This window comes from Protopterus annectens, chromosome 10.part0, assembly GCF_019279795.1.
Source record: "Protopterus annectens isolate FY-2018-M chromosome 10.part0, PAN1.0, whole genome shotgun sequence".
In the NCBI taxonomy this organism is placed as follows: domain Eukaryota; kingdom Metazoa; phylum Chordata; order Ceratodontiformes; family Protopteridae; genus Protopterus; species Protopterus annectens.
The window spans coordinates 1,755,404,755-1,755,476,843 of NC_056744.1; the positions used below are offsets into that span (position 1 = coordinate 1,755,404,755).

General features: G+C 40.6%; 1 protein-coding gene across 1 annotated transcript; it reads right to left on the reverse strand.

Moving 5' to 3' along the window:
* Window positions 1-16,659: 16,659 nt before the first annotated feature.
* Window positions 16,660-49,594, reverse strand: LOC122813980 (arylamine N-acetyltransferase 2-like). The gene is made up of 2 exons (XM_044086544.1): window positions 49,461-49,594; window positions 16,660-17,544 (listed from the first exon to the last, which is right to left on the reverse strand). The coding sequence occupies exon 2, from the start codon at window positions 17,542-17,544 to the stop codon at window positions 16,702-16,704; it is 843 nt and encodes a 280-aa protein (XP_043942479.1). The 5' UTR covers window positions 49,461-49,594; the 3' UTR covers window positions 16,660-16,701.
* Between the last annotated feature and the right edge of the window lie 22,495 nt (window positions 49,595-72,089).

Sequence of the window (72,089 nt, forward strand, 5' to 3'; positions counted from 1 at the left end):
AAAAGAAAGAGACAGTCAAAGTTGCTACTTTCCACCAATTGTAGTCATGTGAAAAAGCTTGAGTATAAAATAAAAGCAGCATGGGAGTTAACACATTATATTTTTAAGGAAGAGATAAAAAATTCTGTTACATAGAGTATGCAGTTCCAATAATGAGAATTACTCACACATTGCCAGAGGACATGATAAAAAAATCATCAGAAAGAGGGAGGTTCATGACAGTTTTCCAAAATAGGAAAAGATTTTAAAACAGCTGGACATAGGAAATGGTGTTATTTCAAGAGTTGAATTTTTTCATTGGTGTGGTGCCACTAAGGCAATATGAAAAGTTACAAAGTTGATAGCGAATGCAACTTATGGAGCTATCTCAGATATAACAGAGGTGTGTTACAATGAAAGGCTATTAAGTACAGAGGATCACATTTTCCTATATGCTTGTTTCTAATACAAGGGTTTGCCTTGTAAAGCAAGGGTTAATGACAAAATTTTTAAATAAATGCTTCTGTGTAACTGCAAGGCTGACAACTTGCTTAAGCAAGCATGAAAGCAGTTAAGAATAGGTAACAGCTATGTGTCTGACGAGTGTAATTTTGAAGAACAAAAGTTCACTACTTTGAACTTCAAAAGTACACCCACACTAATGCGAAAGTGCACTTTCACAAACGTGCACTCTAGTGAACCCGCTAGACCGAACGGGCTAGCAGTCACTGACCTTGGGGTTAGGGCACAGGTTAGGGTAAGGAGATAGTTAGTAGGGCTATCCCCTTACCTTGACCCGTGCCCTAACCCTAAGGTCCATGCTATTGCACCACAGTGGAAGACATTCCAAATTGGGCTAGGTACTCCACTGTGGTGCAATAGTCACAGACCTTGGGGTTAGGGCATGGGTTAGGGTAAGGGGATAGTTAGGGCTATCCCCTTACCTTGACCTGTGCCCTAACCCTAAGGTCCATGACTATTGCACCACAGTGGAGGACATAGCCTGTTTTTCAATGTCCTCCATTGTGGTGCGGTAGGTTCTGTCTAGTGAGCTTAAGCGAAACTGCACTTTCGTTAAAGTGCACTTTTGCTTAAGTGGGGATGTACTTTCCCAGTTCAAAAAAGTGAATTTTCATTGTAGGAAAGAACACCCGTGTCTGTCACCTGCGAAAATAAAACATGCTTAGTTAAACTACTGGCTAAGTGGATTGTTTCTCAGGATGGTTGGATACTATAATTTCCACATTAATTGCTCTTTTCATCATCTGCTTAATTACAACAGTTTGCATGTGTGTTAAGATTTGTGTTAAAGTAACAGCCACTGGTAATGTAACATTGTATAAAGAGATAGCATTGAATGCAAGAAATTCATATGTTGCAACAGACCAAGGGATTCAAAGTACTGAAGATTGTATTGTGTTAAAAATTGTCTTACAATTTTCTTGGTTTTAATTAAAAAGGAGGAATTGATAGAGGTTGTATAAATTAAAATGCTTTCCCCAAAATTATACTGTGTGTGCAGTAAAGGAAAATATGGCTTGCTTTGCAAGAACAGTTAATTTCTTGTAAATATTCAGCTTATATATTAATAATGTATAGCTGTGGGCTTACTGTAAAGGCATCCTGTTATAGAAAAAAGGAAGTTGACTTTCTGTGAGCTTTCAGATGAAGAAATAAATTAAATAAAACACGGACACTTCAACTGATGCAAAGATGACGTGGAGAGACTTTTTGTGAAGTCTTCAGATACAGCATGACCAAAGAAGGACATAAATCATGCAAACCAGAAGGACATAAATCATGCAAACCAGAAGAACAAGTTACAAGGACATTAAAAATAACCTTGGTTGACATTTAAAAGAGTATATAAACTTGTCAGTATGTTTCACTCTTTAGTGATGTTTTTAGACTGAGTGTTCATCAGTCTGTCTAGCCGTGTTATGATAGAATTGAAATAACTGACAGTATTAACTGTTTGGCAAGAATTTGTACTAATACAAATAAATAATAATGGATACAGTAGTATGGTGTCTTGTCAGCCTAGCTCTCTGCTAATATTTTACAGTGGCAATAGTATTTTACACTGCTGAAGGCTGTCTCCCTCCCAGCAGTATATAGTTGTGCCCTTTAGCAAAGAACTTATCTGCTCTCCAACTTTCTACATCAAACACTGACTTCCAGTCCGTTACACCACACTTTTGCCTGATGAACCAAACACTTGTGACAGCTGTGTAAGTGCTGCAGACCCTTTTGTGAACCTTAAGATCTGATGTTATTTTCATTCATTCCTCAAATGATGGATTCAGATTTGAGACTTGGATCTGACTCAGTTACTTCTTCCAGAGCGTAAGATCCAAGAACTCTTGAGCTCCTCCCTTTACCCATAATGCCTCACCAACCTAACACACCTCAGAACTCATTTGCCATCATTGGGTACAGATGTGGATTGCGAACTCTTGAGCATTATGGTGTATTTTTGTGCTACTTTTTCCTTGTGGTTTACATGAGTCTTGATAGTTTTTTATCATTTAACTGTCTCTTTTCTCCCTCCCATGTACTTTTATAGCTGCTGCTTATTTCTGCCTATTTTAGGTATATTTTTCCAACCACTTTTTGTACTCCTTGAGTACTCTTACCTACCATTGTTGGGAGTTTTCTCATTTTTCTCTTTCTTATAGTATAAAAAAGATTTTTTTTTACTATTACTGGTTTGCTTCCATGTTTAGTAGTCTTAAGTCCATTCCTTTTCAAGATGGTGGAAAAATCTTTGGGTTTTAAAAACTGTGCTTCCTGTGGGCATAAGATCTCAAATTATAATCCCTGCAGGGAATGTGTTTACTGTTTGGACCCTGCACACACAGACAGTGGCTGTGATATCTGTGCTGGATTCAACTCTTGGGCGCTTATTGATTGCAAGAGCAAGTTAATTTTGAGGGGTCTTTTTTATTCAAAGTTGTCTTCATTTGCAGGGGTCAAACCCCAAAGAAGCCTGGCAAACCAAAAGGTGACCTTCAATCTAAGGACATGGAGACTAAGAAAAGGTCCCCTGACCATCCTTCAACTTCAACCTTGAGTCCTTCTACAGAACCAGCAGCCAAGGTCTTCAAGATGGATCAACCATTACTGGATGTGACTTCTCAAACTACAAGATCTCCTCAGATCAGTATTCCTCCATTGCTGTCAGAACCTATTTCTTCCAGGCTACCCTCCCCATTTCTTGAGTAGTTGCCTAGAAGGGATTCTAGACATCTTTGTATTACGTCTTCTCTTTGGTCCTCCAGGAGCCTTTCCAAAGCATATGTTGACAGGATGATGAAAAGGTTCCTCAGGATGGAAATACAGATGAGAGTCCTTTTGTCTCTAACCTCCATCTAGGCTTGAGAGCCAACCTCAAACCACTTTACCTTTGATTTCTCCTCCTTTGATCTGTCCTTCCATTTCACAACTGTTGGATCCAAAATCCTTGGGGGGAGGGGGGTCTTCAGATCTGAAGATTATTGCTTCTTCGACTCCAATGATTCTCCGAGTCGACCAGGACCAAGCATCTCTGAGCTGAAGCATCTGTGCCGGATCTGGGGCCTTGGAGTTGACTCTGAAGCTTTTGAAGCCATCTCTTCCCCTTGGAGCCTCTGTGTTGGTTACCTCAGGTCTGACTCCCTCCTCTGGTGGAGTGCTGATTGGACTTCAGGGGCTGATGATCTGAAAGAATTAAGTTTCTGATCTGTTGACTTCTGTGTCTCCTAGGCAATTCATGTTTGTGATGGCGGAGAGGGTCTTCTCTATGCATAGAGGACAGAAATACCTGACCCTTTCAGATCAGACTTCTTTATGTCATTCTGTTTTGTGTCCTGAGCCTTGATCTTCCCCTCCACTGGGACATCGACCTGATCAACCATTCAGCCAGTCCATCAAGGCATCATTATTTTGTCTGATACTTCTCCAGAGCATCCCACCAAGTAAGTCCTTCATAAGAGAACATGCAAAAGGACGCACTTAGATTCCCCACAGGAATTTCTCACTGAGGACACTGATTTTGAAGAAAGAGAAATGTCCCCCACATCACCACATGTTGCTGTCTCCTTTGGAGACATCCTGGTGCTCCTTAAACAAAGTTGTGGTTGGTCTTCCAAAACCCCCTCTCAAGAGGAATCCGTGTTTCTGGAGGCCTTTGGGTCTGGCCCATCTACCTCCTGGGTGACTCCCCCAGCTGTCAAGCTTGTAGACCTGGTCTCTTGGTGGGTATGGAAGGAACCAGACATGATTGAGCCAACTCCTAATAGACCAGATAAGATTTTTGACCCCCCTCCAAAGACCATGTGCATTGGAGTAAGGGAGTACCTGTTGATGCTATGGTTGCTGCTGTGGCCACAAGAAAGGAACTAGTGGAACAGAGTTCCTCTGTCCATCCCCCTAACAGGGAGTCAGGACACTGGACATATTTGAGAAGCATGTCTATGCTTCAGCAACCTTCAGTCTTAGCTTGCTGAATTATTTGGGACATTTTACAAGACTACAGTGAGATTTAATCAAGGACATTACCAAATCTCTTTCAGACTCTATGTCCTGCAAAGAAGGGAATAAAATTTCCTCGCAGCTGGCCACCCTCCAATCTATATTTAATTTAACCATGAGGTTGATTTCCTACCCTGCAGACTGTACCTCATGGGCAGCTGGTTAAGGCATATCCATTAGCAGACATGCCTGGATGCACTTGTGTGGCTTTGCAGAACCACTTAAGTTTCATTTTGTCAATGTGCCATTTGATGGATCTTTGCTTTTTTTGTCCCAAGGATAGACACACACTCCAAGTATGAACAAGAGGGAGAAACCCTGTCTGCCATGGGTGTACATTTTTCTTTCCCTCAAAAGCCCTTCTCTAGTAATGAAGGTGGGAGAAATATGTAGTTTAAAAAGTCTCAGGGTCCTTTCCAGGAGTCCCATGGCGATAGTTCTCCCAGGGGCAGAGGGGAGAACTCTAATGGAAGATGCCATCCTCACAGCAGAGGTGGTCTCCAGAACCAGGGATCTAGAGATTCTTTCTCAGATAGGTCCCATCTACAGGCCTGAAGGGAGGCCTGACTGTCCCTCTCTAGAAGAAGTCAGACGTCATCTATCCATGCACCAGAAAGCCTAGCTAAATATCACAAAAGATTTTGGGTGCAGAAGATTAGATTGAGAGGTTATATCATACCATTTCCCACCACCTCCAATGGTTCAGAAGAAAATCCCTGATATTCCATCCAGTCAGAGAGATGTAGCTTATGTAGAAATAAAAAAGCTGCTAGAAAAAGTCATCCAAGAGGTCCCCCAGGTTAGAGGGGCTCCGGAACATATTCAAGATTCTTATTAATGCCAAAAAAGACAGGGGACTTGACCAGTTGTGGATCTCAGCAAATTATACCAGTTCATTCAGTATACAAAGTTTTGGATGGTCACAGTTCAGTCCACTCTTCACTTTCTGCAGATTGACAATTGGATGTGCTCATTTAGTCTTCAGGAGATGTACTGTCACATCAAAATGAACAGGCACTCTAGGAGATACCTATGCTTCTGGCTGGAAGATGGTCATTATCAGTTTAGAGCACTGCCCTTTTGGACTCTCCACAGCCCCCAGATGTCGCCAAATGCATGGCAGTCATAGTAGCTCACTTGACACTGTTGGGATTCCAAGTGTTTCCATATGTAGATGACTGGCTCCTGACTGCTTCAATCAGGCATCAACTTATTCAAGCAAGGGACTACTTACTCCAGCTGTGCTCCCATCTGGGAATATGAAGTCAAGTGCAACAAGTATCAACTCACACCAGGCAGGCATTTCAAGACACATTTCCATCCGGGACAACTGCAATACAGATGGACAGTATGTTAGTAGTCTGGTACATCAACAAACAAGGAGGAGCCAGATCTTACCCTCTTTGTTGAGAAGCTGTGAGAGTTTGGCAATGGGCCAAACTTCCAGTTGCTTTCTAATAGCAAACACATCCCAGGGAAATCCAGCATGATTGCAGCAGACAAGCTAAGCAGGTCCATTCTGATGCCTCATGAATGGTCTCTCAATATCAATGTGGCTGAGAGATTACTCTCTCAATGGGGCCAGCTATGCTGTGATTTTTTACTTCTCCCTTCAAAAACAAATGCAGGTTCTTTGCCATGATCACCCCACCGGGTGAGTCACCGGGAGATGCTTGGCCCAGCGGTCTCCTTTATGCCTTTCGACTCCTGCCACTAATTCTGAAGTTCCTTCAGAAAGCAGTCTGGTTAAAGAGCTCAGTCATCCTCATTGCACCCTTTGGGCCTCATCAGAGTTGGTTTCTGTGCCTCTGGCTTCACCTTACACATCCACCATGAATTCTGCATCTAACTCCGGACATCCTGTCTCACCTGACAGGCATAACTCACCCAGACATATCAGGCCTCAATTCGACTACATGGTTTTTCCAGTTTCATTGACTGCTAGACAGCCCAGGCTTTCCTCCACGTACATCACTTTTTGGTAGCTTCTCATGAGGCTTCTACTAGAAAGATTTTATAAGAGTAAATGGAAACAATTTATTTGGGCCCAAGCAAAAACTTGGACCCTTTTATAGTACCTATCCAAACTATCTTTTGAGTTTTAAGCTATGTTCTTCAATGAAGGGGCTAGTTTCTCAACAAAGTTCAGTTGGCTGCCATTTCTAAATTTCATCTGGGCATAAATAACTGTACCTTAGCTTCGTCTAAACTTTGCAAAGTTTTCCTCAAGGGAAATGTTCTACTCAGACCCCCATTAAAAGACCCTGCTTCACCTTGGGATTTAAAAATTATGCTTCAGGCCTTAACTCAATCTCCCTTTGAACCTTTGGCCAAAGCTGACCTCAAATTTTTGTCTTGGAAGACCATTTCTCTAGTGGCTCTTATGTGGACCAGAAGAGTATCTTAACTCCAAGCTCTGTCTTCAAACCTCCCTTATCTAATTTTTCACAAAAACAGGGTGTCATTGCAAATGAACCCATCTTTTTTTTTTGCCTTTTGTACCTTCTGAGTCAAATATTAACCAAGTTTTTAATCTCCCAGTTTTCTTTCAAACTTTTCAAACAAAGGAAAGTACACGGTACATATGTTGGATGTGCATAGAAAACTTCATGTTTACTTTCATAGAACCAAAGACTTTAGAAAATCTGATTGTTTGTTTCACTTTTTCTACCAGATGAGGCAACCCCGTGTCTAAAGTTACACTGGCTAAATGATTAAGCGATTCTTTACCAAAACCTCCTAGGGCCCATTCCACTAGGTTTATGGTGGTTTCTTCATGTTTGGTCTAGAGCATCCTTGGATGATACTTCTACAGCTGCAACATGGACTAATCCACATACTTTTATTGCTCATTGCAAATTGGATCTGGTGTGTAGGAACAGAGAAGCTTTTGGCTCAGCAGTGATCTGGAATATCATTCCTTAGGGTCCTCCCAGGGTTGTGGTAGCTGGGGACTCTGTCCTGTTGAGGAATGAATGTATCGGGTTAAAACGTTCTGTACTCATGATAACGTTCCATCTGTGCTGCCCATTCTCATTCTTCTCAACTCCCCACCACCTCCTCTGGAGACATAAGAGTATTATAGGAATCTGTGTTCCTTATTTGAGCTTCTGCTTCCCTTTTCTGTTCTGCCACTGTCCTATTTTATCTAGAGGTAGCAAACTTGATCCGAGGTGTGTTAGGTTGGTGAAGCATTTTGGATAGAGGGAGACGCTCAAGAGTTCTAGGATCCTATGTGCTAGATGAAGTGGCTGACTTGGATCCAAACCCATATGTTAAGGAAGAATGAAGATGGACAACACAGATGGAACACTATGGGTAATACATAACTTTTTAATGTAGTCTGCCACATTCTCTCCATGGGAAACCATTTTACCCACCAAGTTACCATGAATCAAAACCAGATGCATTCTCACTGTGTGACATACAACATTTCAAAAGGTGATAGCTCACCGTTTATGCAAGCAAAAGATGTGGTAAATACCTATCTTTCTTCCTACAACTGACCAATGGCTGCCTTCAGCTTGGAGCTGAGAGTAGAATTGAATTGCTGCACATGCTCACTGGTTTGCAAATGTTGGCCAGTAATTTTCAACACTCTTATGTTACAATATTTCTGTAAAGTCTCTAAAGTTCATGCATGAAGCTGGCACCTTCTGCTCAAACTGGTGGTAAAGATGTGAGCTGTACTACAGACATCTGTGGCCTGCACTTGTCTCTAAAGATGGGTATTGTAATAGAGTCATCTGTGGCCTGCACTTTAAAGATGCATGCTGTTCAGAGACATCTGTGGCCTGTACTTCACTCTAAAGATGCATGCTGTTCAGAGACATCTGTGGCCTGCAACTCTCTCTACATCTCATATGAGTTTGTTCAGTCACTGCTTATTAGCACGTTTGCAAGGATATTGTCAGACACTATTGTCTTTCTTTGTTCCCTTTACCACCTTCTCAGTTAAATAAAATAGCCATTGGTACTGAAAGGGTGCAGTTACCTGCCTCCCGGCAGTAATCAAATTATCAGTTAAGAAATCTGTTTCCTTAATGACTAGATTTTACAATAGAAGTTTCAGATAAAGTGTCTCCCTTTGCACTATTTCTTTTTCCTTAATTGGGACAGGATAGAGGCATTTCTATGAAGCTAGAACCTTTGTCTAAAAACAACCCCCCACTATAGTATCATTACAGTTTCTTACGTCTCCTATTACGTTTCTGTCTTAAAACTAGCTACTGTAGGAAATTTACACTGAAAGACACCTCCTTTTTCCCCGATCATTGACCATCAGTGCCACCAACAGCTTCTCCCCTCATTGGTGAAACTTAAGATGTCCCAGAATGCCACTTTTGCAGCCATTAAACACATGTATGGCATCAATTTGCTGTTTCTTGCAAGGTTATATTTTTCTTGCCTTATACTATTCAGCACCAACTACCGTGGCTGTACTACTCTATAACTCCAATTTAAGATTTTTAAATTATTTACTACTGTTTGTGAAAAAAGTGTTGTCTTGCAAACAAATCAAATATTAGTTTCATTGCCTTAACATTAGCCACTTCATCCATCTGTGTAAACAAGTCTTTAACTATGAGGAATGTATTTGTCATACTCTTCTTTCTCAGAACTGTAAAGTTTTTTTTTACTATGATAATGAGAAATCCAGCGTCAGCAACCATACAGATTTATAAATACGTTCAAAATAGAATATTCCAATATAGACGTAAAACATAAAGCGTTTATTGTGCGCTCATTTATGTTTTACGTCTATATTGGAATATTCTATTTTGAACGTATTTATAAATCTGTATGGTTGCTGACGCTGGATTTCTCATTTTTATTATTTTACTCATTGTCTTGTTCAGTGCAGCATTTACTGACAGAAGTGCAAGCTGCTGTTTTTTGTTGGACTTTTTTTTACTATGCCTACCAATACAGATGGTATAATTTAAGGTTGTGTTACATATCACTGCAAGGTTCTGCTGCATCTCCCTGAGCTGCAAGTGTTCACAAATTTAGACAAAACAGTGACCAATTAGTTCAGTGTGGGACAGTGTACTCAAAATCAAACCTTGTCCTTTTCACTGTCAAGGAAAGGTAAGGAAGCCTCAGCGGCAATGTTTGCAGATTGTGCTTTTTGTTAATTTTATTTTTAAGGGTGGCTTTCGCCACTCCATTAACCTTTTCTTATTAAGCATTATGCAGACAGGGAAAGTAAATGAAAAATACAGTTTGATGTGACTGGGGATACGCTTCCCTGAAATATGAGCACTTTGTTCTACAAGTCCTTCAATGGCATGACAGAATTCTGAGAACAATTTAAGTGAGGGATAGGTATAGTAAAACTGTCTCAAAGCTGATTCTGTGCACTTGATGTTTTTAACTTGACAGCAAATGTTTGTGTGTGTATAATCTTTCCAGTTTTATTTATTTCCAGTTTGATTACCTGGGAAGTCTAGTGGGCACAGAGAGCCCGTTTTCATTGTAGGCCACTGGAGAAAAGCTCCATGAAACAGATTACAGTAAAGATAGCAGTTCAATAAAAGTACAAGTACAAATACATATCAGATGATACAAAGCGTGAGCAATATTGCCCATAGTGGAAAAATATCTTGTGGATACATTTTAACAAATTCACACGGTTAAAGTAAAAAGCTGTTTACAATATTTACAGAGTGTGAGAGATTGTATGGGAATTAGCTATAGAAAGTTACAGCCAGCTATAAGGTGCTTAGGAACTCAGGAGGATACCTTCCCAGGAGCTTTTGTTAAAGAGTTATAGGTAGGAAGAATGCAGTTACATTTCTATTTGGAGGAAAGGTAGGTGTAAAGGTGAGTTTTGAAGTTGTTTGTGTTTGATATTGTCCTTAGTATGGAAGGGAGAGAGTTCCATTTCTGAAGTTGTCCAGCAGGACGTTTAGGTTTGTGGACAGTAATTAAGTTTTGGTGTTCAGATCTGAGAGTTCTATTTGGGGTGTATGGGGGAAGGATGTTAGAGCGGAGCATTTGGTTGGATTAAATATTAGTCTATGGGCTGTAGTGAGCTGGAGGAAGTCCAAGTAATTTTCTAACCAGTTGAGGGATTGGAGGGTAGCACAGTGATTAGTGGAATGTTTGGCTTTGGTGGCAAATTTAGAAACTGTTATAACAGCTTTCAAGTTTGGAAGTGATGGAAGAGGATAGGTTAGTTAGTAGCGGGGCACTGTACAGAAGGTAGGGGAAGGAGGTATGAGGAGGCCAGAGTATGCCTGGTAGAAGTAGAAAGGAAGTGGTTGTTCCTTTATAGCATACCTAGTTTTTGGTGGGTTTTCTTTATATTTTGCTGAATATGGATGTCAAACTTGAGGTGTTCATCTATAGTTACACCGATTAGTTTGGCAAAGGGAACAACTTTGATCGGAGAGTTGCTTTGGCCAAGGACTTGGAAGGAATTTTTATCAAAAGAGAAAGATTTTGAGGGTGTGAATAGTATTTTAGATGTGTTAGCATTGAGAGAAAGGTGATTTTGGCACATCCAGATCTCAATAGTTGAGAAGGCAGTCTGAGTTTTAGAAAGGAGTTCAGGGAGGTTAGAGGCAGGGCAGACAAGTGTAGAATCATCTGCATATTGGATGACTTTGGCATTAGGAACAGCAGAGTGAAAGTTATTGATAAAGATATTAAACAGCATTGGTCCGAGGATGGACCTCTGTGGTACTCTGGTAGGGGTGGGTAAGAAAGGTGAGGTGCCTTTTTTCCATTTCACAGCCTGAGATCTGTCTGACAGATGTTTTGAGAACCAGGAAAGAGTGTTTTGGGAGAGATTTAGGTTTGAGAGGTGACTTAGAAGGTGTTTATGGGAAACAGTATAGAATGCTTTAGAGGGCTCTAGGAGCTCTGTGGATACTAAGTTCCCAGAATCTCGGGCTTGATTGACAGTTTCTAAGAATGAGAGTAGAGCTGTTATGGTGCTATGTGTCCTGGTCAGAAGCCATGTTGGGTAGGGGTAAGAAGTTTGTTTTTAGTCAGAAAAGGCATAAGTTGGAGGTGGATGCATTTTTCTAGGGTTTTGGAGACTGGAGAGAAAAGAGCTATAGGGCGAAAGTTTAAAATGTTAGTGTTTTTGCCTCCCTTGTGGGGAGGAAGAATAAAGGTGGAATGCCAGAGTTTAGGGACATAGGATTCCTTTATGGATCTATTAATTAGGATACTAATTGGGAGAGCTATACTTTCAGCTGCAGACTTGAGTAAGGAAGAGGGAATGTTGTCAGGTGCATTGGAGCAGGGTTTAAGTTTGGATAGAAGTCGTTTATGCAGTTAGTGGAGACAGGTTTAAGCTCAGACATAGGGGGAAATTATTTGGGGACTTAGATAAGGTGGAATGTAGGAGAGATGGGTTGTTGTTGGGAAAAGTTTTCTTTAGGTCGGATATTGACTGTATATAGAAAGAGTTGAATAGTGAGGCTAATTTGAGGTCAGATTTACTTGGGTCCGGACGGGGCTTATTTTTGGAGCCTGGGTTGAGGAGTGAGTTTATAGAGTTCCAAAGAAGCCTAGGGTTTTGGGGATGGTTGGACTGGAGCTTAGTGTAGTAGGATTTTTTGCCTTTGAAGATTTGTTTTTTTTTTTCCAAAGTTACAGAGCTGTGTATATTGGAGAAGGTTTTCGGGAAGTTTATTCTTTTGGTTTCTGTTTTACAAGCAGCAGCTAATGGGTTACTATTTAGTCTGGAAGTTATTTGTTTACTATCTTCCATCAGTTTACATAATACAACCAGATTGCTGTATGACTCTGTCAAAATCCTTACCCTCAGTTTAATGAGAAAATAATTTGCTACAGATTCTTGGTAGTCTGGGCTGCATTCTCATCCCTTTTACTCACAAACATCTGTTGTTAACTGAGACGTTCTTTTTTGTGTTGGCATAAGTTCTGTCTTCCCATTCCTCTCACTCTTTGAACTCTACTGTCGTTCCTCCTGGGATTCCATCAGTGTCACCTGGGATTCCACATGTATCCGTACTGGACAGGGGCTTTGGGTGCTGACTTTAAACATGGGCTAAACTGTTGGCTAGGCTTATAAGGGCCTCAGGGCCAATAGCCTAGTAACTTCCTATGATTCCTTTTTTCCATTTAAGCTCCATCCACATCATCTCAAGCTGTAAAGTTAAACTGTCCGACTGTTACCAGTGAATTATCAACAGATTTTCCACGACTACCTTCATCACCCTGCAAGGGCTGCTACCACCTCTTGCTTGTGCCAGGAAGCTTTCTTACCCTGCACACAATATTCATCTGATCCATAAACATTATTTTAGTCTGTGGATCTCATTCTGGTAAAAAAATAAAATAAAAAAAATGTTAACTTTTTTTAAAAAGCAGTAACTAGAGTAATAGTCTCTGTTTGCTTACAGACTGACTTGACACCACCCTGAAAGCTTGATCAGGCTACCCTAACAATTCTGTTTTAACAAAAAAAGGTTGCTTAAACATTAAGTAAGTCTGTGGTTGCTGTGTCTTTCGGCTTTTCCCGGTTAGGGGCAGCCACAGCGGAACTCCAGTCCGCTAATGATTGGCAGTTGATTTTTACGTGCTGAGTTGCCAGCCCTGACGCACAACCTTCAATGAAGGTACGCCCATTCACGCATGTCTTCACGCAGAAGACGCTTTAGCTGAGAATCGAACCGGACAGCGTCAAATAACTTGTTGCTGCCAACAAAAATAAATGCAGTCTAACCTCTGCTACTTCTCAGACCTGTTGCTTTTTCACTCTATACACACATATATATATATATATATATATATATATATATATATATATATATATATATATATATATATATATATATATATATATATAAAGAGAGAGAGAGGATTATCTGCAGATAGCTGGAACATTATTCTACTGCTTTCTACAACATATTCCTTAATTTTATGTTTTCTAGCCTTCCACATATTTATGCAGCACAAGTCAAACTTTAAAATTCTAAGCTGTACTGTAATGTACATTTGAATGTATGCTATTGCTATACCTAGCTATATAGTATGTAAACTTGCCTGCATGTCATTTCTGTCTCCCTGTACTATCAAGTTTTGTATTTAAAAAACTAATCATTCTTTAGTGTTATAACAAATGGTATTACTGCTGATATGGCCCAGATTATAGCTGAAAGTGTCTGTAGACCAGCCCACCACCTTAGTTAAAAAAGAATATAAGTAAACAGCAGACCCAGAATAAGTTTTATAAATAGGGCAGATCTCCGTTCTGACAGCCAGATGTACTGCGGCAGTATATTTGTACCACCACGGTGCTGTGGAGTTGTGTTGTTTCAGACACCTGTTCTCATTTTCAGTGGTACCAGATGTCTGCTGCTGTTTACTTATAACCAAAGGACCCAGGTTTGTGCACCGGAAAGAATGCATGCACGCACTTCTGCTGTCTGCCTTGAACTCAGACCCATATAAACGTTACAGAGTTGTAGTTTTTAATTAGATTCTTCATTTCCACAATATTGAAAGTGGTAAAAATGCACGTAAATATGTAAACTGGTCAGTATTTCTACACACACAGTTGATAACATGGATGGTGTTTTGTTTATCATCTTTACTGTATAGCCTTTTGAACATTTTTATGATTTCAGTTAGGAATTTCCAGCTGTAGGGATTATGGCAAAGGGTATGCCTTACTGTTCAGTCAAAAGTCAGAAACAATGAGCAAGTCTATTTTCTGTTTAACAGATAGTATTTTAAACAACTGACAGTAGATTGCAAATGTGGCATTCAGCATAACAAATTACACTTTTACAGTTAAATGTAGTTTAATCATAGTCCTTCACAGATGATCAGCAAAGTTCCATATGAGCAAAGAGTGCCTAGTTATTTGGGTTTTAGCTACCCAGTCGCATTTGGTCCATTTCACTCTTGATCTCGGGTCACTGTTTGGTATTGTAGCCACTGCTATGTAGCTGTCTGTGTGACACTGTTGCGCTTTGTATTGTGAGTTATTAGGGGAAGCAAAATGTTGCAAGTACCACACAGACAGAATGTTCAGGTGTCCAAACTAAAGTGTTACTCCCACAGTGATTTTGTTTTAGCAGACTAACTGGTGTTCTAGAGAAAAAAAGTGCCACTGCAAATATCAGAAGGATTTTGAATTTGCCTGGAACATACCTCTCCACTTCTTTGTTCAAGAAATCTGGACAAAGCCAACAATAATGAGAGAAGATTTTAAATGCTACTATAGTTAATTTAAAGTTAATAGAATAATAGATTTTAAACCAGTGTGCATTTTCTGAACAATAGGTATGAAATTCTAATGTCTGCCATCATTGAGTAGGTTTAATCCTCAACGATTTACCAGAAAATCAAAAGTTTTACAGGGGACATGGCAAAATCAGGGGCAGTTGAGAGGTATGGCCTGGAATTAGCTTCACTGCATATGACAAAGAAATGTACTGCATCACATCTTCATGTAAGTGTATTCATCTTCAGGGAAAAAATATTTTAAAGCATCGCTTCACATAGCTAGTAAAAGTAAAATTTGAACAAATCCATTCTATGTATTGCAGTAGTGTTGAAATAAATGACGAATGACGATACATGTTGTTCAGGATCTGACTGCAGCTTCTGTTTTTGGATTTAAGACTTGGTCTAATTTAAATGCAGTGACCAGGAAGGCAGGTTGCGTATAATTTTTTTTCTGCATACAGTATGATCAACACAACTACCATCTTTTAAAGCATAATATTTAGCAAAAAGTGGTTTCCAGCTTGATGGAAACCATTCTGCTTCACATCATGTGTTTTGTTCCCTTCATCTCTAGAAACAGGGATGGGATGTCTTATTTAGGAAGGCGGGAGTACATTAATACTTATCCAGTCAATTACAAAATTTGCTTTGATCTGTCTAGTACCTACTCCGCATCTATTTCTTCATTGTGATGTCACTGTGGTCTAAACATCAAGCTTCTTCCTCCCTTGACCACGACCCTTCACTGTTAAGGATGGATCCTAACTGTCCCCAGGCTGGGGTACTACTAAACTGCACTGAGGTTATGAGAAGCAGCTCCTTTTTTCAGAGAGGTGAGGGAACGGATATCGAGGTAGTCCTAACCCCACATCCTAGGCAGCTAGGGTGACCAGTCACATCAGGCTTACTGTGTCATTTCCCTGTGAGTGCATGTCTCAGACTCACACATACACACACACACACACTATGAAAGGGCTTACTGTGTCATTTCCCTGTGAGTGCCTGTCTCAGACTCACACACACACTATGAAAGGGCTTACTATGTCATTTCCATGTGAGTGCCTGTCTCAGACTCACACACACACACACACACACACACACACACACACACACACACACACACACACACTATGAAAGGGTTTACTGTGTCATTTCCCTGTGAGTGCCTGCTCTCTCACACACACAGTGTGTAATGGCTTACTGTACCATTCCCCTATGAGTGCCTACACACACACACACACACACACACACACACACACACACACACACACACACACACACACACACACACACACACACGTTACTATAAACAGCTTGGTAGCACAAAGCACATTCACAATCTCTGCTGGTTTCCAACACCAGCAAGCCTCTGATTGTTGGTGGCGGTGTGCATAGCAAATGAGAGCTGCCATCATCGGCCCCTAGAATGGGCGGGCCTGCAATGTCTGTCCACTGGCACCACCTCCTGGGCTTGATACTAGAACCTACATAATCTGATTTTCATCCTCTGTGCCAAGGAGTTTGCTGCTTCTGCAGTTTTTTTTGCATTTATTGAGCTTCCCATCAAAGTAAAACATGTGGCAAGTTATAGACATTCATTCCCTACCATTTACTCTGCAGTTAGTTGTGGAAGACATTTTGCCATTGATTCAGTTAGCACTCATGTCATTTAATTTTTTGGTGGTTTTCTAGGAATCAGGTGGCATGTGCATTTTTAACTACCTTACACAAGGCTGCTGCACAGGTTTGGACTTCTGAGATTCTTGCTGGAATTTTAAAATTAGGAACTTACTTAAAAATAACCAAGTCATTTTAATTCTCACCAGTTCTGGAAGTCTTCCTCAGCTTCATAAACTTTCGTTTTCCAAAAATCAAAACACAGTATGTACCAGCTTGTGGATCTTACCATAAGTAATGTGTACGTAAAGATGTATATGAATAGTCTGACTCTGCTGTTTGCATGTTCTGTGTTTATTTTTCATTTATGATATATTACCATTCAGTTGGTGGAGGCACAATGTCCATATCTTTTGGAATAAGCGGGTTGGTCAGGGTTATTCCAAACCTCTCCTGCAGGATTTTTGGAATCTCACTTTCCTCCAGCTCAGACTGTGTTTTTGTACAAAATTCTCCTGCACATTGTGTTACTATTAGTTTCCTTCCAATGTATGTGATCATTCCATTAGGCAGGTGCAGAGTACAAAAGGATTTGCAGACCATAATGGAGCTCTGGGATGTCTGATGATAGTTGCACATTGCATTAAAATCTTCAAGGTGGTGGCTGGCTAGAGTAAACTTGTAAAGCGTAGTCCAGATGGCAGTTTCATTGCCATGAGCCAAAGGTTTGGAGAGCTTTTCTAAGTACCAGGTATCTCCATCCTGAGAAAGACGGAAACTCCCATGTTCTTCAACTTGTTTTTCATTGGATCTTAATAGGAAAGGAGACCTGAAACCCTCGCCAAACCCTACATCACAGAGCCATTTCTGACCATCTAGTTCCACCAAAAGGATTAAATGATCATTTGGAGGTCCATAACGTTTTGTGAATCTGTTTCTGACTTGGCCAGAAATTAGTATTACCTGAAAACCCAGCTCTCTCAACAGCCAACTGAACAAGCCATTGAGCTCAAAGCAAAATCCTCCTCTGTGCTGCAGGACAATCTTGTTGTACAGAAGCTGGAGATCCAAGGTGATTCTCTCTCCACAGTGGATGCTGATGGTCTCAAAGGGCACAGACAAAAGATGCTGTTTGTGAATCTGTTGCAGAGTTTTCCAGGTTGGCTCGCAGGTGCCATTATATCCTATCCTTTTCATGTAGGATGCTACATTCATCATCTGTAGATAAACATGACATAAAATTGGTCATTACTTAAAAAAGTATACATTCTACACATTGACATAGAGTGCTTATATTGCTTATGGTGTGTTATCTATTTTTTTTTTAAATAAATTAAAAATATACTTCAGATTTATTAGAAGCTTGTTTAATTTTGACTATTACATGTGACCAAACTGGTATAATGCAACTTTCATTTGGAAATCACGTATCAAAAAATTGTCTGCAGTGGAGTGAAACACATCAAAAACCTAATGTTCATTTGGAGTTTCTGAAATCAGTGGGCTCCCTGGTCTTTGAGAGCTCCAAAGCACATGAATGTTGTGCTCCGTTTTCAGTAGTCCAATACCTGACATTGCTTAGTCTGTCAGCACAGATATAGCAGCAGGTTGGCTCAGTGAATGTCTAGCATCCTTTTCATAACAATTTTAATCCTGTCCAGACTTGACTCAGTGAATGTGTTTGGTATCCCTTTCCTCTTTTAAACCTGTCTAGAGCTCACTCTGTAGATGTGTTCGATACCCATTTTACCTTGTTCAAACTTGACTTGTTGAATTGGGTTGTTATCCTTTCTTCACCACAACCGCCATACCACTTTAGACATGTGTGGTACCCCTAACCCTGTCGCTAACCCCAGCCCTATATATATTACCTTAACAGAAACCCTTTCCCTAACAGTACCACTAGACAAGAGGCACCCCCCCAATGCGCACACACACACACACACACACACAAACAAACACCATCACGCATACAAAATAGAAATTGTCACCTTACCTAACCATTACTCTAACCATAACCAAGAAACCCTTGCACACACATTCCAGTATCCTAACAGACAAACACACACCACAAGTCTATCCCCTAACCTGCCCCCTTAATCTCACCTTAACCTGCAAACACTTGCACACGCACTCCCAACAAAATTTTCAGTATATTTGAAAGTGCTGGCCTTACAAAACCCACCTACCATAACAGCAATCGCATCCCACACACCAAAGAAGCAGTTGATGTTCCTACATTCAACATTTCATGCACATTGATAAGCAGGCATTTTGATCTAAATAAACTGTAGTGAAATCTTTTCAGAAATCTACAATCAACAGTGTCTACTGCAATGTTTTACTTTGCATATTTGAAGAAGGAGATAGTAATTTGAAAGATTGACATTTACCATACTCATGAGGGTGCTAGAGATCCTAGCCAAGATGGCTGTCTAAGCCCAAAGCTGTGGTCAGGATCTCTAGAAATTTGGGATAAAAACAGTGTTCCCACAGAAAAAGATGTGTGAGCAGGAACAAAAGGAGAAACAGCTGGCTGCTTTAAAAATGAAAATAAGGAGGCGCAATTGTGCATTTTGTTTGAAAAGTTAAATCATAGTAGGCCAGGATACAAACTCCTTGAAACAAACAATAAAACAACAGGAAACAACAGTGGAAAGGCATATTCGTTTATTAGGGTAGTGCACTGACCTAGTGGACCACTTGTAGGCACAGCCTGGCCACAAAAAATGCTGCAAGATCGGAGTAGGATGGTGGCAGGCAGCAGCAGCAGAAGGCAGACAGGCATATTTTGGAATGTTTCTATTCCTTTGCTGTACAAATTGAAATAGAGAGGCAAGCCAAAAAGACTTTGCTATGCCATTTGCAGGGATGTTCATAAAGCTGGTCTAGGATTAACTTTAAACACTCTATAGGAGAAGAAAAGCTATGCTGGAGGTAGTAAATAAACTAAGAATGAATGAAACAGCTGCACGGTTGAAATGCCCCGCAATTCTGAAAGTACAACAGGAAGGGGAATTATTCAGGCTACATAATATGGAGGATATTCAAAAGCTTAAACCAAAGTATCACAGTAACAACACACACACACTAAAAATCTGAAATGTCTGTAAGGCACGGTCTGGGAAACAACGTTGGATGAAGGAGAGGTGATACAAGGGCACTGGGAGGACATACAGTGTCAGAGTCTGAAATCCCACAGGGGAGATGAGGCAAAGAGGTGAAGATGGGCAATGTGCTAGTAAGAAAGATAAGCAGGAAATAAAGCACAAAGGTAAACACAAAGAGATTAGAACAGAGACAAGATGGTGGAGCGTAAACAAGTGAAACAGTTATAACACAGGAAGAGAAGAGCAAGAAGGCACACCCAAGGGAAATTTAGGCATGGGTCTCAATCATCCCAAATTCCTCGGAAGGACCCATTTTTAAGCTTCAATAACCTTAATCTCCCAAGTGCTTGATTTTTGTGCTTTTCCCCTGAGAATTGCAGTAAAGCTACCTCTATTCTGGCTGTAGTCATCTTAACCAATCACAGCATCGCTTTACTCACAAGTCATCTTAATCAATCACACCATCGCTTTACACACAAGTCATCTTAACCAATCACAGCATCGCTTTACTCACAAGTCATCTTAATCAATCACAGCATCGCTTTACTCACAAGTCATCTTAATCAATCACAGCATCGCTTTACTCACAAGTCATCTTAATCAATCACAAGATCGCTTTACCCGCATCTCATTTACATGCTGCAGGCCAGTTTCTCCATTTCTTGCCTTCTATATGTGGAAGTGAAGACCTGATGTGCTTTCATCTTCAATTAGGACCACACAGTCCACATATAAGCAGGGCATGATGGAGGAGCCTGTACAGAGTTCATCTCATCGTGAAACATTCTAAGGACATGCTGGAAGCAGCAAGCAAGGCATTGCTTGCTTATAACAAAGAACATTCCATGGCATCAGTTGCAGAAACTGACTCAACCTGCCAAGATGGTGAAGATGAATAACTTTTAGCTTGATATGTGACCATGGGAAAATGACATGTGTAGAGCTGTAGCAAATAGTCTGTGTAGCAATAGTCTGAATGTAAATTGTCATAATTGTTTTTTTTTAAGTATGTATTTGTGTTTTGCAAATGTTTAAGCACCTAACATTATAAAACTGGAAATCATGGGTGTGGGGTGAGCATGTATTACTTTACATTAATGTAGTTGTGTGAAAATAAGAATAATGCTGTATTTTAAGCGTCTATGTATATAAATCTTTTTAATAGTAAAAATTGCTCTAAAATGATACACTGTTTTTGTGTAATTGAATGAGTTAACATGTCCATTAATGTATTTATTTGAATATGCATATTTTATGTTAATTAGGTTCCCCAACTGTCATAGGTTCATAGGTTGGTACTAGGCTATTGGCCCTAGGGCCTATACAAGCCTAGCCATAACAATTCCCTGGATATTTCTTCCCACAATATTTAGTTCGCTGGACCCCTGTCTAGCAGGCCGACTAACATGATCCCCAGGGTGAATTTCCTATCTCCCATCCAATCATCAAGGTTCCTTTTGAAGAGGGCCAAGGAAGCACTCTGCTTGACGTGTATGGGTAGTCTATTCCAGAGTATGGGGAGTCTCTGGGTCAGGAACTTATCCCTCCAACATGTTTTGTTCATTGTGATGACAAGGTTTAGATCCCTGGAGCATGTGGCTCTGAGGGATTGGGATTTCTTTAAGTGGAGCATGTCCAACAGCTCAGGGTTTGACATGGCCTTGTATGTTAAGTAGAGATCACCTCTGAATAGACAATATGCCACAGAGTATAGCTGGAGTTTTTTTAGACAGTCAGCATATGGCATCTGCTTTAGGCCTGTGATTCTTTTAGTGAGGTATTTCTGTGGCCTTTCCAGCTGTTGCAGATGTCTTGCAAGGTACATACCAAATGGGGCAAAGTTTCTTATAACTAGCCAGTTTTCTAGTTTCAGCACTCAAATCTGTTTCTTTGATCTCAGCACTTGTTCAGATAAAAAAAAAATAAATAAATACTCAATTGTATTTATTACTGCTTGGTGTAACTCATTCTAAGCCTTTTGGTTTAAACACTTGGGCTTCGGACCAGTTGTTTTGCACTGAGAGGGTTTGTGGTCTGCACTGTTGTGGCAGAATAGGTAGCTTACATCCTTCTAGGTTGGGAACTGCTGATTGAGGGCTCAGTGTCTGTTATTCTAAAAGTGTATTAATTCTGGTTTAAGCACTTGGGCTTTCAGGCCAGTTATTTTACATTAAGAGGGTTCGTGGTCTGCACTCTTGTGGGAGGAGAGGCTGGACTCTGCCCTTCTGAGCTGGGAATTTCTGGTTAAAGGCTTATAGTGCATGCATATCTGAACTGCTTCTTACCGAAGTTGGTGCGCCTTGTTTGCTGTGGCATAGACTGGATTCGGGCCTGCTGGATCTAGCTTTGTTTGTGTAACTTGAGCACTAATCCAGACATTCTCTAAAGTATTCAATTGTATTTATTACTGCTTGGTTGTAACTTGATTAAAGTGTAGCTATCATTCTAAGTCTTTTGGATTAAGCACTTGGGCTTCAGACCAGTTGTTTTACATTAGGAAGGTTTGTGGCAAGCACTGACGTGGCAGGACAGGTAGCTTTCATCCTTCTAAGTTGGGAACTGCTGATTGAGAGCCCAGTGTCCAAGGGTATTAGTTCTGGTTTAGGCACTTGGGCTTCAGGCCAGTTATTTTACATTTAGAAGGTTCGTGGTCTGCACTCTTGTGGGAGAAGAGGCTGGACTCTGCCCTTCTGAGCTGGGAATTTCTGGTTAAAGGTTTATAGTGCCTGAATATTTGAACTGTATCTTACTGAAATTGGTACACCTTGTTTGCTCTAGCATAGACTAGATCCAGGCCTGCTGAATCTAGCTTTGTTTATATGCTTGTTGTTTGTTTGCTTGTTATTTCCCTGGAAGCTAATTCCACCTAATACACGGCTTCTCAGCGCTTCTGTGGATCACTAGTGATATCTGCATTGCTTACTGTACTAGTTCCTTGTTTCACTTGAAAGAAAGTTACTGTTTGTCGTTTTTGCATTTAGTTACTTGTAACACATTGCACTCAAGTTACCTGGCACTTGCTCACTATAGCAATTATATAAGTCAGCACTAAAAATTAAAAGCACTATACCCTCACTCCTCACTGGCCCTTGTTTTCAATTATTAAGGAATTTCCAATATTATTCTAGCATGTCCAAAGGTCAGTTGTCAATCTCCTCTCCGGTCCAGCTGGTGAATCTGGGAATCTTGAGGCAATGTTATAACTGCCTCATGTACACAGACAACCCTCTCCTCCTTCCACATAACACAAATACTTGCGAGAGATGCAGCTATTTAGCCAAACTGGAGGCTGAGCTCTCTCAACTCAGGACTGGCAAGACCATACAGGAGGAGAAGGCAACTACACACACCACAAAACCAGCCTCACATAATGGTACCACACCACTGAATCAAACACATAAACACACAAAGACATACGCGGAGGCTCTGAGTAAAAATTTACCTAAACAGCAGAGGCCTCCAAAGCAGACACCCAAACAACTGCTACCTCAAGACATCCCACAAGCAACACATAAACCACAAAAGCAGTGTGCAAAGCAGTCACAGCCCTTAAGGCCAAATACAACACCAAACATACTTGTCATAGGTGACTCCATAGTCAGACACACTTACGTCCCACTCACCAGGCTGAACAAGGAGAGGGTCACAGTAAGCTGCCTATCGGGCGCTAGAATCCGCCACATAACACAAGCACTCTGGTCACTCCACGGCAAGTACAAATATGACACAGTCATTGTCCATGCTGGTGTGAACGACCTGAGACGCACCTCCCTGGACTACATGAAAAGAGACATAGAGGAGCTCTCTGATTATGTAGCCCAGGCAGGTATGACCCTGACCCTGAGCAGTATCCTTCCTTCACCAAGAATGATGCCACAATATAGAGACAAGATGATCAGCTTTAACAATTGGCTTAATGTCTGGTGTCATTCAAAGGGGATCCAGTGTCTGTCTGCCTGGGATGACATGCTTGACAAGCCACGCTGCTTCGCAAGGGACGGCTTGCACCTGTCACCCCTGGGATTCCGGATATTGGCTAAGGCTCTTGCCACCCCCATAGTGCCTTTTTTAGGCAAGGCTCAAATTCTAAACCTACCACCCTAGAAAACAAAAATGGGAAGAAACTGAGGGTAATGCTGCTCAATGCCAGAAGTCTAAATCTCAAAATGCACGCACTCAAGGCCCTTCTCAATATGGAGAACATCAATGTCTGTGCTGTAACTAAAACCTGGTTCAAGGCTCCTGAGAGCACCCCGGCACTATTAGGTTTTACCTCATATCATGCGTTCCGGCCCCAAAACCCGGACCACACCACAAAAGGAGGGGGTGTATCCATATTCATAAAGGATACCAACACCTCCAGGTTGGTGGCAATGCATGAAGCTTCGGAAACCATCCAGGTGCAACTAACCATAGGCAAAACTGCTCTACAAATTGTAGCATGCTACAGGCCACCCTCTCAAACTCAGGAACCCCACATAGCCTTCCTGAAGACACTGGAGGGTATAAATGTATCTCCAAGCACCATCATATTGGGTGACTTCAACTACCCGAATATAGACTGGGAACATTACTCAAGCCCTAACTTTCCAGCCCAACGGTTCCTGGAGTTCATAAATTCAAATGCCATGGAACAGCTAGTCACTGTTCCCACGAGAGGAGAAAATATACTAGATCTCATTATCACAAACATGGGGACAAAATGCTCCACACCGGAAGTATATCCCTCATTGGTGAGATCTGATCATAAACTAATCTCACCGGAAATCCACATCCCGCCCCCACCCCAAACAAAAAAGACCACAGTGAAGAACTTCTCTAAAGCAAACTTCACACTACTCAAGACTGGTGTGGTATCCTTCAAGGCCCCTGAACCAGTGGAAACCACAACCCAAGCTGCGGAAGCCCTTACAAATGCCTTCTATGAACACCTCCAGGACTGCATGGATCAGGCAATCCCAAATAAAACCAAGACTCTTTCCACAAAGGGCAAACGTCCAGTCTGGTGGACCCCAGCCATTAACAAACTTTACAATAAGAGGAGAAAGCTATTACATGATAGAACAAAATACATAAAAGGGAAGTCACCCCTGATCATTATTAGTAAAAAATACGAGCACTCATAAAATCAACTAAGGCCAATTTTGAGAGAAAAATTGCCATGAATTCAAAGGACAATCATAAGGCCTTTTTCAGCTATGTTAGGAACCTGGGTGGAAACTCCCAGATATGCTCAGAATTAGTCCAAAATGATACAAAATCACTGAACCCACAGACATTGCCAACATACTGGCAGACAGGTTCAGTGCAAACTTCACCCCTCTCCCCTAAAGGAGAGATAACTATCCCAGCAGAGTGTAGCCTCCCAGACATCTCAAATGCGCAGGTGAAAGCTGCTCTCTCTAAAGCTAAAAACACAGCATCAATGGGACCGGATGGTGTCCCCGGCTGTGTGCTACACGAGCTAAATGAGGAATTAAACCCGCACATAAGGCAGCTGTTTAATCTCAGCCTTACCACAGGATACGTGCCCAAGGAGTGGCGTACGGCAACTGTAGTCCCACTCCACAAAGGCGGTGCCTCTACAGACCCTGGTAATTACCGCCCCATAAGCTTAATAAGTCTAGTCTGCAAAGCTATGGAGAGGATCATAATGGAGCTCATAAACAAAGATATAGGGGACTTGCAGACATTGGACCTGACCCAGTTTGGCTTCGTCAAGGGCAGATCATGCCTTTTGAACTTGGTTGACTTCTTCGAAACAGTCACCAAGGCCATTGATGAGGGAAAGGCAGTCCATACAGCCTACCTTGACCTTGCAAAGGTCTTCGACACAATACCCCACTCGGGTATTGTAGAAAAACTTACCAGCTTAAATGTAAACCCATATGTCACAAGATGGGTCGCAAACTGGCTTAAGGACAGAACCCACAAGGTTAGAGTTGCTGGCGCTATGTCAGACTCCATGCCGGTCACAAGTGGTGTCCCACAGGGCTCGGTCCTTGGCCCCCTATTGTTCGGCATCTACTTCTCAGAAGTACAGGCCAACATGGGAGGACTTTGGCTGACAAAGTTTGCAGACGACTGCAAACTGGGCGCCATAGTGGAAAGTGCATCGGACATGGATATCCTTCAGAAGGAACTCATGGAAACAGATAGCTGGTGCCAGAGCCATGGCCTGAAGTTAAACGCCAAAAAATGTATAGTCATACCCTTCAGGAAAAACAAGGTAACCCCAAGCTACCATATAGGTGGCAATCCACTAAGCACAGAAGAGGTTATCAGGGACCTGGGGACCCAGGTTGACAGTGGCCTTTCTTTTGACACTCACGTTGCTAAAGTGGTTAGAAAGACCTTCTACATTGCCCACCTGATCATGAAGGGATTCACATCCAGATCTAGTGAGGTCATTGTTCCCCTGTACTCTTCACTTATCAGACCAATGATCGAGTACAATGCCCCATTCGGGATGTATCTCACCCGACATCTGCAGCAATTGGAGAGACCCCAAAAGTTCCTCACCAAAAAGATAAAGGGACTCCAAAATCTGTCATATGCTGCCAGATTGAAGAAAGAGGTGACATGTGCCTGACATACAAGGCCATGTCCAACCCGGAATTAATGGACATGCTCCACCTCAAAAAATCCAAATCCACCAAAACCACTAGAGCAAGTGACTTAAACCTTAGCACGGATATAAATAGGACGTGCTGGAGGGATAGATTTATCACTCAGAGACTCCCTATGCTGTGGAATAAAATCCCGATCCATGTGAGGCAGAGCACCTCGCTGGCTCTGTTCAAGAGAAATCTTGACCTGTGGATGGGAGATCGTTGGTTTATCCCGGGAATCATCTCTGTGTCACTGCTGGACAGAGGCACAACAAACTAATGGGCACAGTATTTTTTTCATATAAGGGGTGGCGTAAGCCACAAAAATTTGGGCTAGGCTTATAAATGCCTTAGGGCAGATAGCCTAGTATAAACCTATGAACCTATACCATATAACGGGTCTAATGAGGGATGAGTACAGTGGGACAATGACCTCTTTTTTCTGGATGAAAAGCCCTTAGTGATGAGGTGTGCCACATAAAAGGATTTCCTGACTGTTGTGGTGATGTGGTTATTGAAGGTGAGACCACTGTCCACCTGTGTCCCTAAGTCTCTCATCACACTTTCGATGTTTAGTGTACTGCCACCTATGTGGTAATTCATGGGGGTACATGTTTTTTTCCAAAGGGGATAACTATACATTTCTTGGCATTAAGCTTGAGCCCATGGCTCTGGAACCAGGCATCTGTTTCTGTAAGGCCCTTTTGTAGAATATCCACATCATTTGGGGATTCAATAATGGCTCCCAGTTTGCAGTCATCTGCATACTTTGTTAGCCAGAGTCCATATTGGTGTTGGACTGTACTTCAGAGAAGTAGATGCCAAACAAGAGTGGTCCCAGGACTGAACCCTGAGGTACTGCACTTGTCACTTGTCTGGAGCTGGATTTGGAGTCGGCTCCTTTTACAGTCTGGGTTCTGTCGGTAAGCCAGTTGTCCCTGATTTTTAAAGTCCATCATCAAGGGATGTCCTTGATTCTCTCATATGGAGGTTGAGAGCTATGGATTTAGGCACGAAAGCAGAAACAAGAGAGAGGTCTGAGGAGATGAGAGGATGGTTGGATGTTCTGGGGAACTCAAAAGTGAACTGCTGGACAGACGAGGTACTAAACAAGCTGGAGAAAAGCATTTATGATGAATGGCAGATTGAAGAAAGAAGCAATAAATAACCTTTAGAAATGGATACTGAAAGGCAGGTGAGTGTGGGCAGTGCAGGAAGGCTGTGTTAAAGGAAACAGATCCTTACCTCGTGGAACATGCCCCAAGAAGCAGAACATCAAAACCTTACAAACAGTAGGAGGAAGTAAATCAATTCCAAAGATAATGATGGATAATTCAGTCAAGGGAGACATAGGCGCAAACCTCAAAGGTAAGCAATATATTTTTCATAACTACTTAATTATGTACAGTATATGCCGCGGTGGTACGGCGATAGCGTTGTTACCCCACAGCAAGAGGTTCTCCCGTTCAATTCTCGGCATGGCTTGGGAGTGCCTTCTGTGTGGAGTCTGCATGTCCTCCCTGCGGTTGGGTAGTGTTCGAAAGACATGCATGCGTAAATGGGCGTTGAAGGTTGGGCATCGAGCTGGCACCTCGGCATTTCATAAAAATCTACTGCCAATCATTAGCGGACTGGAGTTCCGCTGTGACGACCCCTTACCAGGAAAAAGCCGAAAGACAAACAAACTTAATTATGTACAGTAAACTGCAGGAAGCATGTTTAATGTTTAAGCCTAAGAAGAAATAAATAGTCAGTGCTGATGTAACATGGGATCATGAAAAGGAATATTAATGGGTAAAGAATAACCCATAGACAAATGTAAAATAAAGGAACAATGGATAAGTAGCACAATAAGGAGCTTAAAACTACAAAGGAAAAAAGGTTTGACTATAACACTAATAAAGCTGACGCATCAGTCCGGTGGGTGACAATGGGGAGGGGAGACAATGAATGGGAATGCTATAATATAAAGACTGTGATGTCAGTACTAGGTTTCATGCAGTTTATAAGTGTGAAGGACATCTGGAAGGTAACAAAAGAAGATCTTAAAAGATCCATGTCCAGGGTATACCCATGCACATAAAAGAGCCAAACAATAAGAATTCTGATGCCGGGGATGAAGTGGAGAGATCGGAATACAGGCAGGTGGCAAAAAGCACACTGTTCAGCTTGGACGGCAGACTGAAAGGAAGGGTTATGCTAGGTGGCAGCAACTGAGAATGCAGGGGGTGGTAGGAAAAAGCAACAAGGAAAACACAAATAATCACACACCGCATTGGGTTCATCATATCGTAATCAGAAGGAGAATATAGGGAAAGTTCATTGAATGTTAGAAATTAGATGCATGGAGTAGATACTGTGTTACGACTACAGAAATGGAGAAATGGACAACAAGGCAAGGAAAAAAGAGGGGCGAAATAATTTTATTTTAGAGTGCTTTATATGATGATAAAAAGTGGGTTAAGTAGATAGATCATCTGGCAGGGAGGCAGAAAGGTGCCCTTTGGCCAACAGGAAACATATATGCACCAAAGAAGGATGATGAAGGATTTTATAAGTTTTTTTGTTAACTGGGCACAGTCAAAAAGTGATGAAACCGGCATAATGGGAGAGGGATTCTAGAACATCACCAAAGAACTGGAAAAACTCAGGCTGTACAATGGAGGAAATATAATAAAAACCCAAAGGAATGAAACATGGAGAGTGATTGGACATATAGAAAGAAAGCTACCTGACCGAGAAGGAATACACCTTCACAAGAAACATTTTGGTATAGGAATGAAAGTTAGACAGGCTCTTACTGAAGGAAACCTAATGAAAAGGAAGAGGTGAAAAGACAGGAGAGAGACATCATATCATACAACCATGACACTTGCGTGTGCAGGAACAGAAAACAGTAAGAAGGGTGTGGAGGTGGGCAAGTTACAAATGGAAGGAGACAGACGACAGGAAACACTGCAAGGACTCATAAAGGAGTCAACACAGTAGAATATGAAGGACAGGGACAAATGGAAGAGTGCTGATGGGACAGGATTAGGGTCACTTTTGGGAAAAATGACGAGTGCAGAAGGAAAGAAGAAAAAAAAGGTGACTGGGAAGTTGGAGGGAGAGCTATAAGTGATACAGAAGGCAGCCAGAAGAAATGAAAGTAGAAGAGAAGCAATACAGAGCAGAGAAAAAGCAATAAGAATGGAATAAATTAAATTACTACAGTGCAAAAAAATTCAACAATGGTACTGGAGATGCCACTAATGGGAACTGGGGCATGTGCAAAGTAAACAGCTAACCAAGAAATACAGAAAAAGCATACACAGAGAGAGATACAGAGATTAAGGGTAGGGATGTAGTATATATTTTTATTTATTTACTTTAGCTGGGTAGGTAGACTGGTCCAAGGACTCTTTTCAGCAACAACCCAGACCAAAAGGCAAGACATTATGACAACATATAACTGTCACTTCGAAGAGGACACACAGATTTGGAAAATATTTAAGGAATTCTACAAGGAGATACACATACAGTAGGAAGGAATACAAGTCTCAGAATGGAACTGTGGAAAGAATGTAGAGGGGATAAAGAATGGAAGATGAACAAAGAGGGAATCTGAATGCAGAGGTGACAAAGGATGCGATAAGGAAACTATATACAAGATGGAGATGAACGCTGGGGGGCCAGACAGATTCTCCCTAGAATTCTCCAAACAGAGAAAGAAGGAAATGTGGAAGGTCTAAAGGGAGGAATAGAAAAGAATACAGGATATGGGCAAAATATCTAAAAGGATGAGGAGGGTCAGGATAACCATCATACTTAAAAGGGGAGGAAAAAGAAAGGAAGTGAGAAATTATAGGCCTGTCCCTTTCACTAATATAAACCTCATGATTTTGGCAAAGGTATCTCCAGGAAGACTGCATGAAGTATTGCCAAAAATAATAAACGTAGGGCAAAATGACTCCATGAAGGGAAGGAAGGCAGAAACAAATGACGGGACCTGCTCAAACTTATGCACAGGAAAGAATAGAACAGGAAGGGAAACGTGTGATTGTGCTTGTTGCCCTGCAGTGGGCCTTTGATATGGTCAGGTGGGAATTCTTTGAAAGACACCACAGCAATGGCAGATAAGGGAAATGTCATAAGTTGTATGCAGGCTATATGCCAAGGTCCAGAAATTGAAATACTTACAAATGGAGGAGTATCTAAGGAGACATGGGGGGGGACCACACACGAGTGCCCACCATCCCCAGCTCTATTCACTCGTGATAGAGAAGCTGGCAATGGAATTACAATTTAACAGTGCTTGAGGAAAAGGAGAAGATAAAATCTCAGTTTTTGTTACATGCAGAAGACTACATGTTAATGTCATAGCATGTGGCTGGAGCAATAGAAAAGTATAGTTATGCAAAATCTTACCATAACCGTAAAGGTCCTTCTTTTCACTGTTGCAGTATTCATAACGTGGAATCTCCTGACAAGGACAGCCCAACATCCTGCCAGTATATCATAGCCATTACATACTCCTAGCTTCGTACATCAGATGTATGCTGCCCGCACAGGTGTAGGCATAAAGGTGACATACAAATGCTCCATACTCAGAAGTGTCCCAGGAGAACTAGAGCCACTTCAATAGAAAGGAGAACATGCATATCCAGAGGGGAAAAAAGAAACAGAAGACAAAGTCAAGGACCCCTTGGCCAGCAAAGATTTCCCCACAGAAGAAAGCGAACAAAGGGGGAAGGACAGAGGGACTGAATTCTGCAACAGTGAAAAGAAGGTTCTCTACTGTTATGGTAAGATTTTACACAACTGTACTATGTCATTTCATATTACTGTTACAGTATTCATAACATGTAGGAGATTACCGAAGCTACTGAAAGGGATTAAAGGAGCCTTCCACAAACCCATGAAGGACAGACCTTGCAAATTCTGCCCTGACTCTGAAAATGACAATAAACTTGTAATGCTTAGTAAACGTGTGGACAGAGAACCAAGTGACAGCTTCAAGGATGGACCTAGTATCCAAACCATTGAAGAAAGCTCCAGAAGAAGCCACTGCCATCTTATAATGAGCACTAACTGAAGCAGAAAGCTGTTTTCCATGAAAGGACTAATAAAAAGAAATGACCTTAAAAATCCAGGAAGAGATGGTTTGCTTAGAAACCACCAAACCCAGTATCCTGGTATGAAAGGAAACAAAAAGCTGCTCAGATTTGTGAACAGACTTTTTCTTATCCATATAATGCCTGAGCTGTCTATGAAGATTCAAGGTGTGAGGAACCTTCTCACAAGCAGATTGCATAGAAGGAAGAAAGAAAGGAAGCTGGATAGACTGATTAAGACATAACTCATTGGCCACCTTGGGCATAAATGGAGGATTAATATGCACAGATACCTTGTTCATATGAAAAATCAAAAAGGGAGAAATAGCCATCAGAGCCTATTGTTCAGAAACTCTCTTGGCTGAAGAAAGGGTAACCAATAACGGTGCAATGTTGCAAAGAAGAAGAACAGACAGGGCTTAAAAGGAACTTCAGCTAGTTTTACAAGGACAAGCTTTAAGATCCCAAGAGTAAGGAATAGGTTTTCATGGAGGTCTGATGTACATGATCTCTTTAAAGAATTGTTTAACCTCAAAACAAGAGACCAAAGGTGGGGTCAAGAGCAGACCAGAAGAGATTGCTGACAAGTGAGCTTTAACAGTTGAATATGTTAAGCCAGCATGGAGCAGTTCCCACAAGTAAGAAAAGACCAAAGGGACCCCCACTGTAAGGGGATGCTGCTAATGCTTGAGGCACAAAACAGAAAAGCTCCTCCATTTAGTCATATAGCATTTTCTGGTAGTAGGTTTCCTGGTAGCCTGCATAGCCCTAAGCACACCCCAAGAAAACTGTTGTCTAAATGGGATCCTGTCATCCAAAGTGTCAGTTGAAGAGTGGACAGGTTAGGGTGAATGACAGATCCCTTGTCTTGTGTGAGAAGATCCATTCAGAGAGGTAACTTGTGATGACTGACCCTGGCCAGGTGAAAGAGGAGAGGGAATCAGTGCTGTCTGGGTCAAATGGGAGTCCCCAGCAAGATTCTTGGAGAGTTCTTCCTGATCTTGTGCAGGATCCTGGGAGAAGAGGAGGAAGTAGATAAGCAAATTGGAACATCCCCTTCCAAGAAAAGGATATGGCATCCACCTTCCAAGTCAAGGGACTTAGGACTCTGGAACAGAAGTGAGAATGTCCCCTTCCAAGAAAAGGATATGGCATCCACCTTCCAAGTCAAGGGACTTAGGACTCTGGAACAGAAGTCAGAACGTCCCTTTCCAAGAAAAGGATATGGCATCCACCTTCCAAGTCAAGGGACTTAGGACTCTGGAACAGAAGTGAGAACATTACCTCTTCAGAGAGGAGGCAAAAAGATCAACTTGAGGAATACCCCACTGATGTACTATGTCGAGAAACATCTCTCTCTCTCTCTCTCTCTCTCTTTCTCTCTCTCTCTCTGTGAAGCATCCATTTGTGAGATTGTGCCCTGGACCACTTCAGGGAGTCTGGCACTAAGTTGTGCTCTGAAGGGAAGTAGCCTGCTTGAAGGGTTACCTGATGGCAGACAGCCAAATCCCAGGCCTTAAGGACTAGGCCGAAAAAAGATAAGACATTGTGCTCCCATGTTTGTTGATCTACAATATGATTGTGGTTTTGTCTGTAAAGACATTTAAAGGACGTGAAGACAAAAGACAATGGAAGGCCTGAACAGAAAGAATGAGCACCATATAAACCCTGAACCCTCAGATTGTTGGAAGAGGTACACCCCCCCTTCCCCGATCACAAGCATCTGAAGCATCTGTGAATAGCTCCTGATTAGGGGTAAGAGTCTAAAAAGGCAGTCTTGGATTCTGGGAAATCTGCTGAATCCACCAGTGCAACTCAAGTTTGAGACAAGGAAGTAAGGGAACTGGAAACTCCAGAGGGTAGCAGTGCTGGAGCCAAACTATCTTTAGGCACCACTGAAGTTTCATCATGTGAAACTTGGCAAAGGGGAGCATAGGAATGGTAGATGCTATAAAACCCAGTATTCTGAGATATTTTCTTGCAGAAATGAACGAGGAGGCAGAAAATGGAAGTTGGCTGTCAGAGACATAACTTTGGAAGAAGGAAGAGAAGCCAACAATGGAATGGTTTGAATTCTGCAACCTAGAAAAATGTGGTCTTATGAAGTAGTCAGACTTGACTAATTGAGACTGATGTTGAATCCTAAACTGCACAGAAGGAGCATGTTAAGTTCAGATCCTGCAAAAGCCTGGATTAGGAGTGATCCTGAAGAAGCAGGTCATCCAGATATGGGGATAATATCAGGATTCCCTAAAGCCTGCAAAAGGCTATGACAGGGGCCAAAAATTTCAGTAACACCCTTGGCCCCATAGAAAGACCAAAGGGCAAAGCAGAGAACTGAAAATGAGAGGAATAAACAGAGAACTCATTGGCCACGTTGGGCATAAACAGAGAATTAGTACACAGAGACACCTTGTCCATATGAAATTTGAAAAGAGGGGAATAGCCATCAGAAGGTGAATGGGAATATGGAGATAGGCATCCTTTAGGTCTAGGGAGACCAGAAAAGCCTGTAGAAGTAAGAGGGTAAGCAGAACTGAAGGGAAAGCATCTAAAAATAAGGAATCTTTTGGAAGGTATTTAGAAAGGAAAAATATAAGAATGGTCTCCAGGATCCCTCTATTCTGGGAACCAGAAACATTCTGGAATAAAACCCTGTTCCTCGTTGGGATACAGGAATGGGCCAAATGGTGCTCTGATCCAGTAAATCTTGCAGAACCCCAGAGAAAAGAAGAAGTTAGTTTGGAGGAGGTTGAGGAGGACGTAAGAATGGAAAAAGAGGTTTCAATACCAAAAAATAACCTTGATGGATAATAGAAAGCCTGAGGGAAAGGGGAACCCAGATGAGGGGGAGGGTAGAATATATGTCAAATGGAGGAATATTTGTCCTGAGATGGTGGATTTTGAGTTTTAGAAGTCTGGGTGGGTTTATCAGTGAAAATATGCTTAGAAACCTTATTCCCTTTAGAATGTTAACAAGGTTGCCTATCCACAAAGGCATACGTAGCAAAGTTTCCGAGATTCTATTCTATGGGAGAAACAAATATTTAAAATCCTACAGCACTTTACCTTTGTCTTGTAGAGTCCTAAACAAGTAAGCAGTAGCTGTATGAAAGAGATTCTTATTGTCCAAATAAGTATCTAGGAACTTAAACTTAATATCATCAGGTAAAGGCTGGAGATGAGGAAAGAGGACCTCCTCATAACTGACCCAGAATCAGCAGCTCTAGAGGATGCATCAGCTGCACCATAACTGCATTTGACAGAGTGACAGGCAACCTTACAAGTGGAACTTAATAAGGAGAGGGCAGCAGTCTTTTCTTCAGAGTCAGGAAGGGCAGAAAGCCCCCCCCCCCCCAAAGCTGTGACACAAAAGACAAAATGTACCTGGTCATATGGATTTAATAATTAATGGCCCCAAAGGCCAGAGTGGCAGAAGTGTATACTTTCTCCAACCTCTCAATAGCCCTGCTGCCTTTATCAGAAGGAAGGAGTTTAGAAGAGGGCAAAAGCTTGGATGGTCTGTCAGCAGAATGACAGACCACAGCAGGGTCTGAAGAAGGGCATTTGTAGAGGTACTTAAAGGCCTCAGGCACTTCATAAAAATGGTCAAGCTTCTTAGGGGCTGGAGGCTGGGAATCAGGAGCCAAAAAGGCAGCTAGAAAATTATCCAACAAGGCATCCAGCACAGGGGGACAGCAGAAGATTTAGGAAATTCCATCTGCAACAGCTCATAATACCTCTTTTGAATATCAGATGTGTGTGAGCAGTCCCACTTAAAAATACTCCATCATGTGAACCACCTCCCCAAAGAACAACTCCTCAAAGGGAGAGTCAGGGCTAAAGGAATCCTCTTCTTCAGAGTCATAGTCCAAAGCAGAGGTTATCTGTGGGGAGATGGCCAATGACTCCTCCCCTGAATCCACCTACTCAACTAAAGAATCAGACTCCCTAGTCCTTTTAGCTGGAGTACAGGACCAAGGAGAAGCAGGACGAGACACACTCTGAAATGGTGTTACGGCCATCAGGGCATTGAACAAGCCCTGAGTAAAATCCTGCCATTCCCTCTGAGGATCCTTAATGATGGTAGGAATAAGCTTGGTTTTCTGCTTCTTCTTCAGTCAGATGTCCACTTTGACTAACCTAGGAGGCAAGGACCCTTGCCTAGACGCAGAAAGGGTGCCACTGACCTCTCCTCTTCCGTCACCAGAATGTGGGGAACATCCATAGACTCTTTGGAAATGGTCAGCTGTGGTTCACCCTCAGTGTCCATTCCAGTCTCTGACAGGGTCATGGAAGGGGAAACTGATGTCTGCACCAGATGGTCTTTGGGGTCTTTACTCACCTCAATAGAGACAGCTGGCGGAGGCTGGTTTTAAGAGATGGTTGTACCTTGGGGTAGGCAGATTGGGCCATGGTACCCTGGGTCAAAAGTTTGAAACAGTGGTTCTCAAGATAAAGAGGCAAAGAGTACAGATGACTGTGAAGCATTTTTGGAATAAAAGCTTGACAAAAGGTCCTCTGGGCATGATGGTGTGAAGCACCTAGGCAGAACAAACACTTCTCATGATAGTCTTTATGGGGAGTCTGCCTCCCACACTGGAATTTTCCCTTTTTGGATGGCAGAGATTCTAATTACACAAGTAAATGAAGAAAAAGAAGGAACCTCAATGGGGCAATTATTTGTAAATGGCTTGGGAGAAACCAGCAAATCAGCAAAAAACATTCAACTGTGGTGTTCAGACTGCTGGCAAAGAATTTCTAAGTATGCCTTGTCCCCACATGTGAGTGTACAATGTATGCCAATAGGAGGATATAAAGACTTTGGTAAACTGGCCATAAATTGGACTATCCTTGGCAGGAGATCCCACATGTTATGAATACTGCAACAGTGATATGGCGTGACGTATACAAGCATAGCATTCAAGAAGTTTAGTGAAATGGCTGGACTTGGATGCAACAACAAAAAGGCAGTGTTAGTGAAATTAGGAAATGAGAAAGTGAGATGGAAAATAGGTGAGATAAGAGGCAGAGTCCCTCAAGTATCTATTACTCTATGAAACACCATGACAGAGGGAGAGAGAGAGAGAGAGAGAGAGAGAGAGTGTGAGATACAGAACCTAGAGGAAGCTGGAAAAACATCATTCACAATGTATAAACAGAAGAGAGGGAAAGCAGAAGGGGAGAGAGAAGTGGAAGAACTTACTAAAGGATTTAAATGAAGCATCAGAAGAACTAGCATGCGAGAAATAAGGGTAAGGAGAGCTTCAGAGCTGTGGGAAACACAACAGTTGGGACAAACATAAGCAGGAGAACGTCCGAACTATGGGAAACACAAGAGTCGGGGCAAACATAAGCAGGAGAACTTCCGAACTATGGGAAACACAAGATTCGGGGCAAACATAAGGAGGAAAAATACATCTGGAGGAGAAGTGCAATAACTCAAGGAAGATTTGTTGTGCAGAGAGAAGAATGATAGGGATGATTTAAACACTGGAAGAGTTAACAAAAGTGGTGTAAGTACTTGGCACTCTGGGAAACCTTGAAAAACAATACAGAGAGAGCAGCAGGAGAAAGGAAAATGCAGGAAGGAAGGATAGGCAAAAGGAGAAAGTGTAGGACCCTTGAGGAGCTAGAAGAGGTTAGGTAGGCAAAGGACCAAACACATTTATAAAGCGCTAAAGGAAAGAAGAGACATTTATGAAGTGCTAAAGGAAAGAAGAGACAAGGCTGAAGAAGTGAGAATGAGAAAGAATTGGGTAAGGGAGGAATGATGGAAGGGAGTTGCAGGATAGTGTCAGCACAATTCAGCCAGTGAGACGACTGCAGAAAGTACACAGAGTGGAGACATCAAAGCCTGAGAGTACTGCATAGATGGTATCTAACCCCATGAGGTTAGTAAAGGAAGGTAAAGCCTGAGAATACTGCACAGATGGTATCCAACCCCATGAGTTTGGTAAAGGACAAAAAATATGCTGAGAATAAAAATAGAACGGTACCATAACAAGAAACTACTAAAAAACAAAAAAACTAACACAGCTAAGGTAAAACAAAAAACTTTAATGCACATAAAAGACAAACTCTAGTGTCTGATGAAGCGGTGAGAGCACACTGTGAAAGCGATAACTCATATGTGTGCATTAAAGTTTTTTGTTTTACCTTCAACTGTGTTAGTTTTGGTACGTTTTTGTTTTTTAGTTTGGTAAAGGAGCCTGAGAATACTGCATAGATGATATCTAACCCCCACAAGATTGGTAAAAGGAGCCTGAGAATACTGCATAGATGGTATCCAACCCCCATGAGATGGGGAAAGGAGCCTCTGAATACTGCATAGATGGTATCTAACCCCCATGAGATGGGGAAAGGAGCCTCTGAATACTGCATAGATGGTATCTGACCCCCAAGAGATTGGTAAAGGAGCCTGAGAGTACTGCAGAGATGGTATCTAACCCTCATGAGATGCGGAAAGGAGCCTCTGAATACTGCATAGATGGTATCTTACCCCATCGGGTTGATAAAGGAGCCCGAGAATATTACATAGATGGTATCTAATAATCTAACCCCTACAAGATTGGTAAAGGAACCTGATAATATTACATAGATGGTATCTAACCCTCATAAGACTGGTAAAGGAGCCTGAGAATATTACATAGATGGTATCTAACCCCCACAAGATTGGTAAAGGAGCCTCTGAATACTGCATTGATGGTATCTTACCCCATGAGATTGGTAAAGGAGCCTGAGAATACTGCATAGATGGTATCTTACCCCCACAAGACTGGTAAAGGAGCCTGAGAATATTACATAGATGGTATCTAACCCCCACAAGATTGGTAAAGGAGCCTGAGAATATTACATAGATGGTATCTAACTTCCATAAGACTGGTAATGGAAGGCAGAAAGGAGGACAGTAGATGCTGCAGCTGTCAGGAGGAAGAAGCAAGAATGAAGCACATGTTCGAGACTGCGGATTGGCACAAGGAGTCTGGAAGCAGACAGAGAAAAGTTGGGGAGATTTATTTCAAAAGGAATTAGAGCATAATAGGGAATTCTGTACATGTGGCATAAAAATGAGAACAACATCTGGAAGGAAAGAGAAATGAACCTTATCAGACTGCTTTGTACGGAATTTAAAACCAGCCATCATCACTCAAAATGGAAGGAGACACAACAGTACTGGAGCATGAATTACAGAACAGGTTCATTGACCTGTGGAGAAAATGGCAAAAACTGACTAGATGAGGAAAGGAAGGAAGGGAAAATGATAAAAAGCAATGGAAATATAAATTAAAATAATAGAAGAGTGAAAATCATAGCAGGAGGAAGGAGGGGGTAGGGATACGATTGAAAATTAAGCGGCCAACGACTGATGAGCTATGGTGAACCATGCATGAGGATTACTTGTGAATATAATGTACTGTATGCAGTTAATACATTAAAAATAAATAATTAAAACATTTAATGTACCCAGCATTCTAAGTTTTGTCATTTCCTTGGTCAATGTGCCACCATGAGTCCCATCCTAGATTTCATAAGAGGACTGAAATGACATACAAAAGTATTTTGCCTTATATGTCTGAGACAAGTAAACAGTGCGGTGTATGTTATGAAAGTATACAAAAGAATCTGCATGCTAAGCCAGCTCTGACATTTGAATAAGTATTAAACAAACCAGTATTGCTGAAATTAGCAGCCAAATACAGCCGAATAACAGCATGATGCAGAGATGTGTACTGTTAACAAAATGTTCTCCTGTCCTAACAGCAAGCATGTTTTGGTGTGACTGAGCATCACACAAAGCACTGATGTATATTATTTTGAACAATAAACTAGAAAATTTTAGAAAACAGGGCTATATACTGACACAATATACAGCTTGAAAAAATGATATCAGTGGTGCACATAGGATAGAGCATGACAAGATCCAAACCATGTACATACAGTGGTTGGATACTGGAAAAAATGAGGGGTCAGATATAGATGATAAATACAGGGTCATAGGTGGTAACTAGGCTATTAGCTCAAGAGACATTTTACACCTTGCCAAGCTTTCCTCAAATTTAACAAAATATTGCTGAAATGTGTTGATACGCTAAGGAATTTTACTTTACATTATTATATTATTTTTATTGTTACACTATAGGCGTACACATCAAGTGTTCACATGCTGCCCCTGTTCATTAGGGGACATAGGTGCCAAACCAGGGGCAAATTTGTGATTTCCCATCCGTTGATCCATGTTATGTTTGAATACGGTTAGATATGAGCTTTGCTTTACATAGAATGGAAGCCGATTCCTAAGAAGAGGTAATCTTTGAGACACATAACTGTCCCTCCAACATGTTCTGTTTATGTGGCAGATGAGGTTTATTAATATTATGATTTGATGTGCTCAGAACTTCATAAGATGAACTGAAATGACAGAACTTAAGGGGCAGCAGTTAAATGTAAGATAGTGTACTGCATGTACAACCTGCTTTGTGTATGATTTCTTTGTAGGAGTATGAATATTTATTGCCACACATACCACCGGATAAAGTCAGAAGTGTTACAAATAGCTGTGCAAGTGAAGAGCGTTTTCAGTGAACAGAGCAGCAATTTGTGTTATAAGAAGGCAAATTGCAGAAGCTGGTGTGTCATATTATGCAATGTTAAGTTGAGCTTTCACAGTTACAAGAAAAAAATATTCTTCACAGAAAAAAGTATGTGTGGATAAAACAAGCAAGCCTTTTTTTTCTTACACCAAAGCTACCACCTTGGCAATATAGCTAAAGGCTAGTTTCAGTCTAGGAAATAAAGGCTTGCTTTAACCACAGAGTTTATGGATAAAGTTGCATTATGCTGATTCTAGAAAGCAGATTTTGCTTGTTACAGGGCATTAACAAAACACAAATTTAGCAGATGCTCTGTTAAGAAACTGAAGGTGGCAGCAAAATCTTTCCACAAATAAGACATCACAGGCACTGATGAGAACAAGTTTCTGATGGGGAACATTAAAGTGCATAAAAGCAAATCTTGAATTATAATGAAATGATAACATGAAATTTGAAAAAGTGGGGGGAAGAGGTTAATGGGGTATTAAGCTCTTAAATACAAGCTGTAGATGAAAGTAAAGAAGCTAGAAGGTGCAAGGGTGTTGCCCAAAGTGAAGTGTAGTGAATGTGCAATATCCATTACCACCCTATAGCAGGTTCGGTTTGTGCCATTGGCAATGCCCATTTGTTACCCCCTCCAATCTGAAGAAAAACAATTCCTCTCAGAGTTGAGGACAAAAAAGAAAAGATCTTTAGCCTATGCATAGAGCTATTTTGTATTTATCTAATAACTCTGCTATACAAAACTATTTGCTAAACTATAGCAGGAAGATCTATAACAGTTCGTTGCTACGAGTTTCTGTCATTTACCCTTAACCAAAAGTCTTCAGGCTGGGAAAATAACTATTCTGTAGCAACACAAGTTATTTACTGAACTGACACCTTTGATAAACTGCTTTACCGGCTCGATTCTACAATTACTAACTCACAAACACAAACTGATTGCTTGTCATACAGGGTCAGATGCCTACCATGCCCCTCAACATGAAGTGGCATTTGCACCTGCCATTTGGTAATGGGCAATGGGCCAGGGTCCTTGAAAAAAATTCTTAGCATTCCTTGAGGATAGTGATAAGAAAGGACAAAGTTCAGTTAGGCTAATAGAGTAGGTATCTCAAACAAACAAAGAAAAGTACAACATTTTCAAGAACAATATTTTGCTTTGTGAGCAAAATTTAATATCGTGAACTTGTGAATGACCAGAATGCACTATCCGAGTAACAAGATAAGAAACACATGCTAAAGGTATTTAGGCCTCAAGAGGCACAACAAATTTGATCATGCCTAGGTCTGATAAACCACTGCCATGTTTCTAACAGCTCACTGATCTTATTTGCTGGAGTGCGGAACAACAGTCCTGAATGGATATGATGTAGTTATTCTGCTCATTAGCGATACATCTTCATGGAAATGGATGGAAGGCAGTGATCCCACTTGTGATAGGACAGAAAAAGGATGACATCAGATTACATTCTTATCTAGTTTGATCCTTTATGTCATACTAAGTTAACAACATGTAATACTTCACATTATGGAACCAATAATGTTCTGTCTCGGGCTCCTGGATTGTACACAGAGACCTAATGCACTTGCTTCAAGGTTACTAACCAACCCTGAATGCGAACATGTGCAGACAGAACAGCCTTCAACCTACACTGGGGAGGTAAAGTATACATCCAGTTCCTACAACTGGAGAGGTAAAGTATACATCCAGATATTACAAAGAACAATGTTTACACTGGGTAAACATCACCTGCTACTGCTAGATTTGTTCAGCACAAGAAAAGAGGTCTTCAATTCCACATTGCTGGTTTCTCCTCCTAAGGGGATCCTCTTACTATACTGACGATACAAGAGAACAAACCACCACAAACATGCTGATACACTGTCATGACTGCTGGATGAGAAGCCCACACAGCAGTCAGTGACCTATAATACTAAATGTCTCTGCTGCAAACTCTGGGATCATAAAATACAGTTCTGATTTTTACAGGGTGCTTTGCATTGCAGATTGTCATTTTTGTGCACACTTTCTTTTTAATAAACAAATATCCTTCATTTCTAATATTTATTTTAAGTTGTTTTTGTAGAAGTTTAGTATCTCTTACTCGGGGATGTTCCCTTTGTGCTAATCTGACACTCCATGCAAATGCCAACAGGTGTTATGTGTATACCTGGCACTCCATGCAAATGCCAATAGGTGTTCTGAATATACCTGGCACGACATGCAAATAGTAAAAGGTGTTCTGAGTATACCTGGCACTTCATGCAAATACCAGTAGGTGTTCTGAGTATACCTGGCACTCCATGCAAATAAATAATAGATGTTCTGAGTACACCTGGCACTCCATGTAAATACCAATAGGTGTTCTGTGTATATCTAGCACTCCATGTAAATACTAGTAGGTGTTCTGTGTATATCTAGCACTCCATGTGAATACCAGTAGGTGTTCTGAGTACACCTGGCACTCCATGTAAATACCAATAGGTGTTCTGTGTATATCTAGCACTCCATGTAAATACTAGTAGGTGTTCTGTGTATATCTAGCACTCCATGTGAATACCAGTAGGTGTTCTGAGTACACCTGGCACTCCATGCAAATGCCATTGGTGTTCTGTGTATACCTGGCACTCCATGCAAATGCCAAATATGTGTTCTGGTATCAGTGTAGTTTCTCTCTCTCTATGTATGTAGGCCACTGTCATTGAGTTTAAGTCAGATTCATAGAATTATTTGTAGGCTTTCTTTACAGTACAGCAATTTCTGTCTCTCTGTCTGTCTTAAACACTCATCCCACTGTTGTGGCAATCCATCTGAAGTGTCATAAGCAGTAAATGTAGCAGAACATTACCTTTCACTTAAAACTTCTATAAGGTGAACTCCCCTTCCCTTTCTGAACTGCCATGAGCAGTAGTAGGAGAATGCTTTCAATCTGGAACTCTGTGAGGTGGACCCCCCAAGAACTGAGTTAGATTTTATGTGCTGTTACCTTATTTTTCGGAAACTGCAAGCTTATCTCTGAATGACATATCCCTTGTCTGCTTATGTGACTTCATTTCTGTGTGCTATTTCTTGTATTACTTTAGGATATCGGTGCTTATCTGTGGATGTGGTGCTCCTTTTCTCCTTAAGTGACTTAATTTACACATGTTGCTACATTTATTACTTCAGGAATATCACTATGTTCTTTGAGTCCTTATGTAACTTAATTTCTCTGTACTATTTGTTTTAGTACTTTAGGGTATCAATGCTTATCTCCGAATACAGTGCCCTGGTTGTTCTCAGCAAGGCTGAACTTTGAAGAACTCCTGAATCCAGTGGACATGACCTCTTCTGAGAAGGCAGCAGTACAAGCAGATTGAGTTGATTCCATTTCAGTAGCTGAGGTCAGTGTGTGACAAATAGGTCCACTGCTGCGAGACTACAGGAGTGGATGAGATGTGGTTGGAAATGTGGAAAAGTGCTGGAAGTTGTTGGAACTTTCATGGTTAATTCATATTTATACTGCTGTGTGGAAGGCTGGAGGAGTATCTATGGATCAGCAAACTGAGATAGTGGACCCCATGTTCAAAAAGAGGTATAGGATGATGTGTTCCAATTCTAGAAGGATTACATTCCTCAGTCTTTCTGGTAAAGCATATGCCACAGTGCCGAAAAGGAGGCTTTGTCTATTAGTGGTTAGTAAAAGCAACATGGATTCTGTCGTGGTTGTGAAACTTTGGATAAACTCTTTATCCTTGCACAGATATTGGAGGCATCATGGAAGTTTGACAAATCTGTCTATATTAGTTTTGTGTACTTTGAAAAGTTTATAAGCATTTTTTCTGGAATGTCTTGTGGGAGATGCTGTAACAGTATTGGGTCCCATGGCCTTTGCTAAATGCCGTTCAGTCCCTGTATTTAAGTAGTGACAGTTGTGCCACTGTGCTCATGTTCTCAGCATTGTCATACACATTCAGAGTGGATTTTCGTGAATAGGATATAACGCGGTAGCCAAGGTCTGAACAATATCCAATTTGTGGAAATGAGGCTGGGTACTATATTTGCTGTTTGCAAATTATGTTGACCTATTAGCCTGAAGATGTTGCAATTTGTAATGAACAATGGAACAGTTTGTTGCTGAGCGCAAAGTGGCTGGGATGAAAATTAGCATCTCCAGTCAGGAGTTCATAGTTCCCTCCTGGAATGGAGCAGACTGCCCTCCAATGGTGGGGAGAGGAATGGTATCCAAGGATTTTGTTCACAAGTGAAGGCAGAGGAAACCAGGAGATGGACCACCAGATGGGTACACTGATAGCTGTACTAGCTGGTGGTGTTGTACTAGACTGTGATGATGCATCAATGGATCAGTAATAGGATAAAGCTCTCAGTTTACAAGTCAGTTCGTGTCTCCGTCCTTATCTGGGTTCATGAGTTTGGGGTGGTGACCCAGAAGATGTGATCATGGATGCAAATGGCAGAAATCAAGTCCCTTCTCAGGTAAATAGGCTCACTGCCCAGGATAGACAGAGCAGCTGTACATACAGCCTATTCCCATGTGTGTTGAGATGAGTAAGATGAGCTGATTTGCACAAGTTGTGAGAATGCTACCTGACTGCGCTCAGTGGGAGGTGTACTGGGCACAGTCAACAGAGATGCCAGGTAGTGCCACGACATATTGGAGGGTTTTCTCAGCTTACGTATAAATGCATAGGGATTCCACAGAAAGAGCTTGAGACTGTTGCTAGGGATGAGGAGGCCTGGTGTACCCTGTACAACCTCCTAATTCAATGATCCTCACCAGATCAAGCAGTTTAGAACAATAATGGATAACATATTCAAAAGAAATACATTACCATTAATTCCCTGCTTAATTATAAAAAGTTGGACAGTTGTCTATCCCGTGTTAAAAGCAGACAACTGGTAGGATAAACATGTGAAATGTTATCCTGATCCAAGAAAATGTGACTAAAGTACAAATACTGAGTGTAGGTTAATCGGTCAACTATAACCTGGCCAAAGATATGGACTGGTCAAAAAATACGACGAAGAGCAAAATATACAAAAATCATTTTCTTTGCCATTCCACCCTCCCCCAATTCATAAAACTCTACAGTATTTATACAAGCCCACATTTATAATCAGCTTTAAGGTCACTCTGTCTCATAGTAATTCAGACCTGTTCCATAAGCTGCCATCTTGTTCAAGTGATCCTAGGCATTTAATTCGTATATGCTCATTCACACATGCTGATGTGACATCAGCATCAGGACATTGCCTCTCTTAATAAAACTAGTGGACGGAAAGCGCATGGTTGCAAGTCGTTCCTTTATCTAAAGAGACAAAGTGTTTAATTTTCCACTCAGGTGCTGAAGTATGAAATGTATTAGTTGTTTAACAGACTGCTCTCCATTCTTAAGTACTGCCTTTCATAATTTAATTTTATTAACTTCATTGGATTTTTGTGCCAGTTTGTTCTACAGAATCTTTGCTGTGGTTTGTCACATGGTACTATTACCACTTGCTCTGGCAGTTGCCAGTATAACAAAGAAGTAGTTGGACGGTCATGTCCTTCTGCACGAGTACATTTGCCTATAAGGTTTGTAATGGGGACTGGTGACCACTGTTATCAACATTCTGGTACATGTCAATGAGAAACTGCTGGGGGAGTTTTCATTTTCATTTGCTATAAGAATTAGTTAATCTACCATTTAATCATTAGCGGACCGGAGTTCCGCTGTGGCGTCCCCTAACCGGGAAAAGCCGAAAGACACAGCAACAACAACCATTTAATGAAGAGTTTCTGTTGTAATACAGTATAAAATAACTAGTATGTCTGTATTTTCACTGAGATTGTGTGATAATGTTAATATCCATGTAATGTTACTCAAGCAGAAGGTGTTCAGTAAAGAGCCCAAGACTGCAACAGTTATCCTACAAGAACTAAAAAATGCCCCTTGTATTACAGAGAACGGACATAACCTGGGATAGGGTAAGTGGAGATACAAGGGTAAATCATGATCAGTGGAAGTGAACAGGCAGGTGAACTTTTGTCAGTGAGAGGAAAGAAAACTGTAAGTTGAACTATGAAGAAGAAGCTAGCAGAGTCAGTAAAAATTAAAAGTGCTAAAAAATACTTCACTAAATCAGTCGATGCTTACTTCAGGTGTACAAATGCAGCACCACTAACCTTACAGCAAACCCTGTTTTGTGTGCAGTCATTAAATTTATTTATTTAATATTTGTTTACTGGGAGAGTTCGACTTGGAACAAAGCCAGTGGAGGCCTGGGGAGAAACGCTCCAGATGCATGTCGTTGTAACATGGGAGGAAACCCAAACAAATACACGGAGGATATGCAGACTCCACACAGAAGGCACCCCAGCCAAGAATTGAACAGGAGAACCTCTTGCTGTGAGGTGACAAATGCACTACTGTGCCATCCATAACATTTGCTTAATGGCAAAAGCAGACAAAAGCCTATCTAGTCTGTCCTTTTATGGGCTTCCATCATTCCCTCTCTCTATCTATCTCTCTATCTCTCTTTCTCTCTCTCACTGTCCTTCATTCCTGCCTTCCATTACACTTTTTCCACATGTTCCATGCCCTCTTGAATGCCTCTGTACCACTCCTTCTGATATTACAGAGATTGCAAAGTCACAAGTGTTCCTTTTAACCGTCGTCATCTTTTATTAATCTAGAATTAGGTGTAGTGATAATTCTTGTATAACTGTCAGTGTTACTAATCTGTCTGTTTGAATGTTGGTGCTTCATCATGGCTCTTCCTGCTTTAAAACAGCCTCTACCACAGTGCCAGTTCTATGGTGTAGAAGGATAAATGCCTGATTACAGCTCTGATGTCATTGGTTCAAACACTGACCTTGTCACTGGGGGAGGGGACTTACTGTAGAAGGAAAGGTGTGACAAGGCAACTGCCTGCCCTCATCTCAATTTCTCTCTGGGAGTGGGTTTGTGTGGTGCATGCCTTGGGGCACATCCTGTTCCTGACCCCAAATGGAGACCAGAATGAGGTGGAGGTGCTTGCTACAACAGGTGGAGAGCCTTCTAATGCATTATGTCATTCAGACATGTACATAACTTACCCTCACAAAGGCCCACTGTACTCCAATCCTTTAAACAAGTATGTGTATGTGTTATGTGTATGTGTATTTGTATGTGTATGTGTTATGTGTATTTGTATGTGAATGTGTTATGTGTATGTGTTATGTGTTGTATGTATATGTATATGTGTATGCGTTATGTATGTGTTATGTGTATGTGTTATGCGTATGCATTATGTATATGCATTATGTGTATGTGTTATGTGCTATGTGTATGTGAATGTGCTGTGTGCATGTGTTATATGTTATGTGTATGTGTTATGTGTATGCGTTATGTGTATGTGTAGGGAAAATCCATAAGGCTGAAGAAAATCCACTCCACTAGCTGAATGGTTGGCAGCTTCTTCACAGATGCTGTCATGCTCCCATTCAGGAACACTTTAAGGTCTAGCCTGTCAAGTCTTGAGTTATGGATTGCTGACCCCCTGCAACCATGGATGTCCAACATATTCTGGTACTGGGCCACATCTTAGCATACACCCCTCCCCCTCATCATGCACATATGGATAGACAATAAAACTTCATTATCCTGGGGGGGGGCATCCCTGTCCTCAAAGGACATGATAGGACAGGTTCTGATTATATGACATTCGTTATAGATCGATATAGGATAAGCCACAGTTTGGGCAGGCATGTGTATAGAGGGGTGGATATAGGGCATGGTTTAAAAAAGTGTTCTTCACAAGGATTTGATAGATGTATGTATCTACAGAGCATTAGGAAATAAATATGTAAAATCTTAATAAATTTAAACCAACGTTATGCTGAACTAATGCATAAATTAGTATTGTATTTGTTTAGTTTGTAAGTTGTTTACCGGAACAACTGGCATTTATGTTACCTTATTAACTTGGTTAATTTATTGCTGTTTATTTTGTTAACCTTTGCCTTTACATTACTAATGTTTTGTTTGCTTTAGGCCACTGTAAGTAATATTTCTGTAAATCTTTTTACTAAAAAGTTTATATAAATTAGAAATTAACAGCCAACAGTAGCATACAATCAGAATGAATTAGGTAAAGAATTATATGCATGTACTTAATTCTTTTTCTTAAAATGATTACCTATCCACCTGACAGCAGTGAGAAGAAGGAGAAATGTTCTACAACAATAACATTGGCCCCAACTCCAAGAAAATAAATTTCCAGTACCCCCACACTAAATGAAAACAACCATAAACACCTGTGTGGAAACTCTTCTCTATGAAGAAATGCTAATCCACACCTTACACAGTAGCATCTAGTGCTGCCCAGAAGGTCACAGGGCTGATTCTCTATGGCTATCCAGGCCTAGCTGATCAGCTAGTCACACCCTGCAAATGGTCAGCCTACCATATCACACACTACCACAGTCAAATAACAGCATCACAATGCAACAACAGTCCCCCCTCCACACGTTTCCTTATTCTAATCTCCTCTTTGCCATGCCCCCACAGCCTTCACTATATCATAGCCCCCGACCCTTCCTTCTGTCCATTTTTTCTTGCACCCTAAACCATACATCCCACTCTGTCCACTATCCCTCAGCTCTCTTCTACCTGTCCAAAACCCTCCCTCATCTTTAAATACCATACCCATGTCTCATTTGCTGACTCATCCCACCTACACATTTTCCAGCAACTAACAATCTCCTTTCTAACCCATCCCACTGTTAATTGCAGACCAGCACAGCTCTTTCTGTCTGTTTCGCACTGTGCCTTAAATCAGTACCTCAAACTCGCATATTTCTCAGGTCCAGACATGCTCTGTACATCAGTTCCTGACCAGACCCCCTCCCTGTAAACGGCTGCAGAGAATTTTGCTCTCTACTCAGTACATTACTTATCATAAGCTACTGCAAGGGACTAGTTTTAAGTTATTTCCATGATTTTAACTTGTACTGCCTGTATGTTTGTGTGCCAGTGATTTGGATTACAGCCAAAAATGGCCCCTGGACAGTTCACTTAATTCATTACCAAACATAAATAAAAACAGCACTAGAGCTGCTAAAGTTTATTTCAGACATACCTCTCAACCTCTTAGAGCAAGAAATCTGGGCAAAGCTATAAATAATGGGGGGGGGGGCAAAATAGGGACAAGTTTTAATTATTATTAGAATAACAGGTTTTGTATTCACATGCATTTTTTGAAGGGACTCAAATATTTGTCTGTCATTATTTTTCTAAGTTCATCCCTCAATGTTTTGCCAATTATTTGCCAGAAAACCTCAAATTTATGAAAAGCATAAAAAATATTAGTCAAGAATCTGTACATTCTGCAAAAATCTAGATTGTACAGTCAAGAGGTATGATTCAGACTTAAGTACCTAATAAGTGAAGCAATTAAGGGAATATGAGCAGTTTTATACAGCATGTTTTACACACCATACTGTATTCCAAATGACAACTGAGGAACGTGAACATTAGTTCTTTAAAATTTCAAGGTAGTTCTGCTTCTGTGTACCTCATAGCCCCTTTGCAAGTTTCCTTTCCCATTAAACTTAAATTATACTAAGAGGGAAGTACATTTAATGAAGAATGAAGCTAGATGAAAAATGGTTTCATCTGATGTGTTTATAATTGTCAGTTCTTGACATCAGTTTGAAAACAGAAAGAAAGGGAGAAAAACACACATATGGTAGCAGTTACCTGAGAAGAGTGGAGGTCACGTTGTGGAATTGTTTGCGTTCTGTGCTGTCAAGTAGAGCTTTGACTCTGAGTGGATTTTTCTGAAGTCCTGATGCCTTCAGGGCTGTGCTCAACTCACTGATTACGTTAGGAAACACTTTCTATGACTTGTCACATGACTGTTAGAAACCAGGCAGGTTCAACTTCTATGTCATGTGAGAGGGGACACTGCTGCCTTTGCCGTCTAGATTAAAGTGGAGTTCAGAACTCCAAGTTCACTTTCTCATTAAGTATCTTTCCGGCTGATCCCTCATCTGGAAATAGCAGCAGAGGTGGTAACTGTAACTTAGTTTCAGGAACTTTTAAAGCTTTTCTACTGAAATTAAGCCATGTAGTAATTTTTCATTGTAACAAATGTTGGTTCACAATTGTATTTAGGAGTGCACCCTTGTCAGAATGTGTATAACTTCCAAGTGTTTGTAACTTAGAGAAAAAACTAGAAAGGCATAAGTGCAATCATGTTAATATAGTAATTAGCCTAAATAATACGGGAGGACTCAGCAATGAAAAAGAATGAAGTGGGATCTAATAGAAAACATATGTCCTTTGTGTTTCATTGACGCTAGGATCAGGAAGAGACCTTCTGTGGCTACTGAGAAGTACTTGCACAGATGGATTACATAGCCAAAGAACTGCTTTTCTTAGGGTTGGGGCATGCTGACAAAAAGAGCATCAACTTTGTAACTGCTGGGAAAACATATAGTCACTGGCATTCAACCTGCTTTTGAGAGGAAATCTGGATCTCTGCATGTTAATCTTTTTTTCACAATAGAACTAAAAAAAAAACTTTTTCCAAGCCCCTCCTAAAGGAAGGTAGTTCAGAACCTCAGGCTTGCCCCTCTCTCAGAATATTGCCCTTAGGTGTCTGACATTTTAGCACAGAGGATCAGCTGCTAACAAGCTTCATCCTACAGTCCAGAGTTTGATTCCCACAGCCTCTGTTTGATTTCTGCCTGACTTTGAGCAAGTACATTACTCCTGAGTTATCCCTGAAAGTATGTTTATATTGAGTGGATTTACCCTGTTGACAAGTGAATAAAAAAATTACAAAGCATCACCAAATGATGGGATGTGAATCCCACAGGAGGTACAACTATTTACACAGATTCTTGCTCTGCTACCCGAGTTGTGAAGAACATTATGTTCTCTGAGTTGCTAGCAAAGCATTGGACTTCAACTTCCAATAAAGACATCACATCTAGCTGTGTCTGCTACAATCGATAAAAAGATCAGTAGCTGAGGTACTTTCTACCTTTTCCAATAGGACATCATGGAGAATGCTATGCCTGTCTCTCATCCTTCTCCCTCAGAAAAGCAGAGTCTGTTGGGGGATCTGGCTAAGCATTTCTCACAATACTCCAGGCTTATGCTGCTATCCTAGGTTTGCAGAGGCTGCTGTCTTGACTTAGCCCAAATGTTGTACCCTCCTAATGGCCCTAGACCTCACTATGAGTGTTTTTATACTGTCACCCAAAACATGTAGTTTAAGAATGCAGCACCACATCTGTGGGCATGTTTGGGTGCACCGCTGCAGTCTCTCTCTCTCTATCTCTCTCTCTCTCTCTCTCTCTCTAGTGACACTGTCTCAGACATGAGCCTATGTTTTGTGATGTTGTGTTGACTTTCTGATTCCTTAGATTAAGTGGACTTTGGTGGAAAAGTTCATTCTAAGTGGATTACTGAATAGTCAAGTGTAGGGCAGCCTATTCAGTACTTTATAAAAATGTCCCGTCTTATCACGGCTGCATAGCTCCATCCCCAAACACACTCACACTCAGTTATACTCACAGCTGCACAATATCTGTGTTCACCCTACCTGTTACAAGGAAAAAAAGAACACCCCCTAGGAAATGGAGAACAATGAATGTACCCTCAGTTTAGAAGAAAATTATCTACGAGAAGAGTTGCTTGATTTAATAGAGATGGACCGACATATTAAGATCAATGAAAGGAATAGACTGTAGAAGGTCAATAAATCCCCAAAAGTTAGAAGATTGATAAAACAAATTAATAGTAATTAGGGCTGTCCATAGAAATGCATGTGCAGCCAAATTAATAACGGATAAAGTCTTGCCAAAATAATATGGGGCAGTAAGGGAAAGGATGGGGAGAAATCAAATGCCATCATGGAGGTATTGAACAGAGAAAATTATAAAGCAATTAAGACAAGAAGTGTGACTGTTATAAGAGTATGAAGAAGGAGCAGATCCTAGTGCAGGATAGGTCCTGATCTGTTATAATTCTGCATGTTGCTTTTATCACTTCTGTCTCTCTATCACAGATAATAAACTAAAGCTATCAGCATAGGCAGAAAAACTTAGGAGATACATAGACAAATATAAAGGAAAAGTGCAAAATAAGCAATTTGTTGATGACCCAAAAACATTTTATAGAGAATTGGGAAACAAGGCAAAAGGAATTGAAACACCATCAAAAAAAGAAGCAATAGATACATTTTGGAGAAATATCTATGAAGATCCTGTGGAACATAGCAATGATGGTAAATGGATGGAAAAGGTAAAAGAAAGAATAAGAAGTTCAAATCTACATGGTATGAAATGGAATGAAGTAACGGCCAGAGAGAATGAAGCAAAGTCAAGAAAAGCTCCTAATTGGAAAACACCAGGCACAGATGCAGTAACTGACTTCTGGTTAAAAGTATTAACATCTCTGCATGAAGATTTAGCCATGAGTAAGAACTATTTATATGCACACCCATAGGTCTCAACCTCTTAAGAGGCCAGTGTGGAACACAGACCCTAACAATGTGTGAGAAATGGTCAAAATGTGGAACACCCTATTTTTTGTACTGTGCTAAACATGCCATTGCCATGGAGCATGGTAGAACATCTGTAAAATTCAATAAGACACACTTCTCAGATCCAAAACCTTTATTTTATAATCTGCAATACCATAACCACACCATAAGTAAATGAAACAGCACTTCACAAAAATAAAAATCACATTCACTACATTTTATAAACAGACATATTACAAGTAACACAAATGATTTTAGTTAGACCAAGTTAAACAGCATCCTGTCATACGTCAGATGTAGACTTATTGTATGCTGTTGTGGCTTTCTTGGCAGCCTTTAAAACATGTTTTAGCAGCTTAACATCATAGCAGTCCAGTTCTTCATTCATTTTTAACTGCCAACAAAGAGTTAAATGTTTTTATACTCAGAGACTGACGCAGTTCAGTTTTCACTTCCCGCACCATGCTAAATGCTCTTTCACCTTGTGCATTTGAGTGTGGCAAGCAAAGTAGACTCATCATCAGCTGCTTAAATAGTGGCAGTTTCCCTTCAGTGCAAATGTCCCTCAGAAGGTGTGCCCAGTACTTTGACACACAAGAGTGGGGCCCATCTACTGGGCCTGTCAGATTCCCTGTGTCCTCGATCTGATATTGAGTAAAGTTATCAATTAATTGTTTAGCCTCAACATCATTTTCACACACACACAGATAGAAACCAACATCCCTGACAAATCCCGAAGAAATGTCCAATTTTAGTAAGTGATCCTGCATGGGAAGCTTTTTCAGCATTTTCTGCAGCACTGCAGCATAAAAAGCTGTAACTTTTTTATAAAAGTTAAATTCAATGACTGTGCCGGCAATATCATCCTCATTACTGCTCATATACTGCTTGACTTCATAACCAATACGAAGTTCACTGTTTGGTAGAACACAGCTACTGTCAGTCAACACTGACATATCACTGTTTTTGATTTTTCTGAGAGCAGCTGCAGGTCTGAGGAGTCTGCCAGCATACTGCTGCAGGAGTTTATGCACAGTGGCATGCAGTGTCAGTAGCTGACTTTCTCAGCTCTGAAGCTGGATGTTGAACTCCAATAAGGGTTCCAGTGCATGCTTAAGAAACATAAAAGTCATATGCACTTCATGGCTCTGCAGGTTTTTAGAAATTAAGTCAATCTTAGCAGACCTTGGCTCTGCAGACAGAAAATATGAATTTAGAACTGGCCACATGTCCAGGGTTCTGTTAATTACCTTACCAAGACTCAGCCATCTAGTAGGTACATGTCTAATGATCTTGAGGGAGTCAGTATCTGTGAACAAAGCAAATTCTTGCAGTTTTTGTTGTCTTTGTGCACTGGAACTGAAATGGCAATACACATCTGATAGAAGTATCTGTGAACAAAGCAAATTCTTGCAGTTTTTGTTGTCTTTGTGCACTGGAACTGAAATGACAGTACACATCTGATATAAGTTCTTCAACTGGTGAATGTAGTGTTTTTACAGCAGCCTTACTGCAGAGATCTGCCAAGTGGCAGAGACACCCCATGTTTATAAGTGTGGGCTTCACGTCCTTTAAACGAGACAGCACAGAATTGTGTTTTACAATCACTGAGGCAGCATTGTCTCAAGAAAAGCCCACAATGTTGGAAACTGGAATGTTAAATTTTGTCAGAGTGAACATTAAAGCATCAAACATTGCTTGTCCAGTTCCTGACGCACATTCTGGCATATGAAGGAACCTTATCACATTTTTGCTTCCGTTTTCATCAAAGTAACCAACAAGGATGACTAACAGTTTGTCATCTCCCATGTCTGTGCTTTGGTCCATATATGCACAGAATGGTGATTTCTGGCAGGCTGTTGCAGCATTATTCTGGTAATGAGGCCCCAGGACATCACGTACAATGCATGCTGCCTTTGTTGCTCCACGTGTCATTTTCTGGAGAACATGTTGATCCTCTCCACGTCTTCATAAATTTCAGGATGTGTTCCCTGCTGCAAATGATAAGTTGTGTATAGCAAGGAGAGACACAAAACCAACCTCTGCCTCCACCTTTATACTTGCCAAACTCTGAGGTCCAAAGAAATCCACCATAGGTCTTCCAGCTGCATGCTTGCAATTCTGCCTGTGTTTCTCACTGTTGGCATGTCGTTGCAGGTCATGTTGGCCCCCATGAAGGATTGTGAAATCCATGTCACAAGTCTTGCAGAAAGCATATTTCACTCTGCACCTACTCATAGAAAGCCAGTCAAAGGCACTTGCCCATCTTGGCTAAAAAATTGTGTATCTACTCTTCTTTGGGGTGCGATCTACATCCACATCCCTGCACTCATTGTAATCTGGGCAATTTGTACCTAGCAGGTTTGTAAAACAGTGGCGTTAAACGATGACAACAAATGGGGCTATAGTGCAGAAATGAAAATGAGAAAACCTCCTCAAAAGCAAAGATAAGAGACAATAGGCTCATAACCAACCCATATCACTGGAAGTTTCCTGACTTTGCACCATCTTCTCTTGCTCATCTCTCCTCCTTTTGTTTACTATGAAGGCCTGCATGATCAGATTATTCACTTCCTTGCTGTGATGATGACACTTTCAATCCTCTGGTGCTCACTTGCCCACCTAACCAGTGCTGCAGAAGGGAAGAGTGACTTACATGACATTCAGTACTCTCAAAGCACCCTTGATTATATCTCAAAACCCATGCCGAGGATAAACACATCCAGCTTGACAAATGACTTGCAACACACATCATGACAATACTACTTGCATTTTACATTTACCACTTTAGATGTGTTCTACCCCTGTCCTACAAACAGGTCTGGGCCTGGCAAAGGTGCCTAAAAAAAGGTACTTAAAACCAGGGCCCTCTGTACTTTCACAAGAATTTGGCATTTAAGACATCATGTCTTGGAAGAGTTACGACCAAAGAATACAAGATCTTACGTCTTTAACCATGCGGTGGTGGTGCTGCGGTAGCATTGTCGCCTCACAGTAAGATGCTGTCCGGTTCGATTCTCAGCTAAGAGCGTCTTCTGCGTGGAGACATGCGTGAATGGGCATACCTTCGTTGAAGGTTGTGCATCAGGGCTGGTAACTCGGCACGTAAAAATCAACTACCAATAATTAGCGGACCGGAGTTCCGCTGTGGTGACCCCTAACTGGGAAAAGCCGAAAGACACAAACAAACATCTTTAACCATGAAAAAATAAAACACACTAGGCAGAAGCTTACATACATATCCTAACATTTCTAAATCCTAATACCCTATCTTAAAATCCAAATAGCACACTGATGGCAAAAAAAAAAAAAAAATCTGTTCCAACATATATAAAGGCTGTAGTGACACTGGCATGAATGTGCTTAGTTTCCAGTTGTGGAAATGCTACTGGAAAAATGCCACTGAGTAAAGATAAACCAGAGCAGAATGAGGGACAAAACCAGACCTGACACAATATTGATATAAACCTGAGCCATTGACAAGAGAATGCAAATTAAAACATTTTCTGAAGTTTACAACTTTCTAGTCAAGTGACATACATGACATTTTTTTACACCAGCACAGCTCAACGAATCTGGGACATACCTAGAAATAATTAGGTGCAAGCAGAGACAAATTGCTGAAAACTGAAACAATAATAGAGAAGGTGTACTAATGAATGCTTTGAAACAAGGGTATATTTTTAATTACTGTTTTGTGCCCAACTCAACAAATCCCAAAATAATCAGGGATAGACACTTAAATACATACAGCTATTTCAAGCATGGGCATTAATGCTATTCTAGCCTGCCAATATACCACTGAACAGCCTTGCTGAAATTCCCAGTTCCTACCTTGTTATACCACCCTCTTTCAGAAAAAGGAGAAAACTTTATAATGGACAAATTACTGCCATCATATCATGATTAAGTTAACTGAAATCATTGCAGCACTTAAAATTGCCATTTTCCAACATGTTGTCAACCAGCAGTGCAATACGGTCACTTACGCATTTTCCTTGAGCAGTTCAGCGTCTTGCCATTATGAAACACTAAAGTTGCACTCTAAAGTTCTACTAGAAAACAAAACTGGATACTTTAAAGCATCTCATTACTATAAATAACTCACACTTTTGACATCCATCCTGACATACCTCTCAACCTCTTAATGCAAGAAATCTGGACAAAGCCCAACATAATAGGAGACAAGCAGCACAAAAATAGAGACGCTTCAAATATTGCTCCTATAAACTTAGAAATATTGCTCCTATAAACTTAGTAATATTGCTCCTATAAACTCAGAAAGTTGCTAGAATAACAGGATCTGTGTTGGCAAATAGTTTCTCAAAAAATGGCAATTACATTCAGAGACATACTAGGGGGACAAGCAGTACAAAAATAGAGACACTTTAAATATTGATATTATAAACTTAGAAAGTTGCTAGAATAACATGACCTGTGTTAGCATACAGTTTCTCAAAGATATGGCAATTGCTTTCAGAGGCATACTGGGGGGCAAACAGTACAAAAATAGAGACACTTTAAAAATTGCTGTTATAAACTTAGAAAGTTGCTAGAATAACAGGATCTGTGTTGGCATACAATTGCTCAGTTACTTTAAGACTTCAGAGACATACTAGGGACAAACAGCACAAAAATAGTGATACTAAATATTGCTCTTATAAGCTTAGAAAGTTGCTAGAATAACAGGATCTGTGCTAGAATACAGGTTCTCAAGGATAGGGAAATACTTGCAGAGATAACCATTACAGCTAAAACATTTACCGCTGCTTATATAAACAGCACCAGCAGTTCAATACAATCCAAAGACTTCAAACAGCACGAATAATCCACGGCACAAACAATGGTGATCAGCCCCAGTTGTCCAGCAAGCAGCAAAATAAAGCCTCAGCTTTCTAGTGATCGCTCTTGATCCTGGATCCACCAAAGCAAGGTCCCTGAAGTCCCTTCAGTTCACTGACTCCTCTCCTGGCTTCCAAGTCCTGACTCCTGATGTTTTGAATCCACAGCCACTCGTTCCTTCTTCCTGGTATTCCGCGTTGTTGTAAAATTACTGATTCATGGAAGCCTTTCTCAAGCCATTATTTTAGTGCAAAAAGGCTTACTGGAATGTAATTGGCCTGTATTGGGGAGCTGTCATTGGCACCTGTCCTCCTGAGAACCTTTACTTGATTGTCTCGTATACCGCGTTCATGATTGGCTGTAAATACAGTCTATGAGCCAATCAAAAACTTCGGAGCACAACTAATGTTGTGTAATATGGAAGGGCAGCAGAGCTATGCATTGGTTTTTATACTGCAATGCTGATTGGCAGTAATTGTGGTACACAAACCAATCAGAATCCATGTAGCGGAGCCACAGCTGTTCAATGAGGAACAGCAGACCAGTGGCTTCGCTCGTCGTTAAATGCGGAGCATTCCGCATAATCCAGAGCACTTGGACACTTAGACAACAGGTACTGTTATGACTTTGTCATAGTCTATCCTGGGGTGAACGACTTGAGATGCATCTCCCTGGACTATGTGAAGAGAGACATGATTGAACTCACTGAATATGTGTCCCAGGCAGATATGTCCCTAGCCATAAGCAACATTCTACGGTCACCCAGAATGATGCCTCAATACAAACAGAAAATGATTGACTTTAACAATTGGCTTAGTTTCTGATGTCATTCCAGGGGGATCCAGTACCTGACAGCCTGGGAAGATATGATTGACTGACCATGATGCTTTGTTAGATATGGCCTGCATCTGTCTCACTTGGGCTTCAGGCTTCTGGCAAAGGCCCTTGTCTTCCCCATAGTGCTGGTTTTAGGAAAAGTCCAGAGGTCGATAAAACCAACATAAAAATTTCAACAAAATGCAAATTAAATGTCATGCTGCTAAATGCTAGGAGTCTAAACATGAAACTGCACTCATTGCAAGCATTCTTAACCCCGGAGGATTCTGACATTTGTGCAGTCACAGAAACCTGGTTCAAATCTGCAGAGATCACCCCAGCCTTACCTGGTTACTCATCCTATCATACATTCAAACCCCAAACTGTGGGCAGCAAAGCCAAAGGAGGTGGAGTTTCAATATATATTAAAGACACACACACACACACACCTCCAGGCTGGTCAAACATTACGATGCACAGGAGGCATTCCAGGTGCAGTTAACTGTTGACAAGATCGCTATTCAAATCATAGCTAGCTACAGGCCCCCAAATTTAACACAGGATGAATGCAAATGCCTAGAAATTACTCGAAATTATCAATGCAAATGCCTTGGAACACCTAATCGATACTCCCACAAGGGGTGATAATATCTTAGACTTGGTATTAACCAACATGAGTAACCACTGCAGCACCCCTTCAGTATCATCCTCCCTGGTAAGATCCAATGATAAAGCAGTCACCTTTGAAGTCAGCATCTCCCCTGACCCCCCTCTAGCTAGGGTTGAACAAAAACATTCTCCAAAGCTGATTACAACCTCCTGAGGGATGGTATAGACAGCTTCACAGCCCCCTTCCCCTCTGTTGGAACTGGCACCAATGTCTAAATCTATACCAAAGTACTATACAAGGACTTGTATAGATGCATGGAATCAGGAATACCTGACAGGATAAAATCATCCTCTGCAAGGAAGAGTAAACCTGTCTGGTGGACATCTGCAATAAATAAACTATATAACAAAAGGGAAAAAAATTGCTGTCCAGGACCAAGAAGGAGCAGGTGCTCAATTGGAAGCAATCTCTCCTTAGCATGAACATGGAAATAAGAGCACAAGTGAAATCCTCTAAAGCCAACTTTGAGTCCAAATTGGCCACATCTACTAGAGACAGTCATAAGGCCTTCTTCACATATGTCCTCAATGTCAAAGGAAGCACTCAGATCTGTTTAGAACTGGTGGTCAAGGACACCACATACACAAATTCTGTAGATATAGCCAACCTACTGGCTGATAGATTCAGTCAAAACTTCACCCCTCTGTCCCCCATCAGTAAATCAGAACATACCCAGTACCTGCCCCCCTCCACTTATCTCTAGGGAACAGGTCATCACTGCCCTCTCAAAGGCAAAAAATACAGCCTCCATGGGACCCGATAACATCTCAGGCTGCATTCTACATGAACTTGCAGCACCATTAGGCACCCTATTCAACAAAAGCTTGAGTACCGCTTTGTCCCAGCCAAGTGGAGGACAGCCACTGTCATCCCTTTACACAAAGGTGGAGCATCCACCGATCTGGGAAATTATAGACCCATCAGCCTAACTAGCCTGATCTGCAAGGCCATCGAATGGATTATCATGGACCTCATTAACAGGGACATTGGCAAGCTCCAATCACTCAATCCCACGCAGATTGGCTTTGTCAAGGGGAGGTCATGTTTGCTAAATCTGATCAACTTCTTTGAGATGGTCACCAAAGCCAAGGATGAGGGGAAGACAGTGTACATCAACTACCTTGACCTGGACAAGGCCTTCGACACTATTCCCCACTCGGTCATAATAGACAAACTCTCTCAACTAGGTATCAGTCCATATGTTATCACATGGGTAGCAAACTGTTCACTGATAGAAACCACCAAATCAAAATAGGGGAAACCACCTCAAACAGTCAATCCATAACGAGCGGCATACCCCAGGGATCATTCTTGGGGGCTCTGTTATTCGGGATATACTTCTCTGAGGTGCAGGCCAAAACCAATGTGCTATGGTTGACCAAGTTTGCAGATGACTGCAAGCTGGGCTTGGTCTTCAATTCCCCAAGTGATGTGGATGTCCTCCAAGAGGGGCTGAACCAAACAAATGACTGGTGACAGAAACATGGCCTCAAGCTGAATGCTAAAAAATGCATCATCGTCCCCTTTGGGGACAGTGACATCCCCAAATATTATCACATTAATAACAATGTCCTAAGCAAGCAGTCAGACATGAGGGATTTGGGCACCTGACTTTTGACCAACATTTTGCTTCCATTGTACAGAAAGTTTTCTATATGACACACCCATATGTAAGGGTATCTCATTCAGGGACAAGGAGGTCATAACATCCCTGTGCTATTTCCTTATAAGGCCAATTATTGAGTACAACGCTCCCTTTGGCATGTACCTTACAAAACACATGCAGCAGCTGGAGAGACCAAAGAGATTCCTCACCAGAAGAATCCAGGGTCTCAAACATCTACCCTACACAGATAGGCTAAAAGCCCTGTCCCTCTACTAAGTTTCATACAGACCATACTTCTCAACCTGGAAACATCAAAAATCTGGACAAGGTCCATGAAAAATAGGTACAAACCTGTATGGTGATTAATGTAAAATTTGCATACATAATGACATAAACCCACCCACTCCGGGGGAATTGTGGGATACCAACTTTCAAATGCAAACTGAAGAATAGACAACGAAACCATGGTACCAGCATCCCCCTGCAGCCATTCCAATGTCCCATTACCTGGCTATTTCGACCCATTTACCTTAAACACTAATGTGTGCATACTGCTTTACTTCTAGAATGATTATTTGGATTTTATTTTTACATTTTGCAACACAACAATGCACAAACACTAACAGACATCTGCTAAACAAAGCAATACTGTCTCACAATGAAAATAGACTTGGCATTAAAACTTCTCTGACATTGAAACTCACATTCATTGAAGCATCATTGAAACCCACACCACATGCAAAGAAAATGCATCTGGCCAGTGGTGGATAAAGATTACATTTGGGCTGTTTTCAAATCATAGGCCTCTTGCACACAAAACAAGAAACATATGTGTTCTTTGATACACCTTCCTGACTTTATTAAATTATATTCCTTGTATAATACAACACACTTGTTAGACTTAAGTTATATATATTTATAATTCTCACACTTTTCAATTAAATTTTTTTGGGGGGAGGGGGACAAAAGGCCAAAAATCAGGGACACATTTTAAACATTGTTTGTTGTATAATTTTGGAAAGTTGCTAGATAAGTATTTTACCAGTTTCATTTTGGTATCTTTGAACAAAAATTGTTTTTCCATGTACAGGTGTGTAGCAGTTACTGGAATTTCTTGATATTATTGTCTATAAAAAGTGTGCAAACCATGCCAAGAAAAGGTATATATACACACACACACACACACACACACACACACACACACACACACACACACACACACACACACACACTTTTAAATGCAGATGAGTCCAGCAACAGTAACTCACACTACTCCAGGATAAGCAGATAATCTCATTAAGCTACGGAAACTCGCAATAGCAAGCAGATAATCTCATTAAGTTACAGATAACCCATGATATAGCAACTAATCTCATTAAGCTACAGAAACTCGCAATAGCAAGCAGATAATCTCATTAAGCTATGGATATAACGATCAACTCACATACTCAGTATATAGTAACTAATGCTCCGATAAGCAACGCTGTGCAGATATCTCATTAAGCTAAAGGTCTGTATAAAGCAACACACAACTCCAACTCCAGATATCAGGGTGGCCTTAGCTGAAATGGCACCCTCGGCGAAGTAGTACTCCGGCACCCCTTAAGCCCCACCCATACCATGCTCATGAAACACCCCTATAAGCCACACCCACATGTAGGTCACTCCCCAAAAAAGCCACTCTAGTCATTTCCTTCAATTATTTAAATGCATAGGAAGAAAAGATACCTTGTAATATAGTTAAACTGCAAGTGAAGGAAGGTGGAATTTTTTTAATAAACCTGCTTTACCTGTTGCTCCTTCACACATTTTACTGTAAAAGTCATGCCCTCGGAAAATAGAAGCCCATGTGCCTTCTTTCAAAGGGATGCTTAAGTTAATCTAAACAGGTTAATTTACTTTGGGTAGGCAAGCGAGCCTTACAGCTCAGTGAAAGTAGACTAGCAACCTCTCTCCCCCTGTGTACAGTAGCTTAAACTAGAACAGCACAAACACAGATAGCCATTTGCTAAACGATACAGTCTTGCAATGAAAACAGACTTAGCATGACCAGTAAACTTCTCTACCATTGAAACGGCATGAAACCCCACATTCATAGAAAATGTATGTGGCCAGTGGATGATTAAGTTTACCTTTGGGCCGTTTTCTAATTAGACTCCTTGCACACATTTTAGGGCAATGCATACATCAATTTGTTCTTTTATTCACCTTCCTCATTGTATTAAGTTATATTCCTTATATAATACAGCACCACTTGTTAGAATGTGTTTTAAATTTGTAGTTTTAAACATTATTTTAATAAGCAATGAAACAAAGTATAAACCAATGACAAAAAAAAAAAAAAGACAAAACTACCCATTTCAGAAAATTTCAACCATAAAAGGCAACCCAGACTTCTGTCATTACAATCCACCAGTATCACTCAATAAGCACAATCTCTGCAAAAGTAAAATTCATCCGAATACTTCTACATTAAAGAGATTTGCAAATAATGAAGAGGCTGTTACTGGCAAACAACTTTACATTTCAGTGCTTCATCTACAAATTCAATGCCTGCTGCCCTTGACAAAGTAATTGCCTACTTTACATTAAAAAACTGGTAAACTGGTAATATTGCAATAGGGAATGACTGAGAAACCGACAACTAGGCATCTTATAGAAAGAGGACACTCGGGAATGCAGAACTCCTATCCCCCCTTAAAATGCACCAAATAATCAGCAGCTAAGGCATTACATACCATGCCTCCATACCTCTCAACCTCTTAGTACAAGAAAGCTGGACAAAGCCTAAAATAGTGGGGGGGGGGGGGAGCAAAGACCCCAAAAAGAGGGACAAATTAAAATATTGTTCTTACAGACTTAGAAGCATTTGTCTTAGCATGCATTTTCTGAAGGAAATGAGGGCTGAAATTCAAATGTTTGACATTTAGTTATTTCAATCCTCAGTGATTTGCCAGAAAACCATAACTTTTATGAGGAATAGGCCAAAAATATGAGGCAAAAATCTGGACAGTTGAGAGGTATGCATACCTCTCAACCTCTTAGTGCAAATAATCTGGACAGAGCCTAAAATAATGTGGATGCAGTGGCTAAAAAATAGGGATAGTTTTGCTTGCAGTGCTATTTAGTGACTTCAATCCTCCCTGATTTACCAGAAAACCACAAATTATGAGTAACAGACAAACTATAATGCTAAATCTGGATACTTGAGATGGGCCTCATTTTTTTGTCTGTTTTCCATAAAGTTATGGTTTTCTGGCAAATTACTGGTAAATTTTTCAAGACTGATGTTACAGCACTAATGCAAAACCTATCAGCTTTCTATCAACTTTCTAAGAGCAATATTTAAAAAGTTTTCCTATTTTAGGGCCTTTATCCCACTTTATGGCTTTGTCCAGATTTCTTGCTCTAAGAAGTTGAGAGGTATCAGGTATGACACACACACACACACACACACACACACACACACACACACACACACACACACACACACACACACACACACACGCACACCTTCTCTTTCATACAGCAACTAACGGCTCGTTTAAATTTCACACACTCCTATTCTGCTCTCATATAACACACAGACACGCACTTTTCTCTCTCATACAGAAATGAGCAAAACCACTAGTTTAAATTATGCACACACACAGCTACCTTCTCTGTTCTGGCACACCGGCACACACATACGACTCTCTCACAAAGCAACACACACACACACGTACACACACCTACGCTCTTGCACAGCAACAAAGACTTTCTCTTTCAAAGGAATGAATAGCTAGTTTAAATTCCATACACATACCTACTCTTACACAGTAACACGCACACACACTTTATATCTCATACAAACAGAACAGGGAATTTAAATTCCATACACATACATACATACCCTCACACAGTCTCTCTCATACAGAAATAAACAGTTTAAATTACACATAGAGGCACACACATACACTATGGCCACATGTGGAGACCCAGACTTAACTCTTCTCTTGAACTGCTGACTTAAATTCCACGCGGAACTAGCGAATGCATTTGGATGATGCTGGCGTCGTGACGTATGCAAGTTTCTCCTTAAAGGTAAAGAATCTCGCACAGCAAACTAAAGATTTTATTTTAGTCTTCTGGCTAACCTGCAGCTGTAAGTGGGAGGGTGCTCACTTCGCCTCCCCTCCCCCACCCTCTGCCCTCTGGTTCCAGCGTCATGAAGAGCGCAAACATTATATAAATTAAAATAAATACAGAACACGCCCTTTACAAAGCCGGCCTGTATGGCACCCTAGGCAGTCGCCTACTTCGTCTATGCTTAAGGCCGGCCGTGCCGGATATAGCAAATGCTTTGATAAGCAACTCACAAGGTCTGTGGAAGCAGGTAGCAGAAAAATTACATAACTCCACCAGCAACACCAGATAACAAATTCAACTCCATACTCCACAAGCAGCACCTCCGTTCATTTTCGCGCTCAAACAGCCAGCCGGAAATGCATGCATGTGATCCCTACAGCTCAATTCCGACAGGCTGATAGATTTGATGTCATAAAGCATGTGATGACGTCAGCTCAAAAAAAAGAAAAAAAAATGAAAAAATCAGAAATGAATGGGTGCCACTTGGGAATCGTGACACCCCATTATTTGGACCCCATAACTCGGTAAAAAATGAGGAATTCGGTACGATTGGGAGGTACGATACAGACTCCTCAGAGGTGACCTCTGTCTGGCATACAAAGCAATCTCAGACCTCGCCTTGATGGGACTGCTGCATATCCGCAAGTCAAGCTCCACTTGAGTAACCTGCATGCATGACCTCACCCTGGTCTGTGACATCAATAGGACTTGTTGGTGAGACAGATTTGTGTCCCAGAGACTCCCCCTCTGTGGAATAGACTCCCTCTCTACGTCAGAGTATCTCATTATCCCTTTTCAAGTGCAACCTGAATAACTGGATGGGAAACAGAAAATACACCCCTGGGATTCCACCTGTGTCTCTACTGGACAGGGGCTTTGGGCGTTGACTTATCTAAACATGGGCTAAACTCTTGGCTAGGCTTATAAGAGCCTCAGGGCCAATAGCCTGGTAACTTCCTATGATTCTCTGATCCACAGTATAGATCTAAAATTAGCATGGATACTGTGCATAATCAGTTTAATCTCAAAACTAAGAGGTACCAGTTTAAGTGAAATTTTGTCTAAGGATAGTTATCTCCACCTGTGGGTGGTCTGTGTTCTGGGTCTGTAGAAGACAGTGGGAGGACAAATGTATGTAATTTATTTTAATGGGAGTGTCTTCACAGAGTATTTGTGGGTTTACTGACAAAGCTAAAAGAGAAGTGGGAGATAATTGTCTCTAAATTAATGTAAGAAACAGGCAACTCTAGAACTACTAGGTTTAAGAACAAGAGAAAAACTGGATAGGAAATGAATGTTTTCCCCACACAACAGTCTGTTCTGTAGATAGGCTTATTACATCTTTACCTTCACTTCAGCAGTTCGACTCTAGCTAGACCTCTCAACCATCCCGAATTACTTGTTTTTTGCCGAGTTTTGGGGTCCCAATAATGGGGTGCCATGATTCCTGAGTGGTACCCCATTATTTCTGATTTTTCAAAAGTATTTTTTTTTGATTTTTGTACTTTTGGAGCTGACATCATCATGTGCGCGATGACGTCAGCTGCGTCAACATGCCGTGCATTTGTTTGAATACTGGACTGATGTTCGGGCAGAAATAGGATATCTAAGCATTCAGGCAGAACACAGGATATATCAAAAACACAGCAAAAACGTGAAAAACAATACACACCAAACAGCCAGTACTTCACCAGTAAATTTTCCTTTATTTTTCACGATCTGGTACCTCGGCAATTCGCCTTCAAGGATCACAACTCACTGCAACACAGCAGTGAGATTATATATCATTAAATTCAAAGCAATTAATCCATTAATCAATTCGACTTTCAAATTCAATAAAGGAAAAAAACTTTTTAGTTTTAAAGTGATCTCAAAAGAGACTTCAGAGTTATATAAATATAATTTAAACATATGTTAATAAACAATAAATAAGTGAAGAAAATAAATATATTTTATATAAATATATAGACAATTAATAAATATTATCACAAATAAATTAATATTTTGCTTTAAATGATGCATCAAATGTGATATATATAATAACATAATCATAAAAAATGCTAAATATATATTAATTAAATACCCAATTCTTGATTTAAACCATTGGGTTTTAAAGTATTGAATTTTAATATCATCCTAGTCTCCAATTCTAGCAATTTACTAGATACATTATCTCCCCTATGAACACAGGATATCTCTATGCCGTGACAGGAGGATTTATTTATTTTTAAGCTAGTCAGACTCAGAATGCACTGCCGTTTGGGCAGGATTTCTTCAACTGGTATCTGCAGAGCTGAAAGTGTCTGCTGCAGGACTAACCAGGCAGAAAGGACCATTGACAGAAGGTCCTTTGCTGTGTAAAGCTGGAAAATGGAGTGTGTGTGTCTGTGAAAGGGCAGCTTCTTTACTGTGTTTACTGTGCTTAGCTCAACTTGCAGAATAAAGGCATAACTTTTGAGAGTATGTTTAGCTTACATGCAGTATGACTGAGAGAAATGGCAGCTTCTTGAATCACTTTTGAATAGTGAGTGATTCCTTTTTACTTAATGGCTCAGCTTGCATGCATAACATGTGTGTGAACCTGCAGCTTTACTTTGTTCCTGTGCTTATTTTGAATGGTGATTCCTTTTACTTAATGGCTCAAGCTTGCAGGCATGACATGTGTGAAACGGCATCTTCTTTACTTTGTTTAGCTCAGTTGCAGGCATTAGGGCTAAGAGAAATGGCACCTTTAACTACTTTTGTGAGTGTGTGTGTTTAGCTCAGCTTACAGGCATTACAACTGAGAGAAATGGCAGCTTCTTGAACTACTTTTAAATGGTGATTCCATTTTACTTAACAATTCAGCTTGCAGGCATAATGTGTGTGAAACAGCAGCTTTGCTTTGTTCCTGTGCTTATTCTGAATGGTGGTTTCTTTTACTCAACAGCTCAGCTTGCAGGAATTACTTCTTTTGAATGGTGATTCCTTATTGCAGGCATTACTTTTTTTGAATGGTGATTACATAGTGCAGGCATTACTTCTTCAGCACAACAGGAGAATACCTGCTTTTGATGCAGAAGGCTGTGGGTTCTACTCCCACAGTATGTAGATGGATTGCTGATACTGTACTGTTGTACTTTTAAAGGGGTGGATTTTGCAGTCCTGATAATGCCCTTTTTAGCAGAGATACTGAGTAACTATGAACCTGTTATCAGTTTGGCATCCATTCCCTATTGCCATATTACTAGCTTATCATTTTAATGCAACATAGACAATTTATTCCTCAAGGGCAACATGCACTTTATTTGTAGATGAAACCAATGAAATATTAAGTTGTTTCCTAGCAGCAACCTTTTCTAGTTTCAGATCTCTTTAATGTGGAATTATTTAGATGATTTTTACTTCTGCAGAGATTGTTCATATTTACTGATACTGGTGGATTGTATAAGTTTGAGTAGACTTTTATAATGGAAATTTTCTGAATTGGGCAGTTTTGTCATTATTGGTTCATGCATTTTGATTCATTACTTACTGGAAAATGTTCAAAACAATACATTTAAAATGTACTATAACAAATGTGCTGTATTATATAAGGAATGTAATTTAATACAGTCAGGAAGGTGTATCAAAGAATACATGTATGTTTCATGTACAAGGGGCCTATGATTTGAAAACAGCCCAAAGGTAATCTTTATCCACCATTGGCCAGATGCATTTTCTTTGGATGTGGTGTGGGTTTCAATGCTGTTCAATGAATGTGAGTCTCAAGGGCAGAGAAGTTTTAATGCAAAGTCTATTTTCATTGTGAGACGGTATTGCCAATTTGCTTTGCTTAGCAGATATCTATTAGTGTTTGTGCATTGTGCTATAAAATGTAAAAATAAAATCTAAATAATCATTGTAGAAGTAAAGCAGTATGCATGCATTGCACACATTAGTGTTTATGGTAAATGGGGCAAAATAGCCAGGTAATGGAACATTAGAATGGCTGCAGGGGGACTCTGGTGCCATATTTTGGTTGTCTGTTCATCAGTTTGCATTTTAAAGTTGGTATCCTACAATTTCATTGGAGTGGGTGGGGTTACATAATTATGTATGCAAATTTTACGTTAATCGGCGTACAGATTTGTACCTATTTTTTATGGGCCTTGTCCAGATTTTTGATGTTTCCAGGTTGAGAGGTATGATTTACTTATACTGCATTGCAGAACTGTGTAAGAATTTATTATAGCTGTGTAATTTTGTATAGTAAATATTGTTCCTTCGCAATGTATATATCAATGATACAACTAAAATTGATTCTTGGGTCCAGTTTACTTGTTTTATTTGACATTTGTTACCCTTTTTTCTTTTCCAGTTACCTAGACTGTTCTGCTACTTGCCCCATTGAGCAGCCCTAAACTGCCTTTCTAGAATGATGGGACCATCAGATTCCCTAATAGGGGGAGAAGGAAGTGGAATTGTTGTGGACATCTTTTTTATGCATTTTAATTACTCAGTCTATGAAATGTGTAATTAGTTATGTATTTTGGAGGTTTCCCTCTCAGCCAGTAAGACAGCCCATGAACATTACACTACCACCCACATCTCATCACAACTACATGAAATTTATGCAGAGGCTGTTAAAAATTCCACTACTTTAGCCTCTTAAGATTAAAAAGACTAGGTCTCAGAAGATGTCCACCACCTCTTCAGCACCAGGTTCGCAAATAGCAAAGGGTCACAAGAAGTAGACCGCAATTTCATAAGTAAAAACGGTAATGTCTTGGTAATTGATGACTATTATCAGATTCACTGGTTCCACATTCACAAGACTGGTCACAGACAAGGTTACAGTTCTTTCTGGTGCCAATATCTATCACATCACAAGGGCTCTATAAAGTCCTGCTTACCAACAAATGAGTTCAACCTAGTTGTACCCTGTAGGTGTGTGTAAGACTTGAGGTACACAACCTGTAGTGACATGCAGAGAGAGACATTTTGGATCTCACCATGCACTTGCCCAGTGCAGACAAGATACTGGTCCTGAGTGGAATCCTTCTTTCACCCAAAATAATATCCATATGCAAAGAAAAGATGATTGGCTTCAAATGTTTGCTTACTGGCTGGTGACATTCTAGGATGACCGGTATATATCTTCATGGAAACAGTATGATTGACAGTCCAACTTTCTTCATCAAGAATGGCCTCTACCTCTCATTCCATAACTCCTGCATACTGGCTAAAGCTTTTGCTGCCCCTGTAGTGTCTTTAGGTTGAGTGCAGGTAATGGACATCCTGATGTAGCAGATATCAATCTAGCCATTAATTCTGACCATGTCAGAGTTGCTTTCTCGATGCAAGAAGTCTTAACAGCAAATCGCCTAATCTTGAGGCATTCCTGCAACATGATTATGTTCATGTTTGCATAATTAATGAGACTTGGCTTCAGTATAAAGATAGCATTCCCTCCATACCTGAATTTTGTACCTACCATGCATTTGACTGTGGTGACGTTCCATATTTGTTAAGGTCCAGATTACCGCTAGATAGATTTCCAGAGATAGACTGACCTAAATTTCATGTTTACATGAACAAAACAATCTATCAAGTGATGGCCTGCTACAAGGCACCCTCCATGTTCCTGATGACCATGTAAGATTTCTAATTCTACTAATTCCTTAACAAACATAACTCTAAAATGGGAGATTTCAACTGTTCCTCAATATAGAATAATCTGTTTCCAAAGTCTGGTATGCCTAGAGACTGTTGTATTTAACTATCTCTTCCACTTAATTTTTATACAGACTAACTAGAAACAAAATATCCTTGGTCTTATACTCAGTAATATAGATAGTACACGTACCTTGCCTCTAGTTTCTCCTTTGCTTTTCAAGTCTTGTCATAAACTTGTGACATTCTCTTTCAAAATCTATTCTCAATAATTCTGAATTCTAGGATTTCAAACAGACAAACCTTCTCAAAGTCATTTAAAGGGGATCTAGTACCTGACAGCCGGGGAAGACATGCTTGACAGATCATGATGTGTTGCCAGAGATGGCCTGCATCTGTCTCCCTTGGGCTTCAGAATTCTAGCAAAGGCTCTTGCCTCCCCCATAGTGCTTTTTAGGCAATGCCATGAGGTCAAACCTACCAACATGAAAATTTCATCAAAATGCAAATTAAAGATCATGCTGCTAAACACTAGGAGTCTAAACCTGAAACTGCACTCATTGCAAGCATTCTTAACCTTGGAAGATGCTGACATTTGTGCAGTCAAAGAACCCTGGTTCAAAGCTGCGGAGAGCACCCCAGCCATACCAATTTACTCATCCTCAAATAAAACTAACAAAAAGCACTGTCAATGCCAGGAACTGCTTCGTAAAAACTTTTATTCCACAAACAATTTATAGATTGAGCGCTTTCATCCCAATCCTGGGGATTTCATCAGAATCTGCCATATTAGATTATTATCCCCTTTATATACCCTATCAATTACTGATGTCATTCTTTAATTAATAAAACAATTAACATTTTTTAAAAAAAATAGCTCTCATTTGGCTGTCTTGTCATACCAACCAAAACAATTACATACTAGTATATTTCTAAAATGTATTTAAATCATTCATAGAACTGTTATGTATTATAAAATGAACTGTTATAGTCCAATAAAATATTATTAAATCCCTAAAATATTTAAAACAACATAAAGTGCATTTTTACAGGCTTTAATTGTATTGTTCTGCCTTTCTATTCAATACAGGCTTAATAGATATAATTTCATTTAAACCTGGGGGCATACTGGCTTGCAACTTAATTTGCCATTTAGTCTCCCTTTCTTCAATATAATTTTTATAGTTACCTCCCCTTGGGTTTCTTAGGACTTTTTCCAAGATGCAGAACTTGAATTCATTACAATTTTCAGACTCTTGAATATGCCTAAAAAGGGCATTATTAATATTCTGTGTCTGAATTTGATAACCATGTTCGTACATCCTGTCCCTGAGTCTCCTTTCCGTTTTCCCTACATAAAACCCTGGACAGGACGTACATATGGATAAATATATAATTCCCCTTGTTTGACAATTCCCTTTTACTGGTCTAATAATTGTCCTTAAATCATTCCCTAATGTAATACACTTTTCTTGGCAAACATAAATACATTGGGAACATGTCCCACATTTATTTGTCCCAGTTCTGTTTTGACTTTTAGTATTTTCACTTTCGAAATTCCTTTTTAAATTCCATCCTACCTTATATACAAAACTGGGGTTTTCTCCCCCTATATCCCATAACTTAGGGTTATTTTTAAGTATAACCCAATTCTTTAGAATAATTTTCCGAACCTCATTAGCTTTTTGTCCATAAGGTATGATCATTGCTCTTTCAAGCTTCTTGCTATTATTACTATTAACTTCTTTAGTTTGAAGGTCATGTGTAGCTATGTTGTTACCCAAAAGGGGTTTATATTTCTTCCCCCACTCACTTTTTACATATTCAAGTGTATCATATACTGTTTTTTCAGGATAACCTCTATCCAAAAACATTTTAGCTACTACTTTTAACTCATAATCCAAATCTTCATATCTAGATGTCATTCTCGCTACTCTAATAAATTGTCCTTTCACTATGCTATTTTTCTGTGCCACGGGTGATTACTAGAGTACTCTAAATATGAATTGCTGAAGGTAGGCTTTCGATATATTTTAGATATGAACCTCAAATTATTTATTTCTATACTAGTATCTAGGAAATTCACTTTTGTTTTATCATAATTATATGTGAATCTAAGAAAGGTTGTTGTATCAT

Coding starts and splice junctions, on each gene's coding strand:
- LOC122813980 (XM_044086544.1), bottom strand. CDS start 17,544: ATGATGAATGTAGCATCCTACATGAAAAGGATAGGATATAATGGCACC.